Source organism: Lathyrus oleraceus, chromosome 5 (assembly GCF_024323335.1).
Source record: "Lathyrus oleraceus cultivar Zhongwan6 chromosome 5, CAAS_Psat_ZW6_1.0, whole genome shotgun sequence".
Lineage (NCBI taxonomy): Eukaryota > Viridiplantae > Streptophyta > Magnoliopsida > Fabales > Fabaceae > Lathyrus > Lathyrus oleraceus.
This window is the reverse complement of record NC_066583.1, coordinates 234183664-234255752: the sequence shown is the minus strand read 5'-3', so window position 1 is coordinate 234255752 and position 72089 is coordinate 234183664. Positions and strand designations below refer to the sequence as shown.

At 37.4% G+C, this 72089-nt stretch overlaps 3 protein-coding genes across 3 annotated transcripts; all 3 read left to right on the top strand.

The window, feature by feature from the left end:
* Positions 1–8452: 8452 nt before the first annotated feature.
* Positions 8453–9283, top strand: LOC127079927 (uncharacterized). The gene has a single exon (XM_051020277.1). It carries the CDS (start codon positions 8453–8455, stop codon positions 9281–9283), a length of 831 nt encoding a protein of 276 aa, XP_050876234.1.
* Positions 9284–43242: 33959 nt separating this feature from the next.
* On the top strand, positions 43243–45523 carry LOC127083299 (heterogeneous nuclear ribonucleoprotein 1). Its single transcript, XM_051023604.1, has 6 exons — positions 43243–43399; positions 43505–43545; positions 43630–43793; positions 43892–43991; positions 44144–44313; positions 44588–45523. Exons 1-6 carry the CDS (start codon positions 43347–43349, stop codon positions 45116–45118), a joined length of 1059 nt encoding a protein of 352 aa, XP_050879561.1. The 5' UTR covers positions 43243–43346; the 3' UTR covers positions 45119–45523.
* Positions 45524–65000: 19477 nt separating this feature from the next.
* Positions 65001–71782, top strand: LOC127083295 (long chain acyl-CoA synthetase 8). The gene is made up of 12 exons (XM_051023598.1): positions 65001–65169; positions 65457–66026; positions 66113–66193; positions 66276–66545; positions 66868–66999; positions 67073–67246; positions 67480–67709; positions 70091–70208; positions 70430–70561; positions 70680–70814; positions 70919–71125; positions 71355–71782. The coding sequence occupies exons 2-12, from the start codon at positions 65490–65492 to the stop codon at positions 71517–71519; spliced, it is 2181 nt and encodes a 726-aa protein (XP_050879555.1). The 5' UTR covers positions 65001–65169; positions 65457–65489; the 3' UTR covers positions 71520–71782.
* Positions 71783–72089: the final 307 nt, after the last annotated feature.

Below are 72089 nucleotides of genomic sequence, written 5' to 3'. Positions count from 1 at the left end.
AGGCACCACTTATCACAATCGAGAGGAAAATTGCACCATCCTATTGTCTATTGGTTGAATAAGAAATTGACGAGAAACCGTGGTTCTATGATATCAAGAACTACTTACAAAATCAAGAATACCCAGTGAATGCAACAACCCTAAATAAGAAGACTCTAAGGAGGTTGGCATCCAAATTCTTCCTTAGCAACGAGGTTCTATATAAAAGAAACTATGACATGGTTCTGCTCAGATGCGTAGACAGACACGAAGCAAACCTATTGATCAAAGAGATTCATGAAGGATCATTTGGAACTCACGCCAATGGACATGCCATGTCTAGGAAGATCTTGAGAGCTGGTTATTATTGGTTGACCATGGAGTCTGATTGTTTCAACTATTCTAGAAAATTTCACAAATCTCAAATTTATGCTGATAAGGTGCACGTACCTCCGATACTGTTGAATGTTTTATCATCACCTTGGCCCTTCTCAATGTGGGGCATTGACATGATTGAGGCAATTGAGCCTAAAGCTTCCAATGGTCACCGTTTCATCTTGGTTGCATTTGACTATTTGACCAAATGGGTAGAAGTTACGTCATACGCCAATGTGACGAAACGAGTGGTTGCCCGCTTCATTAAGAACCAGATTATCTGTCGTTATGGAGTTCCAAGCAGAATTATCACGGATAATGGGACAAATTTGAACAACAAAACAATGAAAGAGTTGTGTGAGACCTTCAAGATTGAACATCACAACTCTTCTCCGTATCTTCCGAAGATGAATGGAGCCATTGAAGCCGCAAATAAGAATATCAAGAAAATCCTGCAAAAGATGGTGAAAACTTACAAAGATTGGCATGAAATGTTACCCTTTTCTTTGCATGAATACAGAACCTCAGTTCGCACTTCAATAGGGGCAACCCCTTTCTATCTAGTATATGGGATGGATACAGTTCTCCCAATTGAAGTAGAGATACCATCTTTGAGAGTCTTGATGGAGACCAAGCTAGAGGAAGCTGAATGGATCCAGAATAGATATGACCAATTGAACCTCATTTATGAGAAGAGAATGACTGTTATGTGTCATGGTCAGTTGTACCAGAAGCGGATCAAGAGGGCGTTTAACAAAAAAGTTCCTCTTCGTGAATTCAAAGAAGGAGATCTAGTACTCAAGAAGATCTTGCCAGTACACAAGGATATGCGTGGAAAGTGGAGTCCGAACTATGAAGGCCCATATGTTGTGAAGAAAGCATTCTCCGGAGGTTCCTTGATTCTCACAACTATGGATGGTGAAGAGCTTGCACACCCTGTGAACTCTGATACAGTCAAAAAATATTATGCCTAAATAAAACCCGCTAAGTCGACAACCTAAAAAGGTGACTAAGAAAAAAAATGGGTATCCCGGTGGATCATAACCTATGATAGAGATCCAGGCAAAAGTTAGGGGTAAAAATAAAAAAATGAAAGCTCGCTAAGTTGAAAACCCGAAAGGGCGGCTTAGGCAAAAAAGAGTGTCCTGGTGGATTGAAAACCCGAAAGGGCGGTCCAGAAAAAAATTAGGGACAAAAGGCATTTGACTGTATCCGATTGTTTACCATTACTAAAGAATCAAAGTTGAAGATCAATCCAGTTGCTCTCGTCAGAAGCAAAGCTTTGGGAAAATCTTAGTTATTAGGGATAGTAGTGGTTATTGGATTCAATGTAAACCTTTCCCTATTGCCATCATCGAAATGTAATACTCCATGGAGCTTTTGCCACTTGCAAGATGACATTCTTGAATAAAAAACGGACTTTTCCTTTCAATTTTGTCATTTGTACTTCTCTTACCTTTTCTTTTTATGCAAAACGTTATTTGTTTGTTAATAATGATTTTTGAAAATGAAAAGGTTTTGAAAAGAAAATGTTTTGAAAAAACTTTGAAAAACATAATTTTTCTTTAACATATGGAAACATTGAAAGGGAAATGTTTTGTCTCCCCAATAAGTCTCAAGGTTGCAGAAGCATTTTTACACTGTCAAAATAGAAATCCCCATTGAAGTCTAAACTGACAAGCACTCTTGGATAAATCCTTCGATTGTGTGCAACTCTAAAGTTTGAGGATCTCCCTAGTGTCCATCTTGTGATACTTATTTAAGTTACTGGTGTTGAGGATGTATTCCCCATTAAGTTTCCACAAAACTCTCTGTCTCTCTAGAGTCGGCATTTGCATATCATGATCATTCACATCATGCTCAATCATGTGCATTTGACATTTAATTTAAATCCTTGTTCTTAGTTGTCGTTCTTCTAACTCCAAAAGTCCAGCTATCACTGGCACTCTAGTTGAAAATCCAATTGTTGTTGGTACCTTGAAGTTTGAACATGATCAATGTTTTTTTCCAGTAAGTTATTGGTGTCCCCTGTGAAAGTCCAATTGGTTAACCCCAATATTCCCCTTGAAGTCCAGTTGTTACTGACATTCTACTTTGAAAGTCCAATTATTGTTGACATCATTGTTAAAGTCCAGTTGTTGTTGGAATTAAATCCGCTAGAAGATGGTCATGATACCTTTGCTTGCGGTATAAAATCGAATCTGATTTGGCACATACAGAAGAGTTTAATTACCCTGTATTCTTCTTGATGGTTCCCGAAGGTCCTGTTTGAACTCTTCATTGTAAGGAATTTCCAGAGGATTGGATGTTTTATCTTGTTTGAAAACTCCAATGAGGATATTTCTAAGTGTCAACTGGTCATGCTTGAACCTGTTGATCAATCAATTCGAATACTTCTTGTTTGCTATTTTTAGTGTCAATCGGTCATACTTGAACCTGTTGATCAATCACTTTGAATACTTCCAGTTTGCTATTTTTAGTGTCAACCGGTTATGCTTGAACATGTTGATCAATCACTTTGAATACTTCCAGCTTGTTATTTTTAGTGTCATCCGGTCATGTCTGAACCTGGTGATCAATCACTTCTTTCCAGTTTGTTTATTTCTTATTATTCTCAGTGTCATCCGGTCATGCCTGAATCTGGTGATCAACTGTTTTGAATATTCCCCAATTTTTTTCCCCAGTACATGTTATCCCTAATGAGTTGTTGCTCGTGGTCATTGACATTATACTTTATCTCCATCATTTTCTACATATCATATTCATCATTCATCATAAATTATCATGCTAGAATTCATTTCATTTTGAATCATATCCCCAGCTAAAGAAAAATAATACCAAAAAGAGAGTTTTTTTGTCCATATCATAGTATGCCATTGCATCTAAGGGCAAAATTTCCGGTTATTTCTATATTTAAATATCTTTTACCCTGATTTCAGGAGTATTATCATCACTCATGCCATCTGGAAAAGTTATTTAAATAGGGGCAACTATCACACCCCAAATTTTACCCCTGTATTTCATAATCATTTTCATCCTAAACATCATTCATGCATAGCTAACCTCAAGATCAAGATATGCCTGGTTTGTTTCATATGTGAATTAGGGTTTCCCTCAAAGAGCTCAAAGGATTGATCATTCAAAGTTTTGGATTGGTCATCAATAAATCAAGTTCTCATACACTCAAGAGATCTCTCTCCATCAACAAATAAGGGTATTATGGCCTAATCACAAGTTCATCAAGCTTCACTTTCATCTGGCTCACTAATTAGGGTTTCTCAGCAACATTCAATTTCATATGAGAATTTTGATCAAGACATGATATCAAGCCTTGAGACATGGATCAACACACTAAAGCACATCTTAGATCCAATCCATGATATTCAGTTGGATCAAGAGTTTGAATTCATTGAAGATCAAGAAATTCAAATTCATCTGATACACAACCACTGCACTACAAAGTCAAACCTTTGACTTTTTGAGATTTATGATCAAATATGAACTTCTCAAGTTAAATTTCATGATTATATATTTAATTGATGAATTTAATCAATAAAAATCAAGATAAATGAGGTTACTTGCAAAAAGGGCAATCTTGAAAACATTGAAAATATCACCAAGTATCCAAATTTCATGTTCAAGAGCACTACTTTCTCAATCCATAACTTCCAATCCGAGCAGCCATTTTCTTTGATACAAATCTCAAATGAAAGCTCTTGTTCCATACTTCAACTTTGTACTAGAGGGTTGATTCCCTAAAAATGCAAGGATTTTGAGTTATGAGGACATAAAGTTGGTGTCTCAAGTTGAAATACTTGGAAAATTTTCAAGTCAGCTTTGATCCCTAAAAAGTGATAAACTTTACAGCCAATTTTCATCATGATCCACTTTGATTCAGAAAAAACTCAAACATGAAAGTTGTAGAGAATGTTTGGGGATTTTTAAAAAGTACAAGTAAATTTTTCTCCCATGCATGAGCTGTGAGTTTCGAAAATGGGAAGTTGGGGTTCCAAACTTGAATTTCAAGTCATGTTCATGATGAATTTTTGGAGGAAAACCATTTCAGATGTGAAAATCTGTTGATTGCAGGTCCTCTTGTGTATAAATCTCTCCATAATCAGATGTTTATATGAAACCTAGGTGCATTACACAAGGAGTTGAGGTTTTGTCCATTGCATTATACCATTTATGAGTGAATTTGCAAAAGGTCACATTACTACTTTGATAAAGCAAGCTTTATGCCAACAACTCACTCTTTCACCCTTGAAACTTGTCCCTAAATATCACAAAAATCTTAAGAGATCAGAAGAAATCTTGTAGAGGCTAGGGAAATATGACAAACTCCTTGAAACCCAACTATTCATGCAAACTTCTCATTCATTCTCAACCAAAACCATAACTTCACAACTTTTGTTTTCAATCAGTTCCAATCCTCACTCTTTTCCTATAAATAGAGGGATCTCTTAAGCCTCAAAACACACAACAACAACCCCTCAACACTTCATCAAACTCCCATTCCATTAGAATTTGCAAAAACACACTATTTTTGCAAGTTCTCTAACCAAACTTATTTTCCACGTGTATCTTCCAAACAAATACCATAAATCATCTCTAGACACCATTTAGAGCTTGTTTAATCACTTGAACAAGTTCTGTAGCATCTATTTTATCATTCACCATTTCACTTCTTCACTTTGCAAGAACATTTGTGTGAGATAATACCAGTTGTTTCTGGCCATTCTCATTGTTCAAACACTATCCTTAAGGACCAACAAGGCTGGTAGAATCTCTCTCTTATCTCTGTAGTAGCTAAGAAGAAGCATTTGACTTTCTCCAATAGGTAAGTGCACTTACACTTGAAACTCTTGTTCACGAATCATTCTTGAATATTTATTGAAGTTAAAGTGTAGTACATAGTGTGTTTGTTGTATGCTTTCTACTGTATGTATTATACCATGCTCATGCATTGAGATTTTATTGTTTGGAAATTAAAAGTGCAATTCCGGTTTTTGCCTTGGAACGCTTTGTACATTGAGTTTTAGGATGAGATAATGATACCATTAGATTCCTTGCGAAAAATAAAGCAATTTAGGTTCTTACGGTTTTTAATTTCATGGAAAATTGAGAGAGTTGTGGTTGTTTGAAGTTTTGAAAAAAATAAAAAGAGACATGCAAGAACACAAGGAGGAAGATGATGAATTTGTGTCATTTTCCAGTTTCTGGAATCGTTTTATTATATATATTAATGTTTGTAACTAAAATAATGGATGTATCATCGCCCCAGCGGTTAGAGTGTGTGTTGAGGCTTTAAGTGTGTAAGAGGTCTAGGGTTCAAATCTAGCTTGCCTTAGACTTGTTTTTATTCATTGTTTTTTTGCCTGTTTATTTTTGTTATTTTTCATAACTTCAAAGACTCATAACTTGATGATTCCTAAGCCTTTTTGAGCCACTCTTGTTGCTATGTGTTCATAATTTTATCTATTTTATTATGGTGAAAAGAAATTCCAGAATTGATTTATTTTTAACATACTTATACTTGTCTAAAGTTGGTACCTTTTTAGGATTATTTTAGGGTTTCAAATGACTTTCTTTGATTGATACTTTAATTTTTCTTGATCACCATGACTTGTATGAATGTTTTGCATCATATATGAACTTTGTTTGATGTTTTTAATATTTTCCTTTTGGTTTTGACTTACTTTAATGCATGCTTACATGTTTATTTGCTTTGAACTTTTGTAACTATGCCATGAACTTGTGTGTGTTTATTTTGCCATGGATCGATGATTAGCATGTCATTCTTTCATGTCTTTTTGAATCTTTGTGTGCATTTATGCCATTGTGTTTGTTTATTATTTATGTGTTTGCAAATTCTTTAAACTTGTGATAACATGTCTTTGTATGACTTGTATGTTTACATGATCAAACTTTTTGTGTGATGTTGAACCTTTGTTTGTGATCATATTGAACCTTAACATGCATGTATTTAATACCTTAAATTGTTTTCATGATCAAGTTGATGTTATGTCTAAACCATGTCTTACTTCATGCATACACATGTTCATTCATACTTATTGTGACATCTATATACATGTTCATGAATTGTTATGTCATTCATCTTTGTTTCTTCATGATGATATATCCATGTCGTTCATATTCATGTAAATTTATACATCTTTGATTGATGTTGTTGTACCTTTGTTCATGTTCACATGTTGTACATATGTGTATACATACCATGCTTGATATTATTATAATCACGCCTTCATATCTTTGTTGATGTCATGCTTGAACATCTTCTTTATCATGTGCTTATATTTGTTGATGTCATGTATGGACATCTTCTTCATTTGATTATCTTTGTGGATATCATGTTTGAACATCTTCTTCATCCTTGTTTGTTCTTGTTGATGTCATGTATGAACATCTTCTTCATTTGATTATCTTTGTGGATGTCATGTTTGAACATCTTCTTCATCCTTGTTTGTTCTTGTTGATGTCATGCTTGAACCTCTTATTTACCATTTGTTTATCTTTGTTGATGTCATGCTTTAACATCTTTCTTTATCATGTGATTATATTTGTTGATGTCATGCTTGAACATCTTCTTCATCTTGCTTATATTTTGTTTATCTTTTTGCCTAAATCCAAGGGAAAGACCTATTTATTGACTTAATGTCATAGGTAGTTTAGCAATCCCTAGTTTCCCTTTGACGTTGTTAGAGTCATTGTCACTTTCAACTTAGATTTAAGTAAGAGTTTATAACTCTTGTAAGTATGTTTGTTATGAACACTTACTTCCCCCCTTGGAACCTTGATCACTACCAAGTGTTCTTTCACCCTTAGTTAGGTGAACTACGGTTGCTCTGATTCCATCCTTATAAGGATACGTAGGCACATGACCGCGATGTTTTGGCGAGCAAACTTAATAAAACCTTTAGGTCCTTCCCGACAGAACATTTCCAAATAATAACATAAAACAAATACTTTCAAAAGGTTCCTATAGGATACTATAGATACTGAGGATGCTAATACCTTCCATTAGTATAACCAACCCCCGAATTTTAGATCTCTTCGCATTGTTTTTACATTGCATAATTAGGGTTTTATTCGATCTTTTCCCTTTCCCTTGGATAAATTAAAGTTCGGTGGTGAACATTTAATGTTTTGTGATTCAAGTTAATACAATAGCTTGATATCCGATTCTCACCGCGACAGAAATGACGACTTCACTGGGGACACATTGAAGGAGGGTTAAGCCTATTTTGATTATATTTGTGTTGTTATTATTAGTTGTTTTCCTTGTTTGTTTGGACCTTTATTTTGCGTGATCCATTGTGTGATGAGGTAAGTCCTAACCCGGACTTGAGTGTACATAAATAAGATAGGATGCGGTATAGTCAAGAAGGCTTATAGGGAGTTTAATCCCGAACAAGCTGACTTGAGAATCCACCATTCATGTGGAGGTTCCCTTTACAATTAAAATTGTTGATCAAGCAATTGTGAAAACACATACTATATTGATTTGGGTAACCTGAGAAGTTGAGGACCTTAGTAACCCCCTTTACCCCACTTGGTTTTTAGGATGTAGTGCGATGACTATGAAGGTGTAAATCTAAAATAGTTGATACGCGATACTACACTCAAATTAGATTCTCTTGAGAATATTATTAACTCCCGAGTAATTGGTGTGTTGATAATATCCGAAAGATGGGTCAATGATTTTTGGGAACCTTTGAGGAACCCGTTGTACAGGTACAAAATAAACCCATAGTACATTTGGGATGGTTAGACCCATGGCCTCATGCTCGCAACGTCGAACCTTTAAACCCTATTTGTGTGTGACCCTTGTTTGTGTGTTTGTGCATTCATGCATCCATGCATCATAAACATCATTTTTTAAACAAATTTTTCAAGGAACTTAGGAACTTTTGTTGCAAACATTAGGTTTAGCATGGATTTTGGAAGGAAAAAGACTCAAAAGTACACTTTCAAGAGTCCTAAGTTATAAGACCTAAGGAGATTGGGATCTTTGGTTATTGACACAGAGGCTTTTAGCAAAAGATATGGACATTTGCTTTCTCTTTTGAAGATCAACATGGCAGATGGACTTCTTTCTACTTTGATTCAAATTTATGATCCTGTGTATCACTGTTTCACTTTCCCCGACTATCAGCTTTTGCCAACACTTGAAGAATACTCTCATTTGATTGGTGTTCCTATTTCTAGTCAAGCTCCATTTTCTGGTTTGGAGGAAGATCCCAAAGATCAAGATATTTCAAAGGCTACTCACTTGAAAATGTCAGAGATCAGGGATCACATGACCACAAAAGGAAAAATGCTTGGTTTGACAGCTAAGTTTCTAATGAACAAAGCTCAGTACTTTGCTAGAATGAGGAGTGTTAATGCTTTTGAGGCTGTTTTTGCTCTACTTATCTATGGATTATTCCTCTTTCCTAGTTTTGATGACTTTGTTGCCATGGATGCCATCAAGATATTCTTAATAGGAAATCCAGTTCCTACTTTGCTTGCTGATGCCTATCATTTTGTTCATATGAGGAATTCTTACAGTGGAGGAATGATTACATGTTGTGTGCCCATGTTGTACAAGTGGTTTATTTCTCACTTGCCCAGGTCTCATGCTTTTTGGGATCTTAAGGATGGTCTTTTGTGGTCACAGAAGATTATGTCGCTCACACATTCAGATATTGTTAGGTATAGTCGTGACTATGATGGAGTTAATATCCTTGATAGTTGTGGAGGATTTTCTAATGTACCCCTCCTTGGTACAAAAGGAGGCATCAGTTACAACCCAATCCTAACTTGGCGTCAACTCGGTTATCCAATGAGAGATAAGCCAAAAAATATTCACTTGGAAGGTGATCAGCTGTCGCGCGCGGGTCAAAACGAGTGTTTTTCAAAAATGTAGTACGGCGACAATTTTAACTCGGATATCGTTCTCTCAAGGATTCTTGATTATTATTATCCAAAGGTAAATCGAATTAAGGGGGGGTGGTTTGGTTTGGTGTTCGATTAAGAAAATGTGATTATTAAAAGCAATTCTTGAAATAAACTGTTATGGAATAAGTGATTATAAAATAATTCAATCTACCGATTCAGTTCCTACTATCATCGATTAATATAATTTTAATACCCTGAGCGGATTGTCTATTCCTATTTGGATACAAACTCAATGACAAGCGCGATGAAGTTTGTGAGATGACTGATCCTATTGTCCGAATTAAGCAAATGGGATAAGTTTTCATGGATTAAGCAAACATGATTGATCAGACACAAAAACGAATTAAGCAAACGTGATGTGCCTATGTTAGGATCATACAATCAACCAAATTGAATCAATATATTTCATGCAATCGAATTAAGCATACAAGAAGACAAGATATCATTGAAAGGAATTAAACTAAAATTAACATTATAATAATCTCAAGTTTTGGAACCTGAATTACGGCAGATCGAATCAGAGGGATTAGTTCTCCATGGAATTCGTACAAGCTTTCAAATTTTCGTGAATAGTGATACTATGTACTGTTTTCGGCCGCTTAGGTTATAGGAAAAGTAGAATAAACCTAATTTGGTCAAAACATAACCCAGACCCAAACTAAATAACCCAACACAAAATATAAATCTAGTGCTGAAGGCTTCAACAGATTTTTCAACCATTCTACAGTTCGAATTAGCCTTTGACTTCTTCAAGAAAGTCGTAGCTCTTTATCTTAGCTTTCCAACGACTGGTAGCAAGCCTCTATCCGATACTCCTAGCTCGAGTTATGAATTTATTCGTGTAGACTGTTAATGCTGAAAATAAACTGCGAAAAACAAATAAGTGTAAAAATAAGATAAATTATAAAAACACATTAAAAGGGAAAAATAACCAAACTAAAACATGGAAATGTATAAGTATAAATATAGAAGAATGTGCATCAAAATGCACTGATCAAATTCCCCCACACTTGAACTTTTGCACTCCGAGCAAAATTTAAAATAAAACAAAGAAAACACAAATACATCATTAGTTACTCATCCTAGGCTACAAGTCTTCTTCGGTTAAGTTTGCATCGATAGGTACTAATCTTGCACACTAAGGATATCGTAGGAACACTAATCCATAATTGTGCAGTCATAAACCTCTTGAATACACAAATTAACTCGAATCATGTTATTATGTTAAATCCTAACTTACTCATCCTTCTTTTTGCTCTTTTGGGGTTATTTTGTCATTTTTACCTTATAATCACATGAACCCTTAGGACTAGAATTTGACATTAGAAGTTTAATCAATTCGTAACAATGGCATGTTCCCTTAGGATTGATACATAGAATTTTAATCAAAACCATGACTAACTATGATATGATCCCTTAGATTAGTTTGATTCTTTCTAACCATTAGATTAGGTTCTAACCTATTTTTCAAACTAAATCGAAACCCACTACTCAAATTGATCACAAGTAATTTTGATCACTTAAATAATTTGAACTTGTAGAATCCTATAGTCTAATTTGAGTGACCAAAAGACCCTTGGTCACTTAATAAGACTTCTTTTTCTCAGATGTGGAGCTCGAAGCCTCAAGTCAGATCTTTAATCAATGCATCCCCAATCACATGAAACAGCGGACTATACAAGATAGATGAAAGGTCAACACTTGGTAAATACGATCCCAATTGTACGAAACGATCCTTCAGTAATAGGGAATGATGAGACGAAGTTTCTCATATCCTTGTCTAGAGCGACTTTGCGTATGGGGCGTAGGCCCCAAATATTCAAAGTGTTTTCCCTTATTCATAGACTTGAGTATAATATGAGTCGATTAAACTACCAAGTCTTCTTCATACAAGACAACATCAATACAAGGATCAACAATGAAGATTTTTCACCAACAACTTGTCAGTTAAGAGAAGTATCATGCGCTACGAGTCTTAAGTAGTAAAGAATGATGAGACGAAGTTTCTCCTATCCTTGTCTAGAGCGACTTTGCGTATGGGGCGCAGGCCCAAAATATTCAAAGTGTTCGCCCTTATTCATAGACTTTAGTGTGATTCCTATCAATCGACTGTCAAGTCTCTCATTTTCTCTCTTATCCATTCTAATCATTTCAATTCAATCATTCAATCGTATTCTTTTGCCTCCTTAATCACCTTGTTTTCAGCCCTGGTGGGTTGAACTACGAAAGCTCTGATTTTCTTATTACACTATAAGGATACGTAGGCAGAAGATCCCAGTTTCTTCGCGAGCTACCCTATTTATCAATCAATCATTATTCATTCATGCAATCAATACCATGTTGGTGTAAGCCCTATAGGCCAATACATTTGGTACTTGTATCGAATTATTTATTAATAATAAAAGGTTTTTTCTTTATTATGTTTGTTTAATAAAGTCCCTAGAATAGCTAGTCCGTTTAATGTATCAAGTGTGACTTAATCGTGAAATCACATTAAACATAAGGACACTATTCTTAAAGTATCTGTAGTCGAGCTTTATTGTGAAGTGGGATAACATTAAAGCATTAAGACTATTATGTATATAGATTGATGATCACATCTCACGGATCATGGATAAGGAGTTATCAAGTCTTAAACATAGGTATGAATATTAAGAGTAATATTTAGACTGGATTGACCCGCTATGAGAATACTATATAGAATGTTATGCAAAGTGTCATAAGTTATTCTCATGGTGATAATGGTGTATACCACCCTTCGACCTGAAACCACTATGGACCCTAGATGTAGAGTCGAGTGCCTTATTGCTGATCAAACATTGTCCGTAACTGGATGACCATAAAGACAGTTGTTGGGTACTCCACGAAGCACGCTAAGGGACATGAGTGACCTAGATGGAATTTGCCCATCCTGCGTAACAGGATAAATGTCTATGGGCCCAATATTGAACTGGACAAGGATGACATGGTCTACGCCTTGTGTTCAATATAGACATAAGGGCAAAAAGGTAATTGTACACATAAGTATTATCACAAAAGGATTTGTCAGATCACATGACATTTTCGTGTCTTGGGTAGCAGTGATGTGTTGCTAGATACTGCTCACTGTTTGTTATGTTAAATACGTGATTTAATATAATTGTCAATGCCGCGAAAACCTACAGAGTCACACACAAAAGGACAAATTGATGAGAGATAGAGTAACTAAGGAACACTGTAAGGTACGATGCACTTAAGTGAATTGTAGAACATCGTAAGGTACGGTGTACTTAAGTAGAATACAAAATATGGTAATGTACCACGTTGCTTAAGTGATTTTGGCATATTATAAGATATGGGCCACATACACTTAAGTGGACTTTTTAGCTTATAGCCCACATGTCATACGGTGAACTGACTTTTTGTGTTTTTTAATCGCAATGTCGCGGTTAGCAAGAGCCGCCACCGGCTTTTCTTTTATCCAATAAGGACAGGTGGAAAAGAACAGGAAAGACCTTAATTTAGATTCTTAGGTTCGGGAGGTACATTATACAAAGGGAAGGTATTAGCACCCTTTGTATCCATGGTTATCCATGGGCTCTTAATTGCTCAATCATTTATGTTTTTCTAGTTTGAAAAAGCGGTTGAGAAATGTGTAGGAAATGTTTTGAAAAGGAGAATTTAACTTTGTAATGATTCTTGAATGAATGTATACAAAGTGGTTATCTCGTTTAGTTTTGAAAATAGTTTAGAAAAATATAACTCGGCAATGATTCTAGTGCGAATGTATGCCAAGTGGTGATTTTCTAATGGAGGTTTTGAAAGGTGTAAGGTGTGAAAAGTAGTTTTAAATTGTGAATAAGCAATTAAGAGTTATACCTATCCGAGGTCTTTCCGGGCATTTCCTATCCTTATGAGGGTAAAACTGTCCTTACTATTGAGAAGTAAGCAGTTTTATCCTTTGGATGTAGAAGGGTCATCGAAGGGTCATCGATTGGTCATCGATTGGTCATTGAAGGCAACAGTTGTGAGGATACCTTAGCATTCGAAGGGACGATCATCATTTAACCGTAGGCTACACCGAAGGGTCATCGAGGGACAAAGGCAACATTCGAGGGACTATGATGATTTAACCGAAGGGTCTTTGCTAAGCGTATCCCCATATTCGCGGGACATGACCATAATACCGTAATCGTAGGGTAACAAAAGAGAGGTCCAAGATCGCATATTAAAAGGCAAAGTTTTACAATTAATTAGATAGCCGTAGCCGATTAAGTAATTAGGTCCATATTAAAATCAGTACATTAAGATCAATTAAGCCATTAGGGTGGATCTTCACCATGAAATTAATACATTAAAATCAATTGAGTAATTCAGGGTGAATCTCCATAAGGGTATCCCACACATAAAGTGGAATACCTAGCCGGCCATTTCCTCGGGAATATGTAAACCTTTACACAATTCAGCACACGGGTTAGAGCATCAAAGTAAAGTATAATTGAAAATTGCACTACAACACAACAGTCGTAATCTCAGGCCAAATGATGCAGAATTATAATAAGTCTTGGTTAGATAGACATAAGGCATAATAGAAAAGAAACAAAGCAGCCACTGTCCCGTTCGCCTCTGCTTCGCCTAGCGAAGGCTCAGCGAATGCTCGCTACAGGCTCGCTTAGCGATGTGCTAGCGAGCGGCCACGGGTTTGGAGTTTGATAGCAGCATGACCTCCGAAAACCTGAACTTTTATGGCATTTGATTACAGGAATAGCATGGACAAACATTCATGATATGCAAGCGTATTTAAATTCGCATGTGAAATCAAACTACGTATTCGAAACTTCAATCATGATGCTTTATGTATATAGAGATTACCGATTAAAAGCATAAAACAATAGTGATGCGCAAACCTGCTTGCAACTAAGCTGCTATGTTGAAGAGACTGATCGCTTTTGGTATCAGATGGAGTTGGGCGGCGGTAGCTTCGGAGCGGAGGAGCGGCCTTCAGGGTTTCTTCACTCGGAACTCTCTAAAGTAGCCTCCAGGGTTTCTGTGCCAGGGTTTTCGTCCGTCTTCCTCTGTTTTTCCGTCCTTTTTTCGTTACTGAAGCTTGGCTATTTATAATGCTCTTGTTGTGACCTAATGGGCTCAGAATGAAGCCCAGAAATTCTGATATTCGCAAGCTTCGCTAGGCGAAGGAGTTGCTCGCCTAGCGAGCAAGCTAGTTTGGGCTTTTACTGGATCTGATGCTTCGCTGGGTGAGTGTCATAACGAAGTGTTCGCTAGGCGAAGGAATTACTCGCCTAGCGAGCAGGCTAGTTTGGGCCATTTTCTGAATTGGGCCATTTGTGAGCTGGGCTTTTGTTCCTTTAAGGTCAGTGTCTTGCAGAACAAGTCGGAGTGCTCTGAAAAATGTCTTGAAATATTAATGGGCAAATTTTGGGGTATGACACCACACAAGAGGGTCTATAAATAGAACCCTTATGTAGAAGCATTTGAGCACTTGCAATTTCTTTTCTCTTTCTCTCACTTAAAGCCTTCATTCGTAGCAGCTAGCACTGAGATTGAAGGAATCCGTTCGTGTGGACTGAGTAGAGGCATTGTCATCGTTCAACGTTCGTGATCGCTCCATAGATTTGCATCAAAGGTTTCAATCATCACAAGAGGTAACGATTCTACCACTGATCATGCTCATTCGTAAGGATCACTAAAGGAGAAAATTTTAAATTTCGCTGCGTTTTGGATCGCTATTCTCCTTCAGTGGTATCAGAGCCACTTACAAAACCATGCATCTGATAGTTGTTTATTTTCTGTATTAATATGATTAAAAGACATAATGAATCAAAGAATAAACGAGTAATTAAATTTGGCATCATGTGTGTACGATTTGGATGATTGATGTTGACTATGCTTCGGAATCCGACATTAGTATGGTGAAGCAGCGATACATCGATCGTCCATAGGTTACACAATTGAGATCGATCAAGTTATATATATGATATAAGTAATCCTAATGCAAAATACGGTATATATGATATATTGTTACTGTTTCGTTCATTCAAACACTTAATGGTTGTTTTCCTTTGAGCGAACAATGGTCGTTTGCTTCTTGATCCGATATTAGTATGGTGAAGCAACGACCTGTTGATCAATCATACTGAATCAACAATTGAGGTGTGTTTGACGGTCTGAAATTGGTGCATTAGGGTTAGTGACGACATAAGGGTTGTGATGTCAAAGAGTTATGAATTGAGGGCTTGTTGGATCACGTCTGTTGACTGTTTCAAAGCGCTGATTTTGGCCGCGTGACGTTTGTCATGGGCCTGTGACAGTCGTGATAAGCTGGACGTGACGGTCTTGACATGCTTTGTGACGGTCGTCACATTCACAAAGTCTGTATTCTCTATTTTTTTCTGTTTTGTGATCGGACAGCGGACCCCAGCTAACTCTGCATAGTATGATCGGTCGCCGAAATTTAATTTGGTTTTAATTAATTAAAATAATTAAAATTAATAATAATAATGTGTTTATTATTATTGTCTTGTGGTGATCAGTTATGGTCTTAGTTTTCCTTTATTTTGTTTTGGGATTTTAAAATACGACGTGCGTGTCGTGCCTCTCTTTTAATCTCTTAATGTAACTTCTTTTCTCATCTCACTCCCTCGTATGTAAAACGAGTTTCTTTTATGTAATGTAATGTTATTAAGAAAGAGAAGAATTCAATATCAAAGGAGGACAACCTTGAAGAGCTTGCTTGGAGAAGCTTAGATCGTTATTAGGTTAGCTTAGGTTCTCTCATTGGCTTTGGAGAACAATTGCGCTAGGGGCCATAACTGTTTCATTATGTATGTTGATGCATGTGAATGTATGTTGATGCATGTGAATGTATGTTGATGCATGTGAGAGACGATTTATATGATAAATAAGCCGGTGAGATCATAATAATTGCAATTCCCTCAAATTAAATATTAAGTTTATGCTTTCCAAGTTTGAGCACTCATCAAGACTAGTATCGGATAATGTAGGTTTCGTCTACGCGAGGTGCATGTTCTATATTAGTAAGGTGCGATGGGATAATTGTAATATCCAATTGCTAAAACAATGGGTCAAAGTTAACTAAACAAATTATAATAAGATTATATGTGTTTATAAGCAAGAGTTGGAAATGGTCCATGTGATTTTAAATCAGTTCCTTTGCCTTATAGTTCAGACTATGGCATGCTTATCCATCTTGCCCATGGAGTTCAGACTCTGGAAACCTTTGAAATTGACTCCAAGTTCAAACCTTGACATTATATCTCCGTTGCCCCCTTTGAGTTCAGACTCTGGGAATCCATTTCTGGCCTTGTATTTAGTTCAGACTATGGCACTCATCTATCTTGCCCTATGGAGTTCAGACTCTGGCAATATCTCATTTGTCCTTGTGGTTGATTACCATCATCGGTTAGTACCACGTCCTTGCTTGTTAAGCAATCTACCTCGCCTCTGGGAAATCCTATCGAATCTCTCTTTCTTTTCAACCCTAGTAGGCTGAACTACGAAAGCTCTGATTTCTTTATTGCACTATAAGGGTACGTAGGCAGGAGAACCCAGTTTCTTCGCGAGCTATCTTATTTATCAATCCACCTTCTCTATCCGATCAATCATTCCTCATTCATGCTGTCTATACCATCTTTTCGAGATCAATCATATTTCTCCTTGGACTCCTTGTCCATCCTTTTAGGAAGTCATGATGACAGTCCATCTCTTCAATCGAGAGTTGTTTGGCTCTCATCCCAAATGTTCAATTCATTCTTGTTTGGCTCTCATCCCAAACGTTCAATTCATTCTTGTTTGGCTCTCATCCCAAACATTCAATTCATTCTTGTTTGGCTCTCATCTCAAACATTCAATTCATTCTTGTTTGGCTCTCATCCCAATCATCTAATTCATTCTTTTTTCGGCTAACATGCCACTTTGCTCTTTGATTAAGATTATATCCTTCTCTTGGATCCAAGCTACTATCCTGATTTGATCTCCAATTGTCAATTCCCTAGCACGTGATACACTACTCCTTGCGCTTAAGTACTGCCCCATCTCTCTCTTTCCATTCTCATAGTTCCGAACTACGATTGCTCTGATTTTCTCATTGCACAATGAGAATACGTAGGCACGAGAGCATACTTATTTATCACTCCTGCCCTAGGGCATTCTTCCATTCATCTCCATGATACATTCATATTCTACCTTCTTTCACTCCATGTGATATACCTATTCTTTGAGCCAAATACACTACCTTTTTGTGCTCCTTCTTGCGTCACCTTTGTAGCACCTCAAATTTGCACCTATCATTGTACATACCATCTCATATTAGGTCATAGCATATCATGATCCATTGCATAGCATTGCATTGTCCCCAGTTGCCTCAAGAGCAAGCAAGTCAAGAATTAGGTCAAACTGATCAGGAGATCAGTCAACCAATCAAGCAAAGGTGTTTCTCAAGGAGCAAAGGCCCTAGGGTTTGTCCAACAAGTTCACATGACTTGGAGGTCCATTTGAAGTGTTCAAGTCAAGGGTTGGATGTTCAGAAGCCATCAGTTCATGCACAATCAGTCAAAAACCCTAGAAAGTCAAAGTTGGTCAACTGTGGTTGATTTTATGGTTTTGATGGATGGAAATGGTTTGAGAGAGCTTGTTCATGTCCCAATAGGCCTCATGTGCCATGGCAATCAACATCATTGAAGAATTTGAAGCCAATCAGAAAATTTCCAAAAATAGAAACTGGACCTGTAATTTTAACTGCCAAAAATGGAAACTTCTTGATCCTCAGCTTGCATCATGATACAAGCTTCAAATGAATTTTTGCCCAACATGAAAGTTGAAGATCTTGTTCTCCCATTTTCAAAAAGTCCAAGAACACCAAAATCCCATGAATGGTTTGCAAGATATGATCATTTCATTTTCACATTTTCATGAACTTCAAAAGGCCATATCTCATGATTCCTTTGGCCAAATTTGATGGGGTTTTTTCCTACAAACCACATTTCATCTCCTCTTTCCAAAAATATAAATTTCATGAACCAAAACCTTGCCAATCAAAATGGCATCTTTTGACTTGTTCCATTTAAAATTCAAGTTTGACCAAAAGTTGACTTTTCAAATTAAAGGTTTTCAACACATTTGGCCAATTGGAAATTGTTTGGAAGGCTATTTGCAACATGTTCCAAGCCCAAATTTGTGCTCATGCTACTATCATACCACCATTTTGGCCAAAGGTGCAAATTTAGCAATATGGCTTCATTAAAGTAAACAAACTTAGCACTTCATGAGCAGACATAAAACAACAAACATAATGGTCATTGGCAGCCTGTTTTGAAGCCCAAATCGTGCAGACCTCACACCCTCCACTTCCATATTTTCCAAACTTAGCAAAATGCAAATTGGCTTCATTAAGTTAAGCAAGCTTAGCATGTTATTAAGTAACCTTAAACAGACCACATATAAGCAATTCTCTGGCCATTGGTAACCCTAGCCGCAGCCTCCACGATCAAAAAATACTCTCATTCTCTCATTTTGCATTTTGACACTTTGAGAATTTCTGACCAAAAGCTTCAAAGACCACGAGCCATTCTTGCTTCCTTCATCACTTGGACAACCTTGTGAAGCTTTTTGGACCATTAAACCTCAGCTGTAGTGCAGCTTCTTGCTCTGTTTTCGTCAAGGACCAACAATGGTGAATCGAATTTTGGAAGCTTCCAAGCCTTGCTGAGCTCATTTCCCTCAAGTATCCATCACTCCATAGCATTATCTTCATCTGTTTCGAGCAGCATCCATCAAACAACCACTGCATCTCAAGTTTCTTCAAAATCAAGTACCACTTAGTTGCTTAGTTCTTTGAACTTGCTTTGCTTTGCTATTTAGCAATTTGCTTTGAGGTAGTCCCTCTTTCTTCATGTAGTCTGGAGACCCGGCTTGTTATTTGGCCGGGCAAACTGTCTGAAGTCCTCCTTAAGAGGCAATGCTTGTGTGTGTTTATATTTGTCCCAAGCAGGAAAAGCCCTTCAAGTAAGGCAATTGGTAGATCAAAGGGATAAGTAACCTATCCCCTACTATTCAGTGAGTCTTCTCCTTGCTCCCATTACATGGTTGTAGCATTGAGACCAAAACCCAAGATCAATCGAGTCAATAATATGTGGAGAGAGTTCCTACTTTCTGAACTCCCACACTTTCTGAAATGCTCTCCCTGATCAGGGATAAGAGCAATGAGGCACACCCCTCATCTCCTTTTCATCTGCTTCACCTTAGCCCCTCAATGGCAAGGTTAAGAGCAACTTTTTACCCTATTCCAGTTGGCCTCAGTGCCTAACCCTCTTGTGTGAGCCCCCTTGTTTGGCTATAGAGTGTGCTGTTTGATATTCATTGATTGATTGATTGCTTCATATGCACATGCTTGCTTGTATGCTCTATGCATTTATCATCATTTATTGCTCATCAATGCATAATCATCTCATTTGTCTTTTTGACCTATCATTGTTGTTTGCCCATTGAGGACAATTGTAAGACCATCCATTGGCCATTGTTCCTATGATATGGAAGTGAGTATAAGACCATCACCTTGGCCACTCATTCTATCTTTGCCTGATGCATTTGTTGATTGTATGTGAGGTTGCAATTGTAAGTCCCTGTAAGTTGGCATTTGCTTTCCTATGATCACATCTTGTTTTGCTTGTTTGTATGAGAGGATACAACTGTAAGTCCCTGCAAGTTGGCATTTGTATTCCTAGGACCATACTGTGGAGGTTAGAGTAAGCCCAGATAGATTGGCATCTGACATCCATGTTTTGCTTCTGTTTGTTTATGTGAGGTTGCAATTGTAAGTCCCTGTAAGTTGGCATTTGCTTTCCTATGATCATGTGTTGTTTCTGTTCTTGTATGTGAGGATCCATTGTAAGTCCCTGTAATGTGGCATTGGTTTTCCTATGAGCATATGTGGAGTTAACCTAAGTCCAGATAGATTGGCAGTTGACTTCCATATTTCATCTTTGTTTTCTTTTGAGGAGATTAGTGTAAGACCATTGAGTGGCCTCTGATATCCATTTCTGTTTTAGGAGACTGGTGTAAATCCATCTATTGGTATCCGGTATCCACCTTTTACTTCTTTGTTTGAGGAGATTAGTGTAAGACCATTGAGTGGCATCTGATATCCAGTTTTATTTTAGGAGATTGGTATAAGCCCAGTGATTGGCATCCGATATCCGCTTTTGTTGACTTTCTTCTTTGTTTGTTATTATCCATTGCTTATTCCAAAGGACACACTTGAATCATCTTCTATATGATTTCAAGAAGTGAACCTTCTAAGAAGTTTTATAATCCATCTTCATTCATTCATCATTCATTATGTCCTAAACCTTTTCACACTCTACTTTTCAAACTTGACATAGATATTGTGCAAACATCTTCATGTTTTCAAATTAAAAACCTGGACCCAAGTCCTTGACCTTTTTCAAACTCCATTTCATAACACTTCTTTTGAATCAATCTTAATCATACTTTGACTCTACTTTCATAATCACAATCAATTAACTTCACTCATTCACTCGTTTTGGCTCTGTCCATTGTTAATCTTTTCATGCATTAGCCATAGGTTTCAATTATCATTGTGGTTGATGTAAATCTTGCCTATCCTTAGTGAGTCGACAGTAAGACTTCCGTACTGAAAACAGGGCTAACCCCTCTAGTACGTCGAAGCTATCCTCGCATGGTGGATGTTGTTTCTTGGTCGAGTGTTCTCCCATTGATAATGAAAAGCCTCAGTGCTTGTGTTTAAAATTGAATCCACCAACTTTTGGAAATCTTTTAGCCGAACTACGGCGTTTTGATCCTTACCTTTGATGGAAGGTACGTAGGCAGCGGGTTCATCCGTTCAAACCCAATAATAAAAATGAATATTCTTTTCTCATCATCCCAATCATGTCTGCACAATACCTATGTCATAACAAATAACAATCTTTTACAACAAGTGTGAAAAGGGCTCCCTAGGAGTACCTAGGACGTAGTGGGTGCCTAACACCTTCCCATTGCGTAATTTACCCCTTACCCAGAATCTCTGATCTTTTTATTAGTTTTCTACGTGTAAAACTTCTTAGGCTTTTGTTCGCTTTTTAGCCAGTCCATTGGATAAATAAAAGTGCGGTGGCGACTCGAAATTCATTGTATGCTTTGCTTATGATTTAACCGATAAATCATATAGCGACGAATACACCGCTACAGAAAAGTGGCGACTCCACTGGGGATTATCTCATCCTTGGCGGTAGTGCCTACTTTTCACCTTTGTTGTGCTATATTGTTATTTGTTATTCGACATATTCTTGTATAATTTGGGATCACTGTATTGATTGTAATGTGTGAATTGCTTGATATACAATTGCTGTTTGCTTTGGTGATCTGTGAGATGAGTTCTATACCCGAACTCGAGTGCACTCTAGGATAGGAGAATGGCATAGTCTTGTTGACTGGTGTGGAGTATTCCTTAGCCAGTTGACTTGCGAGTCCATTCACTTGGTGGAGGTCATGTTGAACTAATAATGTCACACAAGTTATTTGTGGTTAGGCATTATTCTTTCAATCATGTGCCGCAGAAGCCAAGGACCTTAGTTTACCAAACCCATCTTGGCCTATTTTTAGGACCGTAGTGCGGAGGTCGTTCAGATGTCAGTTCTGATGCGATTGTCACGCGATACTACACTCATAAGAGTTTCTCTTGAGAATATTCTTGGAATACGAGTATTCGTTCCTCCGATAATATTCGAAAGATGGAACGATGATTATGGGAACCTCTGATAGAACATGTCAGGCAGGTTTAAACCCTAGTACACTCCCTTTGGGTGGTTCTTAACCGAGACTCCATGCTCGTGACTCTCAACAAACCCGTGATTCGTGGTTGAGTCGTTCAGACACCGTTAATATCAATGGATCCCGGATCAGGGGTAAAACCTAAAATCCACCAAAGCGGCTGGTTGATATTAGGGATGTTTGAGCCGGTTCATGTACCGTTAATATCAATGGAACTTGGGTGTCGATAAGGTGAAAACCTAAATCCACCAAAATGGATGATTGATATTAGGGATACATAGAGCTTTCCCACGACCTTTGTTTGGTGTGTCTTGCTTGATCCTTGAGTGTGTTTGTTGCATTCATGCATTCACGCATTCATCCGCATTCATGTCATTAGAAAAAAAAAAAAAATTCAAGGAACTTAAAGGGTTTATTTGCAAAATTTTCAGACATGGAAAGACCAAAAAGGCATACAAAGAAGTACAGCTTCAAGCAGCCCGACGTAAAAGAGTTAAGGAATCTGACATCATATGTATTAGATCCCTTGGGTTTCAAAGCTCGCTATGGGAAGCTTCTGCCTCTGCTCACCACTCAGGTTGACAAAGGATTGATGAGTACTCTAGCTCAGTTCTACGATCCGTTGCATCATTGCTTCTTATTTCCGGACTTCCAGCTGTTGCCGACTTTGGAAGAATACTCTCATCTTATTGGGATTCCTATTCTGGATCAAGTGTCGTTCAGTGGCCTAGAGAGTATTCCATCTGCTCGAGAGATTGCTAGTCTGTTGCACATAGATGAAGATCTGATTAGAGCTAACCTGACTACCAAAGGCGGAATTCAAGGTTTTCCTTCCGAGTTCCTCATTGCCCAAGCTACCTTTTATGGGAAGGCCATGAGTGAAGATGCCTTTGAGGCTCTATTTGTGCTACTCATCTATGGATTGGTGCTATTTCCCAACTTCGACAAGTTTGTGGACATGAACGCCATTAGGATCTTTTCAGTCCTTAATCCAGTTCCGACTTTGTTGGGTGATGCATATGTCTCCATGCACCTGAGGAATATGAAGAATGGAGGAGTTATTGTCTGCTGTTTACCCCTGCTGTACAAGTGGTTTATTTCGCACTTGCCGCAGACAGTTGCTTTCAAGGAGAACAAGGGATGTCTACGGTGGTCTCAGAGACTCATGTCTCTCACCAATGATGATATCACCTGGTATGATCGCGTGTATGATACCGTCCAGATCATCGACTATTGTGGGGAATTCCCTAATGTGCCTCTTCTTGGCACATGTGGTGGGATTACCTACAATCCTATTCTTGCACGTCGTCAGCTTGGGTTCCCCCTAAAGGATAAACCTAATAACATTCTGTTAGAAGGTGTGTTCTTTCAGGAGGGTAAAGATCCCCAAGGCCTGAAAGCCAGATTTGTCCGTGCTTGGCGCAGTATTCACAAGAAGAGTAGGAATGAATTGGGTCCAAAGAACTGCATTGCTTTGGAGCCATACACCTCTTGGGTCAGACAGAGAGCTGCCACCTACCTGATGCCGTATGATCATCCAAGACCTACACCGTTGGATATGGCTGGGCCTTCAACCCTCCCCACCCAACGTGTAGAGGAGCTGAGAGAAGAAGACCTTTCGCGTGCCTGGATCCGTGAGAGGGAGGAATTGCTGCAGCAGCTCAAGGAGAAGGACGCTATGATTGAATTTCTCGAGCACCGAGTGATCGACGATCCGAACGACACTTGGACTTCTCTGCTTCCTCAGTCATCCAAATTCTGGAAGAGGAAGTATGATCGACTTGCAAAAGAGAAAGCTGACATGGAGGCTGCCTATGAGAGGGAAATCAAGAAGTTGTGCACTTCTCGTCTTCCAGCATCCCGAGCTTCTAGGGATCCATAGGATGTCATTTACCTTTTCTCTTTGTAATGAATCAAAAATGCTGTATTTCCTTGTCTCAATATATTGAATGAAATATTTCCATGAGCAATTAAAATGTGTAAATATTCAAAATATTGCAAATAATACCCTAAGGGTTCCTTGAAAACAAAGCATTTGCACAAGCATTGCATGCATCATCGTTGCATAAACAGGTGTTCTCAGGCCGTCTTCTCACTTTGATTCCTGTGTCCAGACAGGATAGCTGATCAAAGGCCGCACCGCTACTCAACAAGGCTCAACCATCAACGCAACATGGATCAAGTACAAGCCGAGTTGGCAGAGATGAGGGCAAGCATGGCCCAGTTCATTCACATGATGCAAGGGGTTGCACAAGGCCAAGAAGAGCTCCGAGCACTGGTTCAGAGGCAAGAAGCTGCATTGCCACCGCCCAACCAGCCTCTGCAAGAAGGAAACCCAGTTCCTGACGTTCATGCCGCTGCTATTCCCGTCAACAACTATGCTGTAGGAGAAGAGTTGAGGGGTATCCGAGTTGACGGTCAACCTATTGTTCCTGATGCTGCTAGTGCCAGAGTCATTCATGTTCCAGCCCGTAACAGAATTCCGATTGTTGACAGACAAGAGGATTTGTTCACTATGCTCAGCGAAGACGATGACATTTTGGGCAGAAATGACGCGAGAGATCGCAAAGTTGAGGCCCTTGCTGAGAAGATCAGGGCAATAGAATGTCAAAACTCCCTCGGTTTTGATGTTACAAACATGGGATTGGTAGAAGGACTGAGAATCCCGCATAAATTCAAGGCACCGTCATTCGACAAATACAACGGTACCTCCTGCCCTCGCACCCATGTGCAGGCATACTACAGAAAGATATCCGCATACACTGATGATGAAAAGATGTGGATGTATTTCTTCCAAGACAGCCTATCTGGGGCGTCTTTGGATTGGTATATGGAGTTGAAGCGGGATTCCATTAGATGCTGGAGAGACCTGGGTGAGGCGTTCCTCAGGCAGTATAAGCATAACATGGACATGGCTCCGACCAGGACTCAGCTGCAGAGTCTCTGTCAGAAGAACAATGAGAGTTTCAAGGAGTACGCCCAGAGATGGCGCGAACTAGCTGCAAGAGTTCAACCCCCTATGCTGGAAAGGGAGTTGACTGACATGTTCATCAGTACTCTTCAGGGTGTATATATGGACCGGATGGGAAGCTGCCCATTCGGAAGTTTTTCTGACGTCGTTATCTGCGGCGAAAGAACAGAGAGTCTAATCAAGGCTGGGAGGATCCATGATGCAGGTTCCTCATCTTCTTCCAAGAAACCCTTCTCTGGGGCACCTCGCCGTAAAGAAGGAGAGACTAATGCTGTACAGCACAGGGGAGGTGTGTACAGAGCCAATGCTAACCGGGACCAGTATCGTCCAGTGGCTGCAGTGACCATTCCTGCACCTCAACCTCGTCCACAACAACAGAGAGTTCAACAACAACCGCAACAACCGCAACAACAGCAGCAACAACAGCAACGTCCTTTCCAGCAAAGACAGAGGTTGAATCCTGACAGAAGATTTGACCCGTTGCCTATGACGTACGCCGAATTATTGCCCGAACTACTCCGGTTAGGGTTTGTGGAATTGCGTACAATGGCTACTCCAACAGTGCTGCCTCCTGGCTATGACGCAAATGCCCGATGTGATTTTCACTCTGGGGCACCAGGCCACCACACTGAAAGATGCCGGGCTTTGCAACATAAGGTTCAGGACTTGATCGATGCTAAGGCGATCAATTTCTCTCCAGTTCCAAATGTGGTAAACAATCCTATGCCTCAGCATGGTGGGCATAGGGTTAACAATGTTGAAGATGGAGAAGCTGAAGACTTGGTTGTCAGTGTTGAAAACATTCAGACTTCTTTGTTGGTAATTAAGGGCCGTTTGCTGAAGGGGGGTGTTGACCCGGGCTGTGCAGAGGGCTGTGTGGGTTGTTCAGAAACGGATAATGGTTGTGACCAGCTGAGGGCTGGTATTCAGAAGTTGATCGATGAGGGCTGTCTTCAGTTCAGCCGGGCCGTCAAAGGTAATGGGGCAGTGTCTACTGTCACCATATTTTACAAGCCGTCTGAAGGACGAGGGCGTGGAACTGTCAGTGCACCCACAACGAGCAATGATCCGGTTACCATTCCAGCTCCAGTAACCATCCGTGCACCAACTACTATTGTGGCGTCCGGCAGAGGACAAGTTGAAGATAGTAGGGCTGTGCCGTGGAGATATGACAACGCCTATCGCCGGGATAGAAGGGCTGGTAACCAGACAAGACCAGCTGTGCAAGCGCCTGTAACAATCAGTGCTCCAGTAAGGACTCCTGCGGTTTCAAGTCCGATAGTGGACAATGTTGGAGGGCCAGGAGGTTTCACTAGGAGTGGACGACTGTTTGCTCCTCAGCCTTTGAGGGATGCTGCTGCTGAGGCATCCGCCAGAGCTAAGGGCAAACAAGCAGTGGTTGACGAAGAACCGGCTCAGAAGGAGGCTGAGGGTTCTTTTCAGAAAGATGTTGAGGAGTTCATGAAAATCATTAAGAAGAGTGACTACAAGATCGTAGATCAGCTCAACCAAACTCCGTCAAAGATTTCGATACTCTCTTTGCTGATGTGTTCTGAGGCACATCGGGACGCTCTGCTGAAGATGCTGAATATGGCATACGTCCCGCAAGAGATATCAGTCAACCAGCTGGAGGGTGTACTAGCCAATGTGAGTACCAGGCACGGTGTAGGTTTCACTGACCTAGACCTAACGCCTGAAGGTCGCAATCATAACAAAGCTTTGCACATCACTATGGAGTGCAAAGGTGCTGTTTTATCTCACGTACTGGTAGACACCGGGTCGTCCCTGAATGTCCTGCCGAAGCAGATATTGAAGAAGATTGATGTCGAGGGAGTTGTGCTCACTCCCAGTGACCTGATTGTGCGTGCTTTCGACGGATCCAAACGGTCTGTGTTTGGTGAAGTCACTTTGCCGGTTAAGATAGGTCCGGAGGTATTCGATATCGTATTCTACGTGATGGACATTCAGCCTGCTTATAGCTGTTTGTTGGGGCGTCCTTGGATACATGCCGCTGGGGCAGTCTCGTCGACTCTCCATCAAAAGCTCAAATATGTCTGGAACGGTCAGATTGTGACCGTATGTGGCGAAGAGGAAATTCTGGTGAGTCATCTCTCCTCATTCAAATATGTTGAGGTGGATGGCGAGATCCACGAAACCCTGTGCCAGGCATTTGAGACTGTGGCGCTTGAAGGGGTTGCTTGTGCTGAGCAGAGGAAGCCAGGTGCTTCAATTTCATCGTACAAGCAGGCCAAGGAGGTTGTGGACTCCGGGAAAGCAGAAGGCTGGGGCAAGATGGTTGACTTGCCAATCAAAGAAGACAAGTTCGGCATTGGGTACGAGCCTCTCCAAGCAGAGCAGCATGTACAGACAGGTCCGAGTACCTTCGCCAGCGCTGGGCTGATGAACCATGGGGATGTCTTCGCTACTGATGGTGAAGACTGTGACTGTGATTTGGATGTCTGGGTCCGCCCTTGTGCACCAGGCGAATCTATCAACAATTGGACGGCTGAGGAAGTGGTCCAAGTTACTCTACTGACAGAGTAATTTTCTTTTGTTTTTCATTTTTGCATGAAAACCCTATGTTCTGCCCAAGGCGTAATGGTTCATTGTAGGGCCACATCATGTTCACAATGTTTATAAATGAAGGACGTTTTTCAAATCAAATTTTGAGATCTTTGTCTTTCTATTTTCTGGTTTCCACTTTTTCAAAACAATAAAAATGGCAATGTTTTTTGTTTTCTGTGACTTTATTGAAATCTTTTTCTAAAAACCAAACATTAAACATGCAGAAGTGATCTTTTGGCATCCACTGTGAACGACTCTGTTATGGCTCCGTATGATTTTGACAATCCCATCTACCAAGCTGAAGAGGAGAGTGAGGAAGACTGTGAACTCCCTGCAGAATTGGTCAGATTACTGAAGCAAGAAGAAAGGGTCATCCAACCTCATCAGGAGGAGTTGGAAATTGTCAATCTGGGTACTGAGGACGCCAGAAGAGAGATCAAGATTGGGGCTGCTTTAGAAGACTCTGTCAAAAGGAGGCTGATTGAGATGCTGAAAGAATATGTGGAAATATTCGCCTGGTCATACCAAGATATGTCGGGTCTGGATACAGACATTGTGGTGCATCGGTTACCTCTCCGAGAAGAGTGTCCGTCGGTCAAGCAGAAGCTTCGCAGAACTAGTCCTGACATGGCTGTGAAGATCAAGGAAGAGGTTCAGAAGCAGTGGGATGCAGGTTTCCTGGCTGTTACTAGTTACCCGCCGTGGGTTGCCAACATTGTTCCCGTGCCGAAGAAGGATGGCAAAGTCAGAATGTGTGTCGATTACCGGGATTTGAATAGAGCGAGTCCGAAAGACGATTTCCCATTACCTCACATTGATGTATTGGTAGATAATACGGCTCAATCCTCGGTATTTTCTTTCATGGACGGTTTCTCAGGCTACAACCAGATCAAGATGGCGCCAGAGGACATGGAAAAGACGACATTCATTACACCTTGGGGCACGTTCTGCTACAAAGTGATGCCATTTGGGCTGAAGAATGTCGGTGCCACCTATCAGAGGGCAATGACGACTCTCTTTCATGACATGATGCACAACGAAATCGAAGTGTACGTGGATGATATGATTGCGAAGTCGCAGACGGAAGAGGAGCACCTGGTTAATCTGCAGAAGTTGTTTGACAGACTGGTCAAGTTCAAACTGAGGCTGAATCCGAACAAGTGTACGTTTGGGGTGAGATCAGGGAAGCTGTTAGGCTTCATTGTCAGTGAGAAAGGGATTGAGGTTGACCCGGCGAAGGTCAAAGCCATTCAGGAGATGCCTGAACCGAAGACGGAAAAGCAAGTCCGTGGGTTTTTAGGGAGGTTGAACTACATTGCAAGGTTCATATCTCATCTAACTGCCACATGTGAACCAATTTTCAAACTGCTCAGAAAGAATCAGGCGATCAAATGGAATGATGACTGTCAGAAAGCTTTTGACAAAATCAAGGAGTACTTACAGAAACCTCCAATCCTAATTCCTCCAGTTCCAGGGAGGCCATTGATAATGTACCTATCAGTCACCGAGACTTCAATGGGGTGTGTATTGGGGCAGCATGACGAGTCTGGTCGAAAAGAGCATGCCATATACTACCTAAGCAAAAAGTTTACCGACTGTGAAACAAGATATTCACTGCTCGAGAAAACTTGTTGTGCTTTGGCCTGGGCTGCTCGCCGACTAAGGCAGTATATGTTGAACCATACTACTCTGTTGATTTCTAGGATGGATCCGGTAAAATACATCTTTGAGAAACCAGCTCTCACCGGACGTGTTGCCCGTTGGCAAATGATCTTAACCGAATACGACATTCAGTACACGTCACAGAAGGCCATCAAAGGTAGTATTCTGTCAGACTATCTTGCTGAACAACCAATTGATGACTATCAGCCTATGATGTTTGAATTCCCTGATGAAGACATCATGTACCTAAAGACGAAAGACTGTGAAGAGCCGCTTGTCGAGGAAGGACCGGATCCTGATGACAAGTGGACATTGATGTTTGATGGGGCTGTGAACATGAACGGTAACGGTGTTGGGGCAATGTTGATCAATCCCAAAGGTGCTCATATACCTTTCTCTGCCAGATTGACCTTCGACGTCACCAACAATGAAGCTGAGTACGAGGCTTGTATCATGGGGATAGAAGAAGCCATTGATCTGAGGATCAAAACACTTGACATTTTTGGAGATTCTGCTCTAGTGATCAATCAGGTCAATGGAGATTGGAACACAAACCAGCCACATCTGATTCCGTATAGAGATTACACCAGAAGAATACTGACGTTCTTCAAGAAGGTGAAGTTGTATCATGTCCCTAGGGATGAGAATCAAATGGCAGATGCATTGGCTACTTTATCTTCCATGATAAAAGTTCATTGGTGGAATCATGTGCCACATGTTGCGGTGAATCGACTCGAGAGGCCTGCGTATGTGTTTGCAGCCGAGTCTGTTAATACTATTGATGATAAACCGTGGTATTATGACATCAAGAACTTCCTCAAGACTCAAGAGTATCCTGAGGGTGCGTCGAAGAATGATAAGAAGACCCTGAGAAGGCTAGCTGGAAGCTTTTACTTGAATCAGGATGATGTGCTGTACAAGCGGAACTTTGACATGGTCTTGCTCAGATGCGTGGATAGACACGAAGCAGACATGTTAATGCAAGAAGTGCACGAGGGTTCGTTTGGTACCCACGCTGGTGGTCATGCAATGTCGAAGAAATTGCTGAGAGCCGGATATTACTGGATGACTATGGAATCCGATTGCTTCAAATATGCTCGGAAATGCCATAAGTGTCAAATCTATGCTGATAAGGTGCATGTACCACCAAGCCCGTTGAATGTCATGAACTCGCCTTGGCCGTTTGCCATGTGGGGCATCGACATGATTGGAAAGATTGAGCCAACTGCTTCTAATGGACATCGCTTCATCTTGGTCGCGATCGACTACTTCACCAAGTGGGTAGAAGCAGCTTCTTATGCCAACGTCACCAAACAAGTGGTTGCCCGGTTCATCAAGAAAGAAATCATCTGTCGTTATGGAGTCCCTGAGAGAATCATCACTGATAATGGTTCAAATCTCAACAACAAGATGATGAAAGACTTATGCAGAGACTTCAAGATTGAACATCACAACTCTTCTCCTTACAGACCAAAGATGAATGGTGCTGTAGAGGCAGCTAACAAGAATATCAAGAAGATTGTGCAGAAAATGGTCGTTACGTACAAGGATTGGCATGAGATGTTGCCCTTCGCGTTGCATGGGTACCGTACCTCAGTACGTACGTCGACCGGGGCAACCCCCTACTCCCTTGTGTATGGTATGGAAGCAGTCCTACCAGTTGAAGTGGAGATCCCTTCTCTGAGGGTATTATTGGATGTCAAGCTGGATGAAGCCGAGTGGATTCGTACAAGGTTTAATGAGTTAAGCCTTATCGAAGAAAGACGGTTAGCAGCTGTTTGCCATGGGCAGTTGTATCAGAGAAGGATGAAGCGAGCCTTTGATCAGAAAGTGCGTCCTCGGACATTTCAAACTGGCGACCTAGTTTTGAAGAGGATCCTTCCTCCCGGTACAGATAACAGGGGCAAGTGGACTCCTAATTACGAAGGTCCATATGTTGTGAAGAAGGTTTTCTCCGGTGGAGCCTTGGTGCTTACAACTATGGATGGTGAAGATTTTCCTTCCCCTGTCAACTCAGATGTAGTCAAAAAATACTTCGCATAAATTGACCCGCTGGACGAAAAAAAAGAATAAAAGAGTCCAGGCAAAAATGGGCATCCCGGCGAACCAAAAACAGAAAGAAAGGTTCGGGCAAAAGTTAGGGATAAAAATAAAAAATTTTGTACACCCGGTAAGTCGAAAACCCGCAAGGGCGGCTTAGGCAAAAATGGGTATCCCGGTGGATTGAAAACCCGAGAGGGCGATCCAGCCAAAAGAGGGATTAAAGCAAAAACTACAGTCTGAGTTATCTGTACTTCATCATGCTTCGTCAGCTGCCATCTCGACAGATGTGATCGGTCCAGTCAGTCTTCTCCGAAAGCAAGGAATTGGGAGGAAACTGATGATCTATGAGTTATAACAGAGTTGGGAAACAGTGGATGCCGTGTTCACATTGCCATTAGGATAGTTTATTTTCCTTTTGTGCGCAATTACCTCTTTCTAGGAATTGCTTCCCAATGTATTTGCCTTTTCAGGCACATTTTCAATCAATAAAAATCGTTATTCAGATAAATTGCTCTCCTGTTTTTTATTTTTACTGTTTTGTTTGCGAAAACGTCCGAATTTTTGATAGACATTGCATATAAAAACATGAAGGCTAAACAATGACGTGCAGAAAGATTAAAACATTTGAAAATCATTTTGAATGTTGAGGACACTTGAGCGTATCTTGTCCATATACTCCCTGGGGCATCTGTTGTTCCAATTTGCAGGTCGTCACCTGTGAGTATTTTCCCCAGTAAGGTCGTCACCTGTGAGCATTCCCCAGCAATGCTTTCCCCAAACGGATTCATTCTCCTAACTATGGTTTGCTTAAGCCTTCCCCAGCGAAGCAGTTATCGCTCCAGCAGAGTTCATCCTATCAATGGACTGGACAGGTGTCCATGGCAGACGGATACCTACATCCCCAGCTGAGTCGTTTCTACTTGTGAACATTGTGGGTCGTCCCCGGCGGAGTAGCAGTTACTCCCCAAAAAGCAGGGCCTATTTCATCTGAGGTTTGTGTGAGCCTTACCCCCAGAGAGTGGCCTGGTTTAGCTTCCCCGGCGGAGTTTTCATTTCCCCAAGCGGAATTTTTGAGGATTGATTGGGCTATCCCCAGCAGTTTACCTTTGTTTTCCCCTAGCAGATTTGCTTTATTACTCCCCAGTGAGTTGCCTTGTCTTCCCCTAGTGGATTTGTTTGTTGGCTATCCCCAGCAGTTACTTTCTTTTTCCCCCAGTGGAAGTATCTTGAAGATTCCTCAGCACAGTCGTCCTGTGTATCTCTCCCCCGCAGAGTTCGCACCATACTGCATTGCATATAGTAATCATTGCATCCTCAAAACTGCGTAGCATTTCCATCCCATATGGAGCATTACGCCATAGAAAAATTCAAACATATGCATTCATGTGTTCGAAGCCACATCAGACTGTATCCCCGGCAGAGGCGGATCATTTTGGTTCAACATCAGCACAGCAAGTCTACTACAGACAGCATTCAGAATTGATTATCCCCACAGAGGTTTATTTCCTCACCCGATGGTGACAGAGGTTTATTTCCTCACCCGATGGTGACAGAAGTTTGTTTCTCCCCCAGTGAGACCCCCAGCAAGTGATCAGCCTTGCTTTGACATATATCAGATGTCCGTTCTTGTAATACCAGTAAGTGTCATGTCAACGCCCGCGTGTTTTCATTTTTTGGTGTCGGTAAACGCCATTCTTTCGATGTCGGTAAACATCGAGTCTCACCCAGTCATCAGTCAATGTCTGGTCATTTTTTAGTGTCGGTAAACGCCATTGCTTCGGTGTCGGTAAACATCGAGTTCCTTCAGTCATCGGTAAATGTCTGATAATCCCCAACAAAAATCCCCAGTAGAGTCATCTGTAAATGTCCTATCTGGTTTCCAGTTGCAAATATTTGTTTGTCTCTCACCAATAAATTTCCCATCCCCAGTCATCGGTAAATGTCTGGTTATTTTCGTTTGATGTCGGTAAACATCATCTTTCGATGTCGGTAAACATCGTGTCTCATCCCAGTCATCGGTAAATGTCTGGTCATTCTTTGTTCTTTCGCTAATAAAATCAGAAATCCCCAGAAGTCGTCAGTAAACGTTTTGTCTGGTATCACCACAAAGATTTTGTTCCTCCCCAAGCGGAGATGCCATCGGTAAATGGCCCAGTTTTCTTCGATATCGGTAAATATCGACTTCCCAGTTGCAGCAGCCATCGGTAAATGGCCTTGATATCGGTAAATATCAGGTTTGCTTTGAAGCCACCATCGGTAAATGGTCTTGCTTCCCCTCTACATCAAATTATTTCCCAGTAACCATCGGTAAATGGTTTTGCTGAAGTTGATATCGGTAAATATCAAGTTTTTAACCATCGGTAAATGGTTTTCGCTTTTCAGAAGTTGTTTCCCCAGCCGCCACCGGTAAATGGTCGTGCTGAAGTTGATATCGGTAAATATCAAGGTCCCAGTTTTAACCATCGGTAAATGGTTTTGGTTTTTCAGAAGTTTGTTTTCCCCAGCCGCCATCGGTAAATGGTTTTGCTGAAGTTGATATCGGTAAATATCAAGTTTCCAGTTCTCCAACCATCGGTAAATGGTTTTGCTTTTCAGAAGTTGTCATGCAGTTGTCATCGGTAAATGATGTGGTTCTCTTTGTATTATATCCTGTCGGTGCAAATTTCTACGGTTCTTTTGTATTCAATCCCTGTTTACCCTGAAAGTCTGACAGCAATCGCTATCATCCGTTCGGGTTCCCAGCTGATTGAATAGGGGCAGCTGTAGCACCTCAAATTTGCACCTATCATTGTACATACCATCTCATATTAGGTCATAGCATATCACGATCCATTGCATAGCATTGCATTGTCCCCAGTTGCCTCAAGAGCAAGCAAGTCAAGAATTAGGTCAAACTGATCAGGAGATCAGTCAACCAATCAAGCAAAGGTGTTTCTCAAGGAGCAAAGGCCCTAGGGTTTGTCCAACAAGTTCACATGACTTGGAGGTCCATTTGAAGTGTTCAAGTCAAGGGTTGGATGTTCAGAAGCCATCAGTTCATGCACAATCAGTCAAAAACCCTAGAAAGTCAAAGTTGGTCAACTGTGGTTGATTTTATGGTTTTGATGGATGGAAATGGTTTGAGAGAGCTTGTTCATGTCCCAATAGGCCTCATGTGCCATGGCAATCAACATCATTGAAGAATTTGAAGCCAATCAGAAAATTTCCAAAAATAGAAACTGGACCTGTAATTTTAACTGCCAAAAATGGAAACTTCTTGATCCTCAGCTTGCATCATGATACAAGCTTCAAATGAATTTTTGCCCAACATGAAAGTTGAAGATCTTGTTCTCCCATTTCAAAAAGTCCAAGAACACCAAAATCCCATGAATGGTTTGCAAGATATGATCATTTCATTTTCACATTTTCATGAACTTCAAAAGGCCATATCTCATGATTCCTTTGGCCAAATTTGATGGGGTTTTTTCCTACAAACCACATTTCATCTCCTCTTTCCAAAAATATAAATTTCATGAACCAAAACCTTGCCAATCAAAATGGCATCTTTTGACTTGTTCCATTTAAAATTCAAGTTTGACCAAAAGTTGACTTTTCAAATTAAAGGTTTTCAACACATTTGGCCAATTGGAAATTGTTTGGAAGGCTATTTGCAACATGTTCCAAGCCCAAATTTGTGCTCATGCTACTATCATACCACCATTTTGGCCAAAGGTGCAAATTTAGCAATATGGCTTCATTAAAGTAAACAAACTTAGCACTTCATGAGCAGACATAAAACAGCAAACATAATGGTCATTGGCAGCCTGTTTTGAAGCCCAAATCGTGCAGACCTCACACCCTCCACTTCCATATTTTCCAAACTTAGCAAAATGCAAATTGGCTTCATTAAGTTAAGCAAGCTTAGCATGTTATTAAGTACCTTAAACAGACCACATATAAGCAATTCTCTGGCCATTGGTAACCCTAGCCGCAGCCTCCACGATCAAAAAATACTCTCATTCTCTCATTTTGCATTTTGACACTTTGAGAATTTCTGACCAAAAGCTTCAAAGACCACGAGCCATTCTTGCTTCCTTCATCACTTGGACAACCTTGTGAAGCTTTTTGGACCATTAAACCTCAGCTGTAGTGCAACTTCTTGCTCTGTTTTCGTCAAGGACCAACAATGGTGAATCGAATTTTGGAAGCTTCCAAGCCTTGCTGAGCTCATTTCCCTCAAGTATCCATCACTCCATAGCATTATCTTCATCTGTTTCGAGCAGCATCCATCAAACAACCACTGCATCTCAAGTTTCTTCAAAATCAAGTACCACTTAGTTGCTTAGTTCTTTGAACTTGCTTTGCTTTGCTATTTAGAAATTTGCTTTGAGGTAGTCCCTCTTTCTTCATGTAGTCTGGAGACCCGGCTTGTTATTTGGCCGGGCAAACTGTCTGAAGTCCTCCTTAAGAGGCAACGCTTGTGTGTGTTTATATTTGTCCCAAGCAGGAAAAGCCCTTCAAGTAAGGCAATTGGTAGATCAAAGGGATAAGTAACCTATCCCCTACTATTCAGTGAGTCTTCTCCTTGCTCCCATTACATGGTTGTAGCATTGAGACCAAAACCCAAGATCAATCGAGTCAATAATATGTGGAGAGAGTTCCTACTTTCTGAACTCCCACACTTTCTGAAATGCTCTCCCTGATCAGGGATAAGAGCAATGAGGCACACCCCTCATCTCCTTTTCATCTGCTTCACCTTAGCCCCTCAATGGCAAGGTTAAGAGCAACTTTTTACCCTATTCCAGTTGGCCTCAGTGCCTAACCCTCTTGTGTGAGCCCCCTTGTTTGGCTATAGAGTGTGCTGTTTGATATTCATTGATTGATTGATTGCTTCATATGCACATGCTTGCTTGTATGCTCTATGCATTTATCATCATTTATTGCTCACCAATGCATAATCATCTCATTTGTCTTTTTGACCTATCATTGTTGTTTGCCCATTGAGGACAATTGTAAGACCATCCATTGGCCATTGTTCCTATGATATGGAAGTGAGTATAAGACCATCACCTTGGCCACTCATTCTATCTTTGCCTGATGCATTTGTTGATTGTATGTGAGGTTGCAATTGTAAGTCCCTGTAAGTTGGCATTTGCTTTCCTATGATCACATGTTGTTTTGCTTGTTTGTATGAGAGGATACAACTGTAAGTCCCTGCAAGTTGGCATTTGTATTCCTAGGACCATACTGTGGAGGTTAGAGTAAGCCCAGATAGATTGGCATCTGACATCCATGTTTTGCTTCTGTTTGTTTATGTGAGGTTGCAATTGTAAGTCCCTGTAAGTTGGCATTTGCTTTCCTATGATCATGTGTTGTTTCGGTTCTTGTATGTGAGGATCCATTGTAAGTCCATGTAATGTGGCATTGGTTTTCCTATGAGCATATGTGGAGTTAACCTAAGTCCAGATAGATTGGCAGTTGACTTCCATATTTCATCTTTGTTTTCTTTTGAGGAGATTAGTGTAAGACCATTGAGTGGCCTCTGATATCCATTTCTGTTTTAGGAGACTGGTGTAAATCCATCTATTGGTATCCGGTATCCACCTTTTACTTCTTTGTTTGAGGAGATTAGTGTAAGACCATTGAGTGGCATCTGATATCCAGTTTTATTTTAGGAGATTGGTATAAGCCCAGTGATTGGCATCCGATATCCGCTTTTGTTGACTTTCTTCTTTGTTTGTTATTATCCATTGCTTATTCCAAAGGACACACTTGAATCATCTTCTATATGATTTCAAGAAGTGAACCTTCTAAGAAGTTTTATAATCCATCTTCATTCATTCATCATTCATTATGTCCTAAACCTTTTCACACTCTACTTTTCAAACTTGACATAGATATTGTGCAAACATCTTCATGTTTTCAAATTAAAAACCTGGACCCAAGTCCTTGACCTTTTTCAAACTCCATTTCATAACACTTCTTTTGAATCAATCTTAATCATACTTTGACTCTACTTTCATAATCACAATCAATTAACTTCACTCATTCACTCGTTTTGGCTCTGTCCATTGTTAATCTTTTCATGCATTAGCCATAGGTTTCAATTATCATTGTGGTTGATGTAAATCTTGCCTATCCTTAGTGAGTCGACAGTAAGACTTCCGTACTGAAAACAAGGCTAACCCCTCTAGTACGTCGAAGCTATCCTCGCATGGTGGATGTTGTTTCTTGGTCGAGTGTTCTCCCATTGATAATGAAAAGCCTCAGTGCTTGTGTTTAAAATTGAATCCACCAACTTTTGGAAATCTTTTAGCCGAACTACGGCGTTTTGATCCTTACCTTTGATGGAAGGTACGTAGGCAGCGGGTTCATCCGTTCAAACCCAATAATAAAAATGAATATTCTTTTCTCATCATCCCAATCATGTCTGCACAATACCTATGTCATAACAAATAACAATCTTTTACAACAAGTGTGAAAAGGGCTCCCTAGGAGTACCTAGGACGTAGTGGGTGCCTAACACCTTCCCATTGCGTAATTTACCCCTTACCCAGAATCTCTGATCTTTTTATTAGTTTTCTACGTGTAAAACTTCTTAGGCTTTTGTTCGCTTTTTAGCCAGTCCATTGGATAAATAAAAGTGCGGTGGCGACTCGAAATTCATTGTATGCTTTGCTTATGATTTAACCGATAAATCATATAGCGACGAATACACCGCTACAACCTTGTGAACCAAGAGATGTTTGGGACTGTGCCCAAACACCTATTTCTTCGTCTTTTCGGCTTTATCTTATAGTGGCGGCCTGCTAGTCCACGTATTGGTAATAACCATCTTACTCTTTGGTTCATACCATAATTCGATCACACTTCTTTTCATCTCCCACTTCTAGTTCCTTGAACTACGAAGCTCTGAATTCCTCATGGCACTATGAGGATACGTAGGCATGAAGGCCCTAATCCTCACCGAGCACTTTATCTATTTCCTTCCTTTTCCCATCCTTTTACGAGTAATTTTAGCTAACTCCTATTCGAGCGAGAACAATCAAAACGGTTCCCATGGAGTACCATGGATGTTTGGGGTGCTAATACCTTCCCCTTGCATAATCGACTTCCTTACCCAACATATCTCTTTCCCGGGTTTTATCGATGTTTTCCCTTCCCTTTGGGGATAAATAAAGTTCGATGGCAACTCTGTTGTATGTTCGAGCGTGCGTTCAAGTATATTTCCGCTAGCTTCAGCGTCAAAGCTCACTCCTAAGAGTTCCTTGCCATTTGTATTAATGTTTATATGATATTCTAACTAGTGATTCATTCGCTATATATCATAATCTTAGTAAACATATTTGAGTTTCAAAACGTATATGAGCATGACATTACAATTATCATTTTCGAAATGAGTATTTTTTACTTGCGAACAAGCAATTGACATCAAGAAAGCTTATGCAATAGGAAGATTGAACTTTTCTTTTTGATATCCCAAAGCACAAATCTCTTCAAAATTTAGTTAATCAGGGGTAGTTATGCAGAGATTCGATAAATATCTTTAAATCAGCTAGACAGAGGCAGGTTACTTCAAGACTCGTATTGGGGCAGGCCATCCCAAGAGCACGAGAAGCCAATCACTCCTATAAATGGTTAATCAATAGGATACAATTCCAAGACGGTGGGGCAAGTCAATTTTGAGATTTTCAAATGACAAGACTATTTCATAGCTTGTAATTGGGGAAATTTATGCATATATCCAATAGACTGGGGCAGAGGTAAGATACGAAGGTACAAGTTCTCTCATAAAGTCTAGAGGTGTGACAACAACTAAAGTAAGTGTCAGGGAATCATGCCTATATGGCCTTTATCCTAGTCTTGGATTTCATCCTCCCTTCATATGAGCATCTGATTTGACCATTGCATAAATCATCATCATGTACTAATTACGTCACATCATTAATGCATATCATTCATCTAGCATAACATGAAGTCATCTATGTAAATCATAAAAAAAAAACAAAGTCTGATATCTTGTTGGCACTTCTAAATCCCGAACTTGTGCAACATCTTTTAAAGCTCAGTCTTGTTTGGCACTTTCCTAAAAACCCGACCTGTTTGGCATCTTTCAAAGCCCGGTTTGTTGGTATTCCTAAAGTTTATCTTATGAATTCCATGATTTTTGATCTTTTTTCCAACGTCCCTGGCTGATAATCTTTTGCCAACCTTCACGGTTGAATGGGATTAATCTTTTCACCCTTAGAAGTGCGACTCACACATATAAAAACCAAAAAATACTCTTCATGTGTCCGAAGGTGCATCTCTAGATGCACTTAGAATCACACCAACAAAGACGTTGCAAGTGAGACACCTCTATTTTCCCTAAAAAAGTGACCGAAAATACATATATGGATTTTAGAGATGTATCTCTATACAAACACTTATACACACTAGCTGATCGAAGCAAACACACTTTCTCCATTGCCCAACATATAAATCTTGAAAAGGCATGTTCTTTATGAAGACTGGAATGGAATCTACACACATCATAAATTCAGTCATCACTTTATCAAGTGAAAGATAATCTGATATGACAATTCTGGGAACTCCAAAATGAGGCCATCGTGAGAACATGCATACTTTATGTCGAATAAGGTAGTTCAAGTTCTAAAATATTAACCTATGCCTTATCTGAAAATTTAGTCTTTCGTGTAAATATACAACCAATTTTTACTCGTTGCCAATTTATTTGTTCCTTACCAATTTTCATTTGTTGAAGACATAGAAGAACAAAAGTCAAAATCATGAAAGACAAGATAATAACATTAACATTGCACATTATTATTGCAAATGACATTTATACGAAATTTTATTTTTCGATTTCGGAGATGAATTTTTGGACAAAGTTTTTAGGTGAAATAAGGGTGTCTCACTTATGAAGTGTTAAAATATGCGTATAAAAGGTGCGTCTGAAAATATATCTCTAAAGTTTATGGATAATTGTGACTTTTTACGATGGTGGATGAGCATCTCTAAGAATGGAAAGAGTAATCGCAATATTGAATCTGTAAGCAAATTTTTTACCTCATACCCCATTAATTATACCTATACCCATACATTATAATTTTTTAGACCAAAATGCCCTTATAAAAACTGATTATATTTTTGTAAATTTCGTTTTTTACTTCACTTTATCTTTAAGACTTCTAGAACATCACTTTTGCCATTGTAAGCCGAAACTCATAGAGTAAGTCTTCCGATTCACAATAAATATACAGGAACTCTTTGTACAAGACTTTCGATTCGCTCCAGATTTGAGATGTTGAACCAAAGTTTTTGCTAAAAGACTTCCGATTTTCAAACTGTTTATCGAAACTCTTCTCAAAAGACTTTCGGTTTTCATTTAATTCACCGGAAGTCTTATTGAAAGTGTTATGGTGTTCAAACTTCATTTTTTTCACACCGAAACTCTTTTTAGAAGTGTTCCGGTACGTTTTTTTAAATTTTTTTTATAGTGGTTTGAAGACAAAGTGTTGATAGTAGGATTCCAGATTGTAGTTTAGGATGGGGCGCATCTACATCTGCAGCAGAGTCGGTTGGCTATCTAGGAGGGTCGTACGATACATGTCTTTTGGTAAAGTACAAGTATCATGTTGCTCGACATTTATGGTTTGGTGAGGTAAATAAACGACATATATTTGATATTAAATAATATTTGAATATTTTATATTGTGTTTTATAATATGTGTTTTAATTGTTTTCAAGAGAGAGGTTCGAAGAAAGAGTTGAAGGTTGCTGGACACAGACTTAAGCTGACATCGAGGGTTCTACAAGCTCTTCTACAATAGATGGAAAGTTAGGTTTCTAGGTTTGGGTTATCTTCACTTCAGAGAAGTAGTTTGACGAAGATAGACACAAACCTGGTATGCACATTTATGGAGAGATGACATCTAGAGACATCTTTGTTTCACATGTCGTTTGGTGAGATAAGCATTACTTTAGATGTCGTCTCTTATCTGCTTCACTTGCCCATAAGGTGTGTGTTATAGAGCCCTCAAGATGTCACTAAAGAGGTTGTTGTTGACTACTTAGGAGTGTCATAGAGTGAGACACATACACATGTTTGTAGCTGTAGGGGTTCTTACTATAAATTGGAGTGGTTTTACGATTTATTCGTAAAACATAAAGTTGCTTCTAGTTGGGCATATGCGACTAGAGCATGTTTGTTGATGTTGGTGAGTTTCACATTTTTTACCGGCAAGACCTTTACGCTTGTCGAGGCATGATACCATTTATTGTTTACGGACTTAGAGAGGTATTCGGGATACAGTTGGGGATCAAATGCATTGGTTACCCTTTACAGATACCTCGGAGATGCGTCCATGTTCAGTTGCAAAGAGCTCGATGGATATCCTACTCTCATAAAGGTATTTAATTTAATTTTGTTTATTATATGTTAATTAATTTTATAAAGTATGTTAATTTAATTTATTTTGTTTATTATGTTTTTATATTGTAGTGTTGGATTCACGAGTATTTTCCAACAGTTGGAAAAAGAGGAGAGAATTGAAACCAACTGATAATTTTGGTCTTCATCGAGCAATGAGATGATCCTATAAGCAAGGAGTTCTGAAGGTGGATGACTTGCGACCTATTTTGGACGAGCTGACACCTACCGACGTCATATGGCGTCAATTTGAGGATAATAGAGTATGACGTCAGTTTGATGAATTATGTCTGTATATGGGGTGTTTGAAGTGGGGTGACATAGTTGTTACATACAATAGGAAAAACATTCAACAACTCAACTGAATTGGGATGAGCCTAAAATATCTCTCTCACAACTTCTGAGTCATCCATTTTTCTACTCCAATACACATAGCCTGCATCCTCAATAAGCTTAAACAAATGTTGTATCTCACTTATAGGATCTTTTATCTCTTTTTCTATCATACTCTTATGCTTGTATATTTGCGTGATCCGAGTGACATTCTCTAGATTTCGGTCTTGCAAGGAAAGCAATGTGTGTCTAGGTGGTACATGTCTCTTTGTCAAATCAACGACATGCTGCTTCTCATATGTGGTTAACCTACCAACAAAGGAATGCACTTTTAATCTATCAGGTAAACCATGGTTATGAACCCCATATTTTACATAATCTTCCAACCAGACCCATCTTTCATCGGAGTCGACCTGATTTTAAACGAGCATCCATATTTTTTGGACACATTTTGGGTTCCCCTATCAGTATCTTTGTATTTCTCAACTTTATCACGACCAAATATTAATTTGTTACTTCTCCCTCTCTTATTTGTTTTAGTATCTGAACGAGTGATAATAATGGTTACTTTATTATGGATTCCAACCTCTTTAATCCACCTGATCACCTCTTCTCATGTACCAAATCTTTGAGTAGTTAAAAAAGCACCAGAAGTATCTACACATATTTGAGGAAGAATTTCCATATCCGTACAATAAAAAAATGTAAAAAAAACAACAACAATGCAAACCGAAAGACTACAAAGAAGAATTCTGGATCATAGAAAAAACACACCGGAAGTATTTTGGAAAGACTTCCGGTATATGTTAGTCTATTAACCAGAACACATGTGTTAAGTGTTCCAAAATGTTTTTTTTTTTTTTTTAAATCTGAACCTGATGTCTTCCACAAAGTTTTCCGATTTGGAAAAACATATACCGAAAATCTGTTCTAATATGCTCCGGTACGAGGGTGAATAGTGCAATTTTCAAAAATTTCAATTGAATGGTTAAAAGTGAAATGAAATTTTGGTTAAAAATAAATAAGGGAAATTGATATTTTTTTTTAAAAATTGTAGGAGAATAGGTATAACTAAGTAAAACTTTCTCTATAAGCTTGTAATCGGCCCAAACCCAAAACCTTTTTTGAAGCCCAATTCGATGATGTTACTTCACAAGTTATAATAACCAATAACCAACCCTAGCTTTCTTCCTCAACGAGGTTCACTTCAAAAACTCTCAGAATATTCGATCTGCAACCATGGCGTCAAGAAAGACCGATAACCCCCAATACGGTGACGGTGCCAGTCCCGGGTTCGCTCTTATCTCCCTTCCTTACATATTCACTTCCCTTCGTCACCGATATCTCTTATCATTCTCATTTAATTCTTAACCTCTCACTTTTTCTCATTGATGCAGAAAAATCTTCATCGGAGGGTTAGCCAAAGATACAACCCTAGGTCAGGAACATAGAAAGTTCTTTATATATATTTATTTTACTTTTCAATTTCACTATTATTTAATTTACAGTTTTGATTCTGCAGAAACGTTCGTGAAGTACTTCGAAAGGTATGGAGAGATAACAGATTCCGTTATCATGAAGGATCGACAAACGGGTCGACCCAGAGGGTTTGGGTTCATTACTTATGCGGATCCTTCTGTGGTTGATCAAGTTATTCAGGAGAACCACATCATCAATGATAAGCAGGTAAACCCTAGTTAGGGTTTCGCTTTGAATTTTGTGGTTTAGTTGTTTAATTGCAAATGGTTACTGTGGCTTGTTTTTTTATCTGCTGCTCTTAACAGGTTGAAATCAAGAGGACCATTCCAAAGGGTGCATCACACACTAGTGACTTCAAAACTAAGAAGATTTTTGTAGGTGGGATTCCAGCAGCAGTATCTGAAGGTTTGCTTCCGGCACTTTGATTTCTTTATGTAATAATAATAATAATGGTGGTGTATGTGTGATTTGTTAGTTTGTGTTGTGTTTCTGAATGATGTTTTTGTTTTTCTGAGTTAGTGGGCTTATTTTATGCTTGGATTTGGTGTGCGTTTCAGATGAGCTGAAGAACTTCTTCTCTAAGCATGGAAATGTTGTGGAGCACGAGATAATACGTGACCACGCCACTAAAAGATCTCGTGGATTTGGTTTTGTAGTGTTTGATAATGATAAGGTTGTGGATACTTTGTTAGCTGATGGGAACATGATTGATATGGACGGTACTCAGGTGAGTTTCGTTTGTTTTTTTAGGGTGGTTAAAATTGAAACTAGCAATACTGATTTTAGAGAGGTGGCAAACTGTTTCTAGATAAAGGATTACGTATTAAAATATTTGATAATTGGGGTTCTCTGTTGCTTCTCGATATGTCTCTGTTTGTGTTTTTACATTATATATGTAGTGGGCTTACTATAGGTTTTATTATTTCTCTGCCCAACCAAAAACCAACGAAAAAAGGTTCTATTTATGAATGAATCTAGGTTGACTTAATTCTTTGTTGTAGGTTGAGATCAAGAAGGCTGAACCAAAGAAATCCTCAAGTTCAGCTTCTTTTCCTCCATTTGGTAGTGACTCTAGGTCACGTTCTTACAATGATGGTTTTGGTGGATTTGGTGATTCGTATGGAGGTTTTCCTGGTGGAGGTTATGGCCCTGCATCTTATAGGTCACTTGGAGGTTACACTGCTAGGCTTAGCGATTATGGTGGATATGGAGGTGGAGATGACTTCAGTGGTGGTTTTGGAGGTTATGGGGGCAGTGGTGGTGCTGGTGGTTATGCAGGCTATAGAGGAGAATCATCATTTGGCTACTCTGGCCGCTATGGGTCGTACATGGGTGGCCTTGGTGGTGGATATGGTGGTAGTGGGTTAGGCCCATATGGGAGAGGTGGTGCGGGCTATGGAAGTTATGGTGGTTCAGGCACTGGTGGAGGTTATGAATCTGGCCCTGGTGCTGGTTTTGGTGGAACAGGAGGACTCTATTCTAGTAGGGGAGGATATGGGGGCGGTAGTCGTTACCATCCTTACACAAGATAGTTTTATGATTAAGCTTTGTAGTAGAATTTGCATGCAGGTTTAAGCATTTTCTAGATACAAGGCACTTACTTCAGGTGGGCACTCTCTAGAAGTCAGATGAACCACTAGCATGTCTGTTTTAATCAATTGCTTAGACAACCGAAGATAGAACAACAACATCTAGAGCTTTCTGAACAACATCTAGAGCTTCCCATCAGTCATCAGCCATATACAATCATAGTTAGATTATGCTTTTATGTGATAATCAGATGCTTGAAAGTTAGACTGTTGTGATTATGGATACCAGTTTTAGTTAGAATCACAAAGTTGTGTGAATGTGTACTATTTTAGGTTACGCCTATTAGAATTTTGTTTGAAAGAGTACTTTGTTCATGATCTATCCAGTAGTTATGCTTGGTGAGCTTATATTGAAGATGTTGATACAACCTTTTCAGGTTACAGATACCATGATTTAGTTATATGTTTAGTTAGCTGTAACCTATGATAGCTCTCAATTAGTTTCAACAGGTTCCTGAAGTCTTTCTTTCCAAGGGTTGGTTTGGTTGTTAGCAATCATAAATTGAAATTAGAAATGGCTGGACTACTGTTAGCTCCCAATTTTGTGTGTTAGCACTGTAGAATTGATCCCCGTCAAATTTGGCCTTTTCAAGTTTTGTCCCTATTTGAAAAATATGCATTTTAGTCCCCTATATATTTATTTCGAAGGCATATTAGTTGCCCAAACAGAGAACAATGTTGCAAGAAAAATAGTGATGATTCTTATAATGTCTCAAAGTTGTAGACTAAAATTGTTTAAGTCTCAATATGATATGCTTCTAGTAGTTATATATGAGGGACTAAACTTGTTTAAGCCTCAATATGATATATATACTTCTAGGAGTTATATATGGGAGCTAAAATGGGAAACCAAATAATGTTTAATAAGCAATCTAATATTAACACAATAGTTTTGTTGGCAATAATATGGTATGCTCACGCTTAATGAATTTAGTTTTAGGCACATACTGCCAAGCTTGTCCAAAATATATTTTCAGACAAACAAGGTGTTTTTATGCGTGTATGATGAATTATGGATGATACAACTAAACTAGTTATTATCCAAGCTTTTCTCTTTCATAGTCTTGTGTCCTCTAAAATCTCCAAAACATATTTTGATACACCCTATGGCTTTGTTTATCTAGAAATGGCTAATGAGTATTGATTGGTATAATTTTGGAGTAATATATAACCGACTATTGAATATTGATATTGTAGTTTTATAATTTATATAATTATTACCTAGAAACGGCTAATGATTATTGATTGGTTAAATTTTGGAGTTATATATAACCAATTACTGAATATTGATATTGTAGTTTTACAAGCTATATACTTGTTACCAAAGAAATCGTTTCAATAAGTAGAAGTAATGGATTCTGATTGGATTGCCAGATAACTGCAATTCATAAAGTTTAAGAGCATTCCCTCGATGAAATACTTTCCCTTTTGTTTAACTTATAAAATAATGTAGTTTAATGCATGTTGAATTGTCTTACTTGTTTTTTTGAATTTTGATGTATGGGAACAACAAATGCGAGCCATGCTATAACAAGGACGTGCAAGATTTGCCAAGAAAGAGCTTCGAAGTGCAAGAGTTAGACATGGAACATTGCCCCTATTCATTTATGTTTTTTTAAAAATTTATTTTTGTATTTTTCTTTCAAGACCTTGAATGAGTGGTGTTTGTTTATTTTCTAAATTTTTCTGAAAATTTTGATAGAACTTTTTGACCTATCATTTATGCTCAAATTACGGCTCGGAAAACTAGGATTGAAATTGAACGGAACTGCATCCAAATCTAGAAGTTAAACTGCGCAGACGTTTTAGTAATGGTTCAATTAGTTGCAGTTGATTTGTTTGAAATGGATAATTATGTAATAAATTAACAAATAAGAGCATCTTCATCGTTTGAAACATAATGTCTTTGGATAAAAAATTAAGAAAAATTGTTAAAATGATCAAAATTATAAATATATTTTGTCTAAATTGAAATGATAGAATCTCCAATTTCAATTACAATCAAAAGATTTTAGATCGTAAAACTGTCAAGAAATATTATTAATTTTTTTAAATTTGTAAGTTTGTCTTTATTTTTCTTCCATTTTTTTCATAATAATTCCATTTTTAAATAAATTTACATGTCAGTATTAAGTAACTGTTAAAATTTACAAATTGTACCTTTTTAAAATTATGAAAATTATAATTGATTTATTTTCATATAAATGATCTAAAATCTTTACGATCTATAATCTTTACAATGAATAATTTTTTGTTAAATAAAATAATTTAGAAATAAATGGTTTTAATTGATTAATTTAAATAGCTTGGAATTTTAAATTCTTTAAACTTTTTTCGTTAACTTATATGATTACAGCGTGTTGAATGAATTTTAATTGGGGAAAGTAGTTTTTTTTTTTAAATTAGTTTATACTAGTTTGACCAAAATTTATAATTTGACATGAAGAATTTCAATTAAATGATGAAAGTTCAAGAAGTATTTAATTTAATTTAAATTTAATCTAATTTTCAAATGAGATGGATTAAGAAGTATTTTATTTAAATGAAATTTTTTCATATTTTATTTAAATGAAAAATTTTCATATTTTTTTAATGTAATTTCAAATGAAGAATTTCATTTAAATAATGACAATTTAAGAAGTATTTTATTTAGATAAAATGGATGACACGATTTTTTTTATTGGATGACTATGTGAAATTATTTTATATTTGATAAATAAATATTTGAAATTATGATTATGATATAAAAATATAATAATAATTTAATAAATAGATAAGATGTAAAAAAATGATACATTAAATATTTTAACTTTGTTTTCCAAAATGGTGATTTATTTATAAAATATTTGTGACAATCAATACATTTATTTATGTTTATAAAAATAATTGCATTAACCGTAAATTTTTTTAATTTATAAAAATATTTATAATAAACAATATATATATTTTTTATTTATAAAAAAATAATTGTATTCATGTTAGACTTTTTTTTATTTATAAAAGTATTTGTAATAAACAATACACTTTTTTTATTTATAAAATAATTGTACAACAATAGACTTTTTTCTGTTTATAAAAACAATTGTATCAAAAATATATTTTTTCAAGTTTATAAAAATATTTGTACCAACAATATATATTTTCAGGTTTATAAAAATATTTCAATCAACAATATATTTTTTTCTCATTTATAAAATTGTTTGTATCAATAATAAACTTTTTTCCATTAATAAAAATATTTGGAATAATAATAAATTTTTTTCTGTTTATAAAAATATTTATATTAATAATAAAACTTTTTCTATTTATAAAAATATTTATATCAACAATATCTTATTTCTAATTTATAAAATTATTTGTACCAACAATACTTTTTTCGTTTATAAAAATATTTGTAAGAACGATATATTTTTTTTCTGTTTGTACAAACAATGTCATTTATCAAAATATTTAGATCAATAATACACTTTAAAAAAAATAGAATAACACTTATTTTGACCACTTACTTTAAATACTTACTTTTAATTTATTATAAAATAATTTTTAATTTCTAAATTATAAAATTAATTTAAAAAGATTTTGTTTTGTTTTAGTATTTTTGTAACTAAAAAGTTCTTCAATATTTAATTACCAACTATATATATTTAAAAGATTAAAAATATATTTAATTCTATAATTAAATATTCCACCGTTAACATCAATAAGGTAAAAAATATTCTTTTACTGAAAATGATGTATTAGTTTTTTCTATAAAAATATATTAAAATCTCAAATAAATAACTTTACATATACATTTAACCTATTCCAATCTTAGTATTTGTTTATACAATATAAGATATACTATTTTGATATATTTAAAATGTAGAATCTAATTTATTTATTTTGGATTAAAAATTATATGATAAGATATATAAAATAACTCTCTTGAAGAATAATTTTCTTTTAGATAAATAAAATTTTATAAATTATTATTATTATTGATACTGAAAATATTTTCTTGTTTTTTGTTTTTGAATAATATTTTATTTTTGTAATGTGTACAATCAAAAAGTTATAAGATGATTTAGTTTCCAATTCAATAATAATAAAGGTAGTGCAGATTCATTAAATCCTTTTATTTAATTTAAATTTAATGTAGTTGATTTTCATTTTTTTAAATTTTCAAATTGATCTTTAAAATTTTATTTTATTTTGTAAATTAGTTCTTTAATAATTTTTGAGATTAATGGTTGGTTTTATTATTAAGCCATGTCATGTTAATATTTTAAAAATAAATGTATGATTTGGCGGGACATACGTTCGTCGTTGATTCGTCGTTGATTGATAGTCTAAAAATATTTTATAGTGTCAGTGCATATTCTTTTTTCTCATAATTTTTTTTTAATTTTACAAATTAATTTTCGCTATGAATTCCAAATATGAGATGTTGTTATGAGGGTCAATAAGGATTTTCACTATGAAGTTTAGCATATGAGATGATGCCTTCAGGGGTAACCATGATCTTCACTATGAAGTCCATCAATGAGATGTTTCCTTGAGGGAAGACAAGGATCTCCGCTATTAAGTCCACCAATGAGATGTTTCCTCGAGGGACAACAAGGATTTTTGTTATGAAGTTCAACAATGAGATGTTGGCGACAAGGATCTTCGCTATGAAGTTCAACAATGAGATGTGGCCCTGAAGGGTAACAAACATCTTCGCTATTGTTGCTTGAAAACGTGTGATTTCACATGCAAGTATACATGTATGTTTAAAGTAGCAAGTGATATAATAGTAAAGATGTAGAACCCACATGGAGTAGAAAATAACTTAAGTTGATTTTCTAAAACTATCTTTTATAAATGAGCATGAGCAAGAATAAAATAATGTATGATTGTCACAGGTTCAGTTTCGTAGCAAACAAAGTCAAGAACGATTTAAAAGGAAGTAAATAAGTTCAATAACAGAGAGCATGTTAGATAATGATCCGTTAATATAACTTGTTAGGTGTGTGTGCATGATGTGTTATGTCGTGTAAGAAAATGTCAAAAAGTGATTATGTGGTGTATCTCTACATCATCATAAACATATATAATAAAGTAATTGGACAAATCTCTAAGCCCTGCTTGTAACTTTAATGCATGTCTGATTTTATTCTGAATATCCTCTATGAATGTGGTTTTTTATCTCTAAAGTAGCTAATCTAGTGAAAATATATATCCTACTATTTTCAATCATTTTTATCATGAAATCCACTTGTTGTTGGATCTTTCACAACAACAAGCTTGCATCTTTTCCTTAATTGATCATTTAAAGAAGTAGACTTATAAAATTTTAACACATGATAAAAAAAGCATTAACAACACATAATTTAACATAAATGACTATTTCATATTAACTTCACATTGCTCAACATATAAGTTTTTAGCTCATGACAAGCTTAGTATATACATCAACGCTGGAGATCTTAAACACATAATGATAAAGAAATGAAAACCTAAAGGTAATGTCTTCGTCTTCTCGCAATTGTTAATCACCAAGAGACTACTTCTGCCATGCCAGATACTAATAACATACACTTGAAATAATGAGAAGAAGAAGATTTTCACCTTGGTCAGCTCACTCTCTTTATTGAATTTCTCTAAGTATTTCTTTCTTTTAAAATGGTGAACTTCCTTTCATTTCCTCTAGGAGGTCCTTTTATAGTCACATCCAACTAGGATTTTGTGTTGTCTTGGATCATGAGCTTTGTGTGATTTTGTGAAATATGGCCTAAAAGAAACAACATAATTCCCTCCAATTCTTCCATTTCGTACCATTAAAAAATTAGGTACATTTAACATGTGGGGAACAAGGTGTTATGTGGCAGGTGATGACATAGGCATTCATGTGGCGTTGTCTTTGCAATTGTCCTTTGCAACAGCAAGGCATTGTAGTGCATGTACTATGGTGCAATATTTTGTCCTCTAATGCCTTATTCTTATCCAATTGATGTTTGAACCAAATGTCCTTCAGTAAGCAGATTGCTGCCACGTAAGCCCTACAACAATTAGTGTTCACTTTTTGTATCTCCCATTGCATCCTTTGTTACACCCATCTCTCTTCTGAGAGTTGGAGGCTTAGGCGATACTCAGAACTGTTGTGCCAGACCTCATCAGAAGTTAACTCTACACAAGAAACAAATGTATAAAAACTAACAAAAGAGAGCACCTATTATGCTCTTTGTAAACTACTTAAAAACAAAAAAAAATGCATTAAAATAGCCAGAAAACAACTAAATTAAAAGGATAAAATAAATGCTAAAGTTCATAATTACTCACAAAATGTGAGTTATCACACCCCTAAACTTTAATCATTAACTGTCCTCAAGTGATACGACAAATAATATCAAAAAATACTTCCTTCATCTCTTATTCCAAAAACTAATTTCTTATTCTACTCATGATTCGATTAAAGGGATCATATCTAAAAATTGGCAGAACTCAGTCTCTTTGCAGTTTAGTTCTTGTAGTGTGAGCATGTGTGTGTTACCTGATGCTTCATGTCATGCCAGAACTTTTCAATCAAGATGGTAAGCCTAAATCCTAGTTTGGTTATCTTATCTTTATGGTCCAATAATTCATTTTTTCAGTTTTAGAAAGGGGGATTTGACTATTATGCTCTCATCTTTTTGCTCATCTTGAACTTGAGGTTTCCACACACATTTTTATTATAATTGATAAGCCTTGCTAGATGCTTCACCTTTTCACCTGACGGTATCTCACTTGTAATGAGTCCAACCTGTTACTCAGAATGAAGACATCCACTTATTCCTCCAATTTTGGGCACACGAACTTTATTTAAAGTGCTCATTGGCTTATTTCTTTTTTTCCTACATACTTTATGTGTTTATTTATAAATACAGTGTATCCTTTGTGCTAGACTTAAGTTATCGTGTTTTCCTCCCCTAAACTAAATCCTACAATTACTCTTATTTCACATTCTAAAATAATTCAAACTCCTTAATAGACTCACTACTTTCTCGAATACTTATGGCGTGACACGGGTTATCAGAAAATCACAACCAGGTGCATTAATTTATCATCAAGACCTTGTTTCCAACATTGTTAGCAGACCCATTAAAATTCTCCTAAATCTTTAGAAATACTACCATTTTAGGGCTGAAGTTAGTTTTTTTTTCTTTTATTTATATATATTATTATTTTATTTATTTATTTATTTAACAATTAACTACAGTAAAACGTAGTAGCACAACAACATAAAACTGGCATATTTTATTACTTGAAACTGAAATTAAGACAAGATTGAAAGTTTCAGAAATTGCAGGAACCTAAAACTATACCTAGAGATAAATGATTAAACTAAACTAAGATGATTATGGTTGGTAAACTGAAGTCATGACGGAAGCTGCCTCACCCCTAAACATAGAGTAATGACAAGGTCCTCACTGTCATTTGGTGAGTTATGGCACACCATGACTTATCAACCGAAAGAGTTTAGAAGAAAATTCCAGCTAGGCTTTAAGCATGTTGTTCTTCCTAGTTGCTTTGTCCTTATCTTGTTTCTTCCTTTTCTTCCTCCCTTTGCTTCATTCACCTTCTTGGTAGCCTTACTAATAAGTTCTGTCATGACAATAACAACATGCTTTGTTAGACTTTTCTTTATGGGGTATTCACCTTAAATGGACCTTTTTTCTTGATTGGAGTTTTCTTTGGGTCTAGACTGGTGGATTTCTATAGGGTCTTCTATTTTGTTTGGCTAATGATCTTTAGCACGACAATGTCTTGCAAAGGTCCTTTTCGGTCTTCGCCATCAACCTTGTCAACCTGTTTAGAATTAGCTTCAGACTCACTCGAGTCCTCAGTAGCAGCTCTTTCTGTCTCAGTTTTAGTGTCCTTTTCATCATTTTTCTCTTGGTCCTCTTCTTCAACTTGTTCTTCATCCACCAGTTTCTCTTATTCCTCTTCCAGTTCAACAACATCTGCTTAGTTGTCTTCCTATACATTATCCTTTTTAACAGGCTTATTATTTTTTATCTCTTCATTATCCTTGGTCACTTGTTTGATCAGATCATTAAGTGTCATATCATATCATCATCATCATCATTATCTAAGCCTTCTTTGACTGATTGGTTGATGCCAAATTCCTTAACTAGGTTATTTTCTTCAGGTACTAGTTTCACATGGGTCTTTATTGACTTCTTTTTCTTTATGTACTTCTTCTTTGGCTTCTCAGGTATGTCCTCTACGGGCGCATTAAAGCTCATTTCTGGATGATTCTTGAAGGACACCTTCTTCTTACCCTTTTTCTTTTTTAGGCTTTCCTCAGATTTATCAATCCTTTCAGAATGATGCTCCTAGTTTTCTTCCTCATCTTCATTCAATAGCTCCCCTAAAATATGCTCCAAAAATGTTGGTGGTCGACTCATGACATCCCCTTTGTGATGGAAGTATAACTTCTTATGCCAGGTATGTTGGTTCCTCACAAATATGAAGCATTCTCATTGGTCATTTTGCATTTGGAACAGAATTCCCCACAAGAGTCTGTCAGTATCAAAAGAAGTATTACCTTCTATTGTCTCCTGGTGTACCCTATGTTTCCTCCTTTACCCCTTAAGATTCAACAAGGTTTGGATTGTAGCCGAGTCAAACCCCGCCTATGGGTAGAAAATGTCATTTGTTGATATCTCAGGGAATCATTTCCTCTTGCACATGGTGGTGATCAAACATGGAAGGTAGATTATTCCTTCCTTCTTCTTTGACAAGACTTATATTTCTTGGATGACGATCTTTGCAACATTCACAATGTTGAATGTCGTGATACAGTGAAGCAACCCCAGTCTTACCTTGTTAATAGTTTCATTGTGAGTGATTGGTTTGAGGGAATGCTTGATAAATTGATGCCAAATTTTGGGTTCTATACGGAGGTTCATTCTCAAATCCTTATTCTCATAGCTCTTGTCTGATTCCATCTACTTGTTACAAGGGCTACACGGAGATTCTTTCATAATGTCCTGGTCAGCCATGGTTTTCAGCAAATGTTAGTATGTGTTGCCAACATTCTTCAAACCCAACATCATACTAATTATGGCTTTATAATACTGTACCTTAGTTCCTCGTACTGTTACCTTCATCCTCTTACTTGAGGTGTCCACCAAATTGGATCAAAACTCCTTGACCATCTGCATGTTGTAAGGATTCAGGTGCTTGCAAAACTTGTCCCACTTCAGACTCTTTATGATGCACCAGATGTTGGCAGGAAGACATAAGTCCTTATCTTTCATATTGTAGATGAAGCACCTCTCAGAGTGAAGGCTCTTAACAACAAAGTAATCAATGAATCTTTGATGAACATCACTATTGATGAATGTTTCGTCAGATGCATCAGAGTCAAAGTAATTTATGAGTGATGTGCATTCTTCCTTTCACAGATTTGAACCCCCTTTCCATAAGCTTCGGGTTCCAGAAACGACAATAATTCAACTCTGTAGGCCACTTCTCATACTCACTTTATAATCTGATACAAACCAATGAAACACACTGTTAGCTATGTAGACTTCAAATCTAGACCAACACCTGCTACCAGAGTAACTCTCAAAACCACATGTTCTCCCTATTTGAACTAAAGTTATTTCCTCCTCTTATCATGATAATTCTTTTGGCGACTTTGTGAAGCTATCATCTTCTCTTGGATCATCTTGATCTTATCAGAGGCCTACTTCACAATCTATGGTCCAAGCATAACACTATCACCCGATTCATACCAATACAAAGGTGTCTTACACCTTCTATCATACAAAGCCTCAAACAGTGCCATTACAATACTAGAATGGAAGCTCTTGTTGTAAGTAAACTAAACCAACGACAAGTAACTGTTCTAGTTACCTCCCTTCTCTAAAACACAAGCTCTCAATAAGTTCTCCAAAGACTGGATAGTCCTTTCAGTCTGACCTTCCGTCTGTGGATGATAAGCAGAGCTCAACTTAAGCTTAGTACTCATTGCTTCCTGCAAACTCAACCAAAATCTCGATGTGAATCTCGGGTTTCTATCTGAAATGATGCTAGAGGGAATATAATGCAAACTAACAACCTTCTCAATATACAACTATGTTATTTTATGCAAAGAATAACTGATCTTAATCAGAATGAAATGAGTCGATTTAGTCATTCTATCAATAATAACCCAAATAAAACCACATCCCTTCGACGTATTCGACAAACTCGTCATAAATTCCATGGAAATATTGTCTCATTCCAACCAAGAATGCTCAAAGGTTGCATCAGACCCAACAACTTCTGATGTTCAATCTTCAACTTCTGACCAGTCAAGCAAGCGTAAACAAATTCAACTACTTTCTTCTTCATTCCTGAACACCAAAACATTTTCTTCAAGTCTTGATCCATCTTAGTGGTACCAGGACGAATACTTAAACCACTTCTATGACTTTCCTCAAAAATACTTTTCTTAAGTTTTGATACATATGGTACACAAACTCTGTCTTAGAATTTCATCAAACCATTCTCTTCGATCCTGAACTCACCCTATTTTCCTTGCTTGATTAACACTAACCGATCAATCAATCTTAAGTCAATCTTCTGACATTCTTTGGTCTCTTCAAGAATACCACTGACCAGCTTCAACATGCCCAACTTCACATTGTTAAGACTCTCTTCACACACCAAACTTTTGTCTATAAATTTCTCGATTAACCCTAATTCTCGATCCATAAGCATCGACATATCCAATGACTTCCTACTCAATGCATCAGTATCGATATTGGCTTTAACTGAATGGTAACTCAAGCCAAAATCATAATCCTTCATAAATTCAAGCCATCTCCATTGTCTCATATTTAACTCCTTCTGATCAAACACGTACTTCAAACTCTCTTGGTCATTAAACATTTCAAATATGGAACCAAAGAGATAATGCCTCCAAATTTTTAGCACGAACACTTAGGATGCCAACTCCAAATCATGAATAGGATAATTCCTCTTATAAACTTTCAACTGTCTAAAATCTTAAGCCACAACCTGACTATTATGCATCAACACACATTCTAGACCCATCTTCGAAGCATCACAATACACAACAAAATACTCACTTGGATTCAGCAAAATCAAAATTGGAGCAGACGCCAGCTTCCTCTTGAGTTCTTGAAAACCCTAATCACAATGCACATCCCAAACATAAGCTTGAACCTTTTGAGCAACTTATTTAAAGTCAATGCTAACTTCGAAAAGCCTTTAATAAACCTCATGTAATAACCAGCAAAACCCAGAAAACTTAAGATCTTTTGAAAAACTTCAGAGTATCCAATTACAATACTGCATCTATCTTCGAAGAATCCACAATAATACCACCACTAGAAATTATATGCCCGAGGAAACTCACTTCTCACAACAAGAACTCACACTTGGATAATTTCACATACAACTTCTTTTCCTGCAAGGTCTGCAACATAACCCTCAGATGCTTTGCATGCTCTTCATCAGACTTATAATATATCAAGATATCATCGATGAACACAACCACAAACTAATCTAAGTACGAATGTAATATTCTATTCATGCACTCCATGAATTTTCCAGGCACATTAGACACACCAAACAACATCACTGAATACTCATAGTGACCATATCCTGTTATGAACACAGTCTTTAGAATATCTTTTGGTTTCATATGAATCTGATGATAACCCGACCACAAATCAATCTTACTGAAGACACAAGCACCCGCCAAATGATCCATAAAGTCATCAATTATCGGAAGAGAATACTTATTATTAATTATAACTTTATTCAGTTGTCAATAATCATTACACAACCTCATGCCACCATATTTCTTCTTGACTAGTAACACTGGAATTCCCCATGGTGAAACACTCAGTCGAACAAACTTTTTCTCAAGCAACTCTTCCAATTTCTTCTTCATCTCACTAAAATATGAAGCTGACATTCTATACGGCACCATCGATACAAGACTAGTACCTGGTACTAAGTCTATGGCGAACTCCACCTCACATTCCGATGACAAATCACTGATATCACTTGGAAACACTTCTAGAAACTCGCATACCACATGTAATTCACCAATCGCAACTTTTCTTTCAGCCTTCACAGAAGCTAGTATCATAAACATCTTAGCATCATTCTTCATTAATTCATCAATTGCTTAGCAGATACAAACAACTCATCACTTGCATCAAATTATGGAAATGAAACTGATTTGTCAAAATAATTGATATAAACATGGTTGAACTTTAACCAGTTCATTCAAAGGATAACATCAAATTGATTTAATGGTATACAGACTACCATCCAAAAAATCTTACCATAAATAGTCAGCGGATAGTTCAAACACTCCCACAAAGAAGTCACAGAACCATTAGTCGGGGTATCGATAGTCATACTCCCAACCATAGAAGACAACTTTAAATCCAATATCTCAACACAAGCAAGTGAAATAAAAGAATGTGTTGCACCCGTGTCAATAATAGCAATTAATGGAATACCATTAATAAAACACATACCTCGAATTAACCTGTCTGAGTTAGTACTCTCTGACCTAGTTAAAGAAAAAACATTCCATCGCGATTGAACCTTCTTTGGTTTATGGAAATGAGTACTAATGTGACCTGGTTCCTCACAGTTGAAACAACTCATACTATTACTTCTAGAATCAACAATAATATGTACAGTCTTTCCACACTTGAAACATCTCTTCTTAGAACACATGCAGTCGTTGGCACAGTGACATGTGACCCCACACTTAAAGCACTTGATTCTCCCCCATTTGACCTTTTCTCACATGAAGCATTCTACTTATCTTTATTAGATGGAGCAATATATGGTTTCCCACAATACTGATTCTTCACTTTCTTCTCACTAAGACTCTTATAGTGAGAAGAATAGGCTCTACTATCCTCATCATATATCATACACTTATTTACCAGCATAGGAAATCAACGAATCTCCTGATACCCAATACCCTGTTTGATCTCAGGATATAATCCACTTTCAAAGTTGGTACACTTTAACCCCTTAACAGTCACACCATTATAATGTGGACAAAACTTCACCAACTCTTTGAACTTAGCAACATATTTAACAATTATCATATTTCCCTCCTTTAGGTCGAGGAACTCGATTTCCTTCTTACCGCATACATCCTTTGGAAAATACTTCTCTAAAAATGCAGCCCTGAATACATCCCAGGTAATCTCAGTACCAATAACCTCCAGTATCTGGCGTATATTATCCAACTAGTCTTTGGCATTTTCTGACAACAATATCGAATTGCACCTTATGGACTTCAGTGCAAGCCATCACTAAAAAAATCTTCTCAATCTCTATGATCCATGTCTGTGCACCCTCTAGATTATATCTTCCCTTGAAAGTCGACAGACTGATTCTCTGAAACTTTCCCAATCCACGAAACTCATCACTAGTCTGATTATGCTAACCCTACAATGCCTGATCCATTACTTCCAAAGAATTGGCAATTGCTCGATTGTTTCTCCCTCATTCCATATCTTGCACACCAGTAAACAAATGTTAGAAGGAACATTGTGCCGAAAGTGTTTACACACTCGTCGTATACTAGGGAGCAAACAACATTACAAAAACCTGATCGGATGGATCGGCCTGCTATGATACCATTATTGTAACACCCTAAACCCCAAAATTTATATAAAAATAATTACCTAGTAATCTAAGGTGTCACTAACGATAACCCAACAATAATTTTCAAAAACTATCAACATGCAGCGGAAATCATATTATATCAACTTTTATAGAAACTTATCAAATCAAGTATGGAACTTTAAACAACATAGTTTGGCATTAAATAAAAAATATAACAAGCGCCTTGTTCCCAATGTTACAAGATCAGAGCATTAAAACCACTAATGTGCGATAAAGCGATAAATAAAATGAAGAGTGGATGCAACAAGCCACCTAACACACACAACAACAACTTTACTCCTGAGTATCTACAAGACGTCCATGGTGGACAACATTAAGCAAATGGGTGAGAAACAACTTAGATATGAATGGTGTAAAGAATGCGAAGGTAGAGAAATACACAACATATCATACATCCAATACACAATCGACATCACTATAATCTCACTCCCACTCACAACAATATGCATATATATGTAATGCGACTCACGACACAACGTGACAATATGCACATGGTACTAACTCAACATTTGGTTCTCTTATGAAACACCCCCCCCCCCCTTCTGAACCTATGAGGCCCTTTTCTGAGCTTGGGACAAGCCATCATTGATCTCTTATGAACTAACGAACATGCCTCTTTCAACGACACGACATAATGATGCATGTCCATACAAATCAATGCAACAAAATAATAATGTTTACGACCCCCTTCTGACCATAAACAACATGCATTGACACACAATAGTAACCCCCTTCTAAATTACTATCCATCAATACTCACAACATATACATACCAACAATACACAATTAATCACCATATAATCATACATTGAAATCATCATACATGTCATATTCACATTAATATATAAGTAAACTAATTATCATTCAACAACGGTAATTCTACAAAATTAATCAATTCATGATAATTAACTAACAACCTAAACATAGCCAAACAATCACTAATTATCACCCAAACGACAACACATCATCGAAAATATAAACCAACTGCTCAGACCATACAACAGGGATGAGAATGTTCCTTCTGACAGCAAGACAGGTAACCCGTCACCTTGGTGACACCCTTCACCTGCTTAAAACCTCTAAATTGTCATCATATTGAAGTTTGGCTTGGAAAACCAAGTATAGAGACCATGATGGTCTCCCATCAGAGCACTGATGCCCGTCAGCGTCTCAAGGTGCATGACGGGAACTCGTCATCTGGGTGACGCCCGTCAGCCTGCACCTGAAGGAAAAAATGTGATTTCTCTCATGAGAGTCCCCTTGAACTCTAAAATATGATCCCCAAATACCCTAACACGCCAAAAAAAATTATATAACATGTTATAACATCATAAGAACATTGCAAATCACGTAGTTACACAATTGATTCACTAATTTCATCAAAATCATGTTTATGTTCAAACCTTCAACAATTTCAACAATGGCATGAAAACATAAACTCATAAACATAATCATAGATGCACGAAAATCAGTCAAAAAATTTGGATAAACACACTTTACAACATTAATTTTCAGAATCAGCATATAATAACAATGATTCATGAGAATTTCACCTAATCCCTAATGACAGTAAGAGTCTTTCTTCTATACCCCTTGATGCAATACACCCATGTGGAAGCCCTTTCCACCTTGCCTTAGATTCGTTGCAAAAATCTGAATTGATCAAGGTTTGTGATTTGTGCTCTCTCTTCCTCAAGCCCTAACCTTGTTCTTGATTCTTCTCTAAAAAATTCTGGTTTTACGTACTGACTGCTCTAGGTTATTCTAACCTTTTTTTATTCTAAAAACCTAATTATTCAAATTACTTAACAATTATATTCCCTATACTTTTCTTTATGTCAATTCTGCCCCAACTCCACTAATTCTCATTATTTTCTTATTTAGTTAGTTAATTAAAAACAATCATCTATTCTAATTATTTTAATTATTCTAACTCTTTTACCATCCCACGAATACTATCACTACCCCCACCAATGACCCTTATACACATACAACTCACTATACATATTTAATTGAAGACACAATAAATATCAATTAATTAAATAAAATACGAAAAATATGATTAAATAAATTAATCGAATTTGGGGTGTTACAGCGAGGAGATGTCTCACCACTTTGGTGTCTATTCTTGGCATGTCAGAGGAAGCCCAAACAAACAAGTCGATGTTATTGATGAGTTGGTCGACTAGTTCTTTTTCCTCCTCTCCAGACATAAATGTACCTATCTTCGTCAACTGATGGGTGTGAGGACATATTTGTACCTCTTTCAAGTCCCCCATGGGAGTGATACTTTCCGCTCTATCTCCCAATATGGGATCTCAACACTCAAAGTCAATATTTGGAACTTCGGAAGAGGGAACATCAACAATGTGGGTTCTTCTTTGGCTATCTCTAGACTACTCATGTAACACTCGTGAGCTGCTTGTGGATCCCTTCATATCGTGCCGAGTTGCCCATCTGGAGCAAATATTTCAAGGTTAGGTACAACGTGGATATGACCGCTTTGAGGGCGTTGATAGTCGTCAGCCCAAGGATGATGTTGTATGGTGATAAAACATCCATAATAAGGTAGTTAACGCCAATCACCTTGGCGTCAACTCCCTCTCCGCACACAGTTTCTAGGACTCTGTGGCCCATTATTTGTACTTGTTCACCTGACGACCCCGTCTAAGAACCAATGAACATTTTTATGTCGTTCAGGTTAAGTTGCAGTTTTCAGAAGGCCTTCCAAAATAGAACGTCAGCAGAGCTGCCACGATCTATCAGGACGCGCTTGATATCCTAATTTCCTTGTTGCACGATTATGATCAGAGAATCATCATCGTGAGTGTTGTGTCCAAGGGCGGCCTCCTTAGAGAAGATAATATTAACCCCTGTTTTGCCTTAAGAGCTTCTAGGGAAGTCAAGGGATATTACATTTTACACAAACATCTTCCTTGCGTATTTCCTCCAGGAAGATCTAGAGTTACCTCCACCGGAAAATCCTCTTGTGATGGTATTTACGTTGTAGGTTGTGATCTTATCGACCATCTTCGAGGGAAGATGGTAAGATTAGAGTAGAAGTGTGGCATAAGTTAGTTTTACTGGATCCCCACGGTGGGGCGCCAATGTTTTGGTAAAAAAACACAGGTGTGCGTGTTCCCCCTACAAGGCCAGGTAGACTCAAATGCCTTAGTAATGTTATAACACATTTTGGTGTTGAGGGCTCGCCGTAGCGACGAGAAACCCTATATGATAGTGATTTAGGAGACCTGCTCACGTGAGGTGAGATGCCATACTGATGACTGATGATGCTTGGTGGAAAGAGTACAATCACTGGTGGTCGTGTGTTAAGATAATAATGAGCGTTTTTCTCTTTAGGATGTTAAGAGTGTGTATTACTTGGGGCCTGTCTTGCTCCTATTATGAGAGGAGTATTTATATAGGCTTTTGGGCCCACTTAGTCATTATCGGTCAATTGGATCCCTATTTTCAAGGGAGTCATGGGTCAATTAATGACCTTGACTTTCACTCTGCCCTAAAAATGTCTTATTTCACGCTTCCGACGTAGGGGCAAGGGAATGCTACATAGCAAGGTGATACCTCCCTTAGGGCAACCTTTCATCATCGTCTCTCCTAGGGAAGTCCAAGGGCATCACCATATGCTGTAGGTTCATGTCACTATTATCCAATTATTTTGTTGCTTGTCTTATTGCTTTCATCTTTGTTTTATTTTGATTCATTGAGTCTCCTTCATGATTGCATTTCTCGGAATTGAGTTTAATTTGATTCGTTTTTAGCATGCATAAAAATTTAGTTAGATTTGATCTTGATGTAAATGTTCTTTGATCAATAGCATATGTTAGCGGAATGAAATCTTTTGGTGTTTTTGACCAAAGTTGATTCAAAGGTAAAATCTCAAAAAACTTTTGAAAACTTGAAAATTTGAGATTTTACAAGATTGATTCGAATCATTCAGTTGTACACTGAATTTTTGATCCTGATAAAATTGGACAGTAGCTAAATTTATCAATTTGATCCTGATCAAGTTTTACACTTGATCTTGATCATTTTCCTATCAACAAATTTTGTCTAGTTTGATTCGAATGAAAATTTGTACATGTTTAATTATGTTTGATTTGATCCGAATCAAACTTTGAACATCATTCGAATCAAATCCTTTTTCCTAAAATCCTTGTCAGTTTTGTGTCATTTGACATGAATCAGATTGTGTGCTTGATTCAAATCACAAGGCATTTGATTCGAATCACATTTTCTATAATTTGAATCAACTGACATCTTTTTCAAAAAATAGTTATCTCTCTAACTCTTACTCTTGCATTTATATTCATAGTGATTGCCTGCTAGGTTTTTCAATTCCTTTGTATTATATCGTTTTGTTCTTAATAGTGATTAATTACGTAAAACCTTAGGTATTGTTGAAATTGGACAACAAGTCAAGCTAGTATTGAGATTGATAAAACTGAAAATGAATTGATTTAGGATTCCACACATTGAATCAATGGTGTACACTTTTTGTGATTACACAAACTGAATCAATTAATACTAAGAGTTTCATTATTATAATGTTGGATAATTGTGAAAGAAATGTGTTAGCTTGATCATATTCATCTGTATAATTTTCATTTTCGCTTCAAACCTTCTGCTCGCAACTCATTTTTGAAAACACTCTAATTTTGGAAAATGGCGGTTACACTTTTTAATTTGGATGTATTCATCCTCTCTAGACCTTTTTTCTATTTCCATATTCACACCCAACATAGACGAGGTCTTTTGCAAATATAACACTACAAACTTTTTATATTTATTGTCACTATTGGGAACTATACGATCTACCACACTTGGAAGTGCGAATCGCACCACCAACTATCTATATCCCATTGTAAAATTTTCAAAAGTGCTCAAGTATCCTTGAACAACGGGAACAACTTTACCGTTGAACACAATTACACACGTCAGAGTCTTCCTGTGAGATGTCGTCAATCAAAAGAGAGACATTTAATGTACTTGCTCCCAATGCTAATGATGTCCCATTAAGACCCTTTTAATTATCTTTGTTGTACAACTTGTCTAAAGATACACCTTGTAAGCCCCAATTGTACAAAATAAAATAAAGACTTAGGGACAACTATTATGAGTTGTTCGTAAAACTCATAGAGAAAGGCACACATAATTATATAGACTCCTGATATAATCAACAACAAGTAACTTTTTCCTGAAACACATCAATCACCATCCAATCTAATATTCCCGCACGACACACCATATTCTATACACTTTTAATATATAAGGATAAAGCTTGTCATTTCAAATATTCAAATTCATTCTCACTCACATATTATATCTAATTATTCTTACAAATCTAATTGTTAGAATACTAATCTCGAAGATTATCTACTTTCCATCTCACCGAAAGAACAAAGTCACTATAACAAGACACAATTTGCTATTAAATTTATTTGTTCTTTTTCAATTGCAAATATGGCTCGAGCCTTAATTTTCATCTTTTTATTAATATTCCAACATATATTAACATATTATCATAAATTTAAGTTTTTTCAATAAAAGTAATACTTTGTGTTTGAAAATGACATTCAGTTAATGAACGTTGTTTTTGTTTTTCTGAGTATTATTATTCATAATCATTTTATTGGACTCTTAATTATACATCAATATCTATTATTAATGGATGACATTTAATATAATTGATAATACTATTATGCTGTCCATATAATTCAATTAACTGTCAGCGATTCTATTGAGACTTTTCTCAAAAGACATATTAGCTATTTAATTTTGTTTCTATCTTATTTTTATAAAGCATAATATGCAACAAATCTTATCCTCATAAATTTATTCCCCTTTTAATTAGAGAAATGATTTACTCTTTTTAAAATGATTTTCGTTTTAATAAATATTTTAAAATGCCTGTTTTTTTAATATAACAAAATTGTTATTTTTCACTTATAAGACTTTAATTACTTGAATATTACTCTTTACAGTAATAAAATTGATTTAATAAAAATGTAACTGATTTTTTTTTAATCCGTATATATCAGTACTAACAGAATAATACTGAAATTGTTTCCTAAATTAATTCAACGTCTTTTTAGGCATAATTCAATGCTGTAACCGTCTTATAATATTCAACAACAATCGCCACGCGTATTATTTCTTAAGAACAAGTCGGCGTTATTATTAGCAGAAAAAGAAAAGAAAATCAACTCGGCATTTGCAATTGCATTCCGACAAAACCCTTCGTGAAAGTGCGATTGTTACTTCATTTCATCGTACCCACAAACAACAAGGTAATGTTACTTCACCTTCAACTTCGATCTTATAAATGTTACTTTCCCTTCAGCTATTTTTCTTAGTTCTTTCTCAGCTCTGTTAATTGCGGTTAAGTAATGATCATCGCATCTTTTTTTTATGTTGCATTTCATGCTTCAATTTTATAAATTTTGTTTTTCATTTTCTCTGATTTGATTCAACTGGTTCTAATTAATCAAAATGTTTACTTTTAATTGTTCGAAGTAACCCTCTTTTACTATTCAATTTCTTCCTAGTTTGCTTATATTTTTCACTTTTCATTCAGTGATCAAAGGTGATCAAATTGTGTTTTGTTTAAATGGCTGATCCAGAGGGTAGTTCCTTGTGGTTAAAAAGTTTAAATATTTGTCACTATTTTGGATGGAAAGATCATGGAGAATATGGGACTCTCGCTGCTATAATCATTGGCATCCTTGTTCCTGTCTTGTTTTCGGTTTTTTTCTTTGGAAAGAAAAGAGCTAAAACAAGAGGTGTTCATGTAGAGGTCAGTGGGGAGTCGGGTTATGCCATTCGTAATGCTCGGTATTCTGAGTTGGTTGAAGTTCCTTGGAAAGGAGCTCCAACTGTGGCTCATCTGTTTGAGCAATCTTGTGATAAACATTCACACAATAAGTTTCTTGGAACAAGGAAACTAATAGAAAAGGAGTTTGTTACATCTAGTGATGGCAGGAAGTTTGAGAAAGTTCACTTAGGAGAGTATGAATGGGAAACCTACGCCGAGGTCTTTGCTCGCGTGTCTAGTTTTGCGTCTGGTCTTCTTAAGTTAGGCCATGATATAGATAGCCGTGTTGCGATTTTTTCTGATACTCGGGCCGAGTGGCTCATTGCTCTCCAGGTACATTTCCTTAATTTCTTCCATTACAATTTGGCTTTATCGGTTCTGCAGTCACAAATTTTAATAAAATACTTGCTAAATTACAGGGTTGCTTCCGCCAGAGTATAACGGTTGTTACTATTTATGCTTCTCTAGGCGAGGATGCGTTAATCCACTCACTAAACGAGGTAGGAAGTTATTATCTTTTGTTTAATTGTAGTAACTATAAATGGTGGCATGTTCTCACTTGTAGCTTTGTAATATGAACAGACCCAAGTATCTACTCTGATCTGTGACGCAAAGCTGTTGAATAAGTTGGAACCAATAAGATCAAAACTAACATCCTTGCAAAATATAATTTATTTTGAAGACGATAGCAAAGAGGAACATGCTTTTTCTGAAGGTTTGAGCAACTATACAATTGCATCTTTTGGTGAAGTTGAGAAACTTGGGAAAGAAAGTCCTGTCGAACCAAGCTTGCCTTCCAAGAATGCTGTTGCAGTTGTCATGTATACAAGTGGCAGTACAGGTCTGCCAAAGGTTTGTTACTTCTTCAAGTTTTGTTAAAGCGGTTCTTCTGTGTCTATGCATGCATAATCTCTTATTCGTATTTTGGGATTTGCTGCATGTTTGTGAAATATTGTCCAAATTCATGTTTATTAATTTTCTCAGTAACCTAATGACTACTAAAGAACTCGTAATTCAGAGATATGAGTAGTTGAATATTAACTTTATATTGGTATGACTTTATTCTCTATACATTTTTTAGTGGTAATATATGTATGCATAAGAACCATATTAGGTCATTATGTACATGTTTCCCTTTGATTTGATAAGCTCTTAACTTTTAGTTATTGTTTAGGGTGTCATGATTACGCACGGGAATATTGTAGCCACTACAGCAGCTGTTATGACAGTGATTCCAAATCTGGGTAGTAAGGACGTGTACTTGGCATACTTGCCCCTTGCTCATGTTTTTGAAATGGCAGCAGAGGTGATTCTTTTAGCCTTTAAGTGTTAATCATCGAAGTAGTTGATTCTGTCTCTAAATTACTGTGGTTGTCCAGTCTGTTATGCTGGCTGCAGGTGTTGCAATTGGGTACGGCACTCCTATGACTTTGACCGACACATCTAATAAAATCAAGAAAGGAACCAAGGGAGATGTTACTGTCTTAAAGCCCACTCTTTTGACAGCGGTACCGGCTATTATTGACCGTATTCGAGATGGAGTTGTAAAAAAGGTGTGTCGACAAATCCACATCAACATTTTTATCTTTGCTACATTTAATCTTTATTTCTTTTTTGGAGATTCAGTGTTCTAATTTTACTATCATAATGCATTCCTGATGGGTAGGATTTTCCAATATGATAGTCACTTTGCAATCAGTCACTGCAGAAACTTGCATTTGTTTTTTCCTTTTTTACTTTCCCCCAATGTTTTTATCTTCCTTACTCTTATCTATATTGTACTTAGGTGGAGGAAAAAGGGGGACTTGCCAAGAATCTTTTCCAGACTGCATACAATCGTCGACTGGCTGCTGTCAAAGGAAGTTGGCTAGGAGCTTGGGGATTGGAGAAGTTGGTGTGGGATACCATTATCTTTAAAAAAATCCGCACTGTACTTGGAGGCAACCTCCGATTCATGCTTTGTGGTGGAGCTCCTTTATCCGGAGATTCACAACACTTTATCAATATCTGTGTCGGGTAATGACTCTCATCTTTATACTATGAATTATTTGGTTGGAACTAACTAATTGTATTATTTGTATGTGTGTGTGCGCGTGCGCACATATGTAGTGGAAGGATGAGATGAGTAAAATGAGAAAGTTTGGGATATAGTGGGAGACAATGAGACCTCCTGAATTACTTATACCCTTTTTCTTTTGTTTTTGTTCTGTAGAGAGAGAGGGGACTGATGGAGTTCCTATTATATTTGTAAAGACTACTATTATTAATATCATGTTGATATTACCATCAAATGTATTTTGGGGATATCTTCAAGAATGTCCTTGAAGTTATGAGGAGCAATTGAGTGTTATTTACGAACCATTTCATAACATACACACACATTATGAAAAATTGGTAGTGTAGTTAATGTGTTTTTATGAGGGAATATTACTAGATTGCCCTTTTTGTATAGTGGGAGTGCAATTCATACTCCAAGTCCAAACTACATATAGGAAGGGGATTTGCGGGTACCATACAGCATCCAGTTTAAAAAAGTTGGTAGAGGCAGAGTAGTCAACCTAGCTAGCAGCGTGGAGCGGCCGGCTGCAAAAGTGGGATGATGGGATAACATATAGCGGGATGGCCGTTATTTGATCATTTTTTGGACAAAATACATATGATAATTATAAAAAGTAAAATATTCATAAATCAAATAATGAAATGATGAAGCAGAGGGAGGAGTTGATGACTGAGAGGGAAGAACAAAGTGCAGAGAGAGACGGGGGAAGAGTCTCAACTCAAATTTGATTGAAAACCCCAAAATTACCCTTAAAACCTTTAAAATTATGGGGTAATTTCAGTTTTTCAGAGGGGAAAAGGATAGCGGGACAGAAACCGCTCCAGGCTGGGAACTGCTATCCTCTGCTATCCCGCTATTTACCCTATAGCGGCCGCTATAGTGTTCTGCACCGCTAAGGCTCTTCCCATAGCGTCTGGCCTCCGCTCCGCTGTTCCGTTATAGTGCAGCTATTGGCCGCCATTGAATACTGTGGGTAGTGGTGAATCGAATCTAGAGCCAAGGGTCCCCAAACGTGATTGTGTGTTATGTTCACAATTTCACAGCAGTAAAGTAAGAGGTTAAGTAAAATTCTATGACTAACTTTGCACTTTGCTCAATATTCATCTTTATTCCTTCATCAGACAAGTACATATATAGCTAACTTGGTTACAACAGATCCGCAAATCTAGCTACCCAATACCATCTGGGATTCTTACAATTAATGGTAATTAAGTGACTCAACAATAGAAGCTTCTAGGTGTTTCCATCATCTTGGGATCTTAGGCACCACAAAGTCATTTAGTCGTTTGGGCCTTACTGTGTTCCTTTTGGGCCTAACATGAGGTATTACTCCTCATCACCTCCCTTTACTTTATTTGTTGCAGTATCCTCTTCCCCTCCAACTTTATCTAACGACGACCTTTGTATTGTTTGTAAGACTTGGATAGTCCTTACTTTATAAGGCCATTTTGTGGGACTTGGATAGTTCTAACATATAGGAAAAGAGTGGTGGTTAGGTTCTGAAGCTTCAAACAAATTCATTACTAAGGAAGTTGTCAAACATCTGGTAGTACTTATAAAAGAGACCCAAAGTGCCTTTGTAGAGTTAGCAATCGAGCAGATGGACACAAAATTAGAAATACGGGAGTGTGCTAAGTGAGCATATTACAGATGTATGTGGTGGATGGATGTACAACAATTTTTTTTCTTGTTTGATTTAGAAAGGGCAGATATGGTGATTCAACTGGGATGATTGGTAAGATTAATCGAAATTGGGCAAGTTATAAAGGTATCATACTCAAGATAGAACTGGAAGGTAAAACTGTAGCTCCACAGTTAGTATCACCATCATCATAAATTCATAACTCAAGACAGCAGGATTCTTTGAAAACCTTGATCTATTATTATTCAGGTTGATTGGGGTTTATACACCGAGTACAGAGCATTAACAGCTCTGAAGGATGAGGAGAAATATCCTTTGCCCCAAAATCAGATCTCAAAATTCGGATTCAACTAATTAGGATGAAGGAAAATATATTCCTAAAACAACTTTCAAGACTTATGAGGGGTTATGTATGTTTCTTTTGATGCCTTTTGGACTATCTGTTGCTCCTCTTTTTAGTCTCTCATGAACAAGACACTCATACCCTTTCTATAGAAATTTATGTTGATGTTTTTCCGGTGACATACTGATTTACAGCAAAGACCAACCACACTTATTTGGGGCATCTGAGATCCATTCTTTAACTATTGCTTGTCCATTTGATTTACAAAGCACTTTATATTTTCAAACTCATGCCTCTTTTTGTCCAACTAGAGTTATAGTTCTTTGTATTTAATTATTTATTTATGTCGACAGGGCTCCTATCGGGCAAGGATACGGTTTGACTGAAACATTTGCTGGGGCTGCCTTCTCCGAGGCAGATGACTTTAGTGTGGGACGTGTTGGTCCACCTCTTCCTTGTTGCTACATTAAAGTATGCCATGTATCTCATTAACAAAATATCAGCACATTGAACTTCCAACCTTTACTTATTTATAGATGTTTATTGGAGTTCAAAAGTCGGTGAAAAGTTAGTAACATATTAGAAATAACAAATTGAATATATCTTAAGCTGTTATATAACTTGCAGTTGGTGCTATTTTAAGAGCCTCAAATGGGGTGGAATTTGATTTTGTTTTCAATTTGATTGTATAGCTTGTTTCTTGGGAAGAAGGAGGCTACCGGTCATCAGACAAACCAATGCCACGAGGAGAGGTTGTAGTTGGTGGATTCAGTGTGACAGCTGGTTATTTTAATAATCAAGACAAAACTAATGAAGTGTTCAAGGTAATTTTCACACTTTTTAGGTGCATGCCATTTTTCCTTTTCAACTTTCTTTAGTTTTATGTGAATTTGTTTTTGCTGAATAATAAGCAGCATATGTGATTTATTCAACTTATTACAGGTTGATGAGAAAGGCATGCGCTGGTTTTATACTGGTGACATTGGGCGATTCCATCCTGATGGGTGCCTTGAAATCATCGATAGGAAGAAAGATATTGTCAAACTTCAACACGGAGAATATATCTCTCTTGGAAAGGTGACTCAAACTATATCTAGTTGTCCTGGAATCTGGATGAAGTACTATTCACAGTAAAATTTTCAGGGTCTGACATTTGGATTTCATTTTTAACTTAATGACAGGTTGAGGCAGCACTGGCATCATGTGATCATGTGGATAATATAATGGTTTATGCAGATCCCTTCCACAGCTACTGTGTTGCTCTAGTTGTTGCTTCACATCAGTCCCTTGAAAAGTGGGCTCAAGAAACTGGTATTGAGTACAAAGACTTTCCTGATCTGTGTAACAAACCTGAAGCTGTCACTGAGGTCCTACAGTGCATTTCCAAGGTTAGCTAATATGTGGGATGGCTCTACTTTTTTGCTGCTTATCCAATCTCTAGATTATTCATTAATGATTTATTAATTTGAAGCACACTACCGCACTCTTAAGTTAATACACACAAATGTATAAATTCTCTTCATTTTAGTTATGATGATGTAACATGGTTAACTACATTGCAAGTTTAATAGCCCTTACATGGTTAATGAATGATTTATTTTACTTTAATCATTTCAGGCCGCAAAAGCTTCAAAGCTGCAAAAAACTGAAATTCCTGCAAAGATTAAGTTGTTGGCGGATCCATGGACACCTGAATCTGGATTAGTTACTGCTGCTCTCAAGTTAAAGAGAGAACAGCTGAAAGCCAAATTCAATGACGATCTTGAGAAGTTGTATGCATGAGTAATGTGCTATATGTTGCAGGTGTATGTTATGTTTGATTTTGGATTTTTCTCCTTCAACGTGGCTGATGTATTTTCACTTTGACATGTAAAACACATAAAGAGAGATTCAGCATAATGGTTGCTGTTGAGACTGCTGGATTGCTTTGTAAACAATGTGCTGATATAGATGATATAGTCATGCCACATGACTGGCATAGGATAATATATGAGCTGTTATTTAACTTGAAATACCTATGTCAATGATGTTTGTGAGGTTCTACAGCTTTTCACTGGGTTATCATATAGTTCACAGTACTCGACAGTTCTCACTAAGTGATGTTTCTACCTATGATATGAAGCACAAATAGTTCAAAAATCATGTAATGGGGACAAGTTTGATCCTATTAGGTGGAGTTACTAGTCAAATTGTAAAAACAAAGTAGGTTTATTTTTACAAGTTAATTCTATGTAAAATCCTAGGGAAAAAAGGGACCAGTGTATGTTGCATCCCTGGCATGTACCAGTACGAATGAACTTGAGCAAGGCTGTCAAGATCGGGAGCGGATAATAAGATTCTAAACGTAAGATC

Bases quoted from the DNA above. Each gene is read 5' to 3' on its own strand.
- LOC127083299 (XM_051023604.1), top strand. From the start codon at position 43,347: ATGGCGTCAAGAAAGACCGATAACCCCCAATACGGTGACGGTGCCAGT. The intron at 43,546-43,629 runs GTCAGGAACATA...TTGATTCTGCAG, and splicing joins AGCCAAAGATACAACCCTAG to AAACGTTCGTGAAGTACTTC. The intron at 43,794-43,891 runs GTAAACCCTAGT...TGCTCTTAACAG, and splicing joins ACATCATCAATGATAAGCAG to GTTGAAATCAAGAGGACCAT.
- LOC127083295 (XM_051023598.1), top strand. From the start codon at position 65,490: ATGGCTGATCCAGAGGGTAGTTCCTTGTGGTTAAAAAGTTTAAATATT. The intron at 66,194-66,275 runs GTAGGAAGTTAT...TAATATGAACAG, and splicing joins TAATCCACTCACTAAACGAG to ACCCAAGTATCTACTCTGAT. The intron at 70,562-70,679 runs GTAATTTTCACA...AACTTATTACAG, and splicing joins AAACTAATGAAGTGTTCAAG to GTTGATGAGAAAGGCATGCG.
- LOC127079927 (XM_051020277.1), top strand. From the start codon at position 8,453: ATGGCAGATGGACTTCTTTCTACTTTGATTCAAATTTATGATCCTGTG.